General features: G+C 37.6%; 7 protein-coding genes across 14 annotated transcripts; 2 read left to right on the forward strand and 5 right to left on the reverse strand.

Annotated features, from left to right (window-relative positions):
- The first annotated feature begins 1808 nt into the window (after window positions 1-1808).
- LOC126632499 (calcium-transporting ATPase 2, plasma membrane-type-like) lies at window positions 1809-17281 on the forward strand. Of its 8 annotated transcripts, none has more exons than XM_050302925.1 (8): window positions 1810-2310; window positions 3157-3211; window positions 3333-5294; window positions 14939-15012; window positions 15372-15530; window positions 16047-16218; window positions 16327-16625; window positions 16766-17281. In XM_050302925.1, the coding sequence occupies exons 1-8, from the start codon at window positions 2137-2139 to the stop codon at window positions 17003-17005; spliced, it is 3135 nt and encodes a 1044-aa protein (XP_050158882.1). In that variant the 5' UTR covers window positions 1810-2136; the 3' UTR covers window positions 17006-17281. The 8 variants fall into 8 exon arrangements, with proteins under 8 accessions (XP_050158876.1, XP_050158882.1, XP_050158881.1 ...); XM_050302921.1 differs by lacking the exons at window positions 14939-15012; window positions 15372-15530; window positions 16047-16218; window positions 16327-16625 and adding exons at window positions 5922-6080; window positions 6597-6768; window positions 6877-7175; window positions 7316-7588 and having other exon boundaries at window positions 1811-2310; window positions 3333-5368; window positions 17039-17281; XM_050302919.1 differs by lacking the exons at window positions 3157-3211; window positions 3333-5294 and adding an exon at window positions 12804-12855 and having other exon boundaries at window positions 1809-2310; window positions 12968-15012.
- LOC126631295 (cyclin-D5-1-like) lies at window positions 7957-19210 on the reverse strand. The gene is made up of 7 exons (XM_050301471.1): window positions 19031-19210; window positions 18839-18925; window positions 18450-18747; window positions 18011-18144; window positions 17761-17916; window positions 17629-17711; window positions 7957-7977 (listed from the first exon to the last, which is right to left on the reverse strand). Exons 1-5 carry the CDS (start codon window positions 19208-19210, stop codon window positions 17788-17790), a joined length of 828 nt encoding a protein of 275 aa, XP_050157428.1. The 3' UTR covers window positions 7957-7977; window positions 17629-17711; window positions 17761-17787.
- LOC126631826 (cyclin-D5-1-like) lies at window positions 8141-9632 on the reverse strand. The gene is made up of 6 exons (XM_050301984.1): window positions 9549-9632; window positions 9181-9438; window positions 8979-9069; window positions 8634-8927; window positions 8365-8498; window positions 8141-8269 (listed from the first exon to the last, which is right to left on the reverse strand). Exons 1-6 carry the CDS (start codon window positions 9630-9632, stop codon window positions 8141-8143), a joined length of 990 nt encoding a protein of 329 aa, XP_050157941.1.
- A 1147-nt stretch (window positions 19211-20357) lies between the features above and the next one.
- On the reverse strand, window positions 20358-22302 carry LOC126632502 (cyclin-D5-1-like). The gene is made up of 6 exons (XM_050302930.1): window positions 22226-22302; window positions 21917-22183; window positions 21717-21803; window positions 21309-21591; window positions 21093-21226; window positions 20358-21011 (listed from the first exon to the last, which is right to left on the reverse strand). The coding sequence occupies exons 2-6, from the start codon at window positions 22055-22057 to the stop codon at window positions 20928-20930; spliced, it is 729 nt and encodes a 242-aa protein (XP_050158887.1). The 5' UTR covers window positions 22058-22183; window positions 22226-22302; the 3' UTR covers window positions 20358-20927.
- Window positions 22303-25717: 3415 nt separating this feature from the next.
- LOC126632501 (uncharacterized) lies at window positions 25718-29232 on the forward strand. The gene is made up of 13 exons (XM_050302929.1): window positions 25718-26081; window positions 26400-26571; window positions 26697-26777; window positions 26891-26973; window positions 27063-27178; window positions 27294-27404; window positions 27504-27613; window positions 27789-28098; window positions 28175-28252; window positions 28349-28399; window positions 28531-28620; window positions 28743-28820; window positions 28924-29232. The coding sequence occupies exons 1-13, from the start codon at window positions 26072-26074 to the stop codon at window positions 28969-28971; spliced, it is 1338 nt and encodes a 445-aa protein (XP_050158886.1). The 5' UTR covers window positions 25718-26071; the 3' UTR covers window positions 28972-29232.
- Window positions 29233-29881: 649 nt separating this feature from the next.
- Window positions 29882-42147, reverse strand: LOC126631296 (uncharacterized). Its single transcript, XM_050301472.1, has 17 exons — window positions 41683-42147; window positions 40524-41263; window positions 39578-39845; window positions 38311-39465; window positions 37550-38207; window positions 37366-37447; window positions 37222-37269; window positions 36565-36766; window positions 34197-34688; window positions 33915-34074; window positions 33759-33820; window positions 33216-33310; window positions 33009-33122; window positions 32657-32722; window positions 32149-32246; window positions 31491-31909; window positions 29882-31374 (listed from the first exon to the last, which is right to left on the reverse strand). Exons 1-17 carry the CDS (start codon window positions 41981-41983, stop codon window positions 30053-30055), a joined length of 6282 nt encoding a protein of 2093 aa, XP_050157429.1. The 5' UTR covers window positions 41984-42147; the 3' UTR covers window positions 29882-30052.
- Window positions 42148-53524: 11377 nt separating this feature from the next.
- LOC126633161 (transcription factor RSL2-like) lies at window positions 53525-55485 on the reverse strand. Its single transcript, XM_050303714.1, has 4 exons — window positions 54766-55485; window positions 54422-54670; window positions 54192-54323; window positions 53525-53900 (listed from the first exon to the last, which is right to left on the reverse strand). The coding sequence occupies exons 1-4, from the start codon at window positions 55369-55371 to the stop codon at window positions 53805-53807; spliced, it is 1083 nt and encodes a 360-aa protein (XP_050159671.1). The 5' UTR covers window positions 55372-55485; the 3' UTR covers window positions 53525-53804.
- Between the last annotated feature and the right edge of the window lie 13859 nt (window positions 55486-69344).

Raw genomic sequence — 69344 nt, forward strand, 5'->3', positions numbered from 1 at the left:
TCTCTTTGCAAGGCTTATAGATGAATGTTGGAAGATAGTGGGAGGGGGAATTGTCAAACAAATGACGGTGTTTGGACTCGTGTGTCCAAAAAATACTTAGAGTTCTATGAAGGCACCACTCTAGTAAATATTCGAAACCACGAGAGTTGTTCTTCAAGATGGAAGAAACATCTTCAGCCAAGTTTGAACAAATGGCATCAAGTATTGTTAGCAGCCGCCCGCAAGTAGACATGAAAGCGGCGCTGATTACTACGATGAAGTAAGTGCTTTCACAATTTATTTTAAATATTTAATTATATTACATTTAATTTCATAAATTAATTTCCTTTAATTTTTTTCTCGGTACGCCAAACGAAGGAATTATATATGGAGAGTAGCTTGAAACCCTTCCAAATTCACAGTTGTTGGGAAATTTGTAAAGGGTGGGTGTTATTTGAAGATCCACCACATAGAGCTTCTACGCCGATGTTTGGAATAGCATCCTTAGCTGCATATATGGATCAAGATGGATCTCCAACCATTCAACAAACAAAGGTAGAAAATCCGTCTTTGGATGAAGGTTACATACCTAGGGCTATGGGACGAAACAAGGCGCGAAGGTTGAAGGAAAAGGGCAAGGCAAATGATGATTATGCCGCTCAACAAGAAGTGGCGGCCTCATTGCGATTAATGGCAGAGCAAAATGCCCTTGAGGCGGAAGAAAGGAAAAGTAGGCATGAAGAACCGGGTCAAACAAGTACAAGAAGAGATAAATGATAAGAATATGGAAAGGAACACTTCGAATTACACTTCAATGAGTAAGGCCTATTTTGATAGGAAAAAAAATGAAATTATGACCCGGCGGCAGTTGTTTACCTCTGACTATACTCCTACAATGGCGGATGATGAAGGTGATGTTGATTATGGATATTAAATTTACGTTGTTGTAGTTTTAAATTCAGGTTAATGTTGTTTTTAAATTTAATTTGTAGTTTTTAAATTTAATTCGTCGTTTTTAAATTTAAGTTGTAGTTTTTAAATATAAGTTGTAGTTTTTAAATTTAAGTTGTTGGATTTGAATTTAAGTTGTTGTAGTTTTTAAATTTAAATAATAAATTATGTTTGGCCCTTTGGCCCTTGGTTGGAAACGGAGGCAAATATGGTCTTGTATTGTTCATTAAAATATTAATATCTTGGAGGCCAGATGGTTAAAACGAGCCATCTAGCCAGCCCTCGGTTGGAGATGGCCTAAGGCAAGTTAAGTATCTTTGGAAATAGCAAAAACCTCATTTGACATGGCGTCAATTTTGACATCTTCTTGTTCATGTTAGTTTAGTATTCTTTTTCATATCAGCTTTGACATTTCGATTTTGAAGATGGTCCAATGATATAAAAATTAAATAATCTACTAAAGATATCAATTTGATGATTATTTAATTTACACAATAAAAATATGGAGTTTTAACGAAAAGCCCGCAATACTGTTCATTTTAACGGAAAAACCACATTTTTACACTAAATAGTCAAACCTGGTACTATTTACTTTACCCTTTATTTTGTCGTTATAGTTAAAACTCAAAATTTTCAAGTACTTTTCATTAATTTTCCTATAAAAATATGTTATATATTAAATTTTTGGAATTTCCGAATTTGACCGCTCTCTCTATTTCCTAAACGCGGCAACTCTGACACCAAGCGGCAAAGACATTTTAATTTAATATTTTTACCTACTGTTAGGAGTAATGAAGGTTCACAATCTTATCAAAGGTGTAAAGCACCAGATTAGTACCTCCTTAGTCTAGATGTTAGTTAAGAAAGTGTCGAGTCACAGTATCTCAGCTCATGAAAATGCAGTTACGCAAATCTCTCTCTACGTTTTCCTCTCTCTCTCTCTCTAAAACTCTAATTCCTTACTCACAAAGATTCTACTTTCTACATGGGATCATCGCCGGAGTCCACTGACGTTGATCTCCCGCTTCTGCGTTCTTGATTTTCTTGCACTTTCTCTCTTGCCAAACAGGTCTTGTCCTACTTTTCTCTTCAATTCTCTGTGAGATTCCGCTATGGCTGCAGCGAGAACTTTTATGTGAAGGCGAAGAACTCGTCTCTGTGTATAAGGCTAGGGTTTCTGGTTTGCTGTGAAGCTGAGAAGCTGAGATGGAGAGCTATTTGAACGAGAACTTTTATGTGAAGGCGAAGAACTCGTCGGAGGAGGCGTTTCAGATATGGAGGAAGCCGTGTGGACTTGTCAAGAATCGGAAACGGAGGTTCAGATTCACTGCTAACCTCCCCAAGCGTTTTGAAGCTGAGGCCATTCGACGAACCAATCAGGTATAAATCGGTTACTCTTTTGGTTTCTCTCTCTTTTTTTGTTCTGTTTGGCTCCTGAGAAAATTTTTGGAATTATTTAGTTCTTTTTGTTGATAAGTTGAGTGTGACCCCAATGCTACAATTAATCTGGATTTCTAATTGATTAATGTTCGTTTTCTGCTTGCTTATAGATTTACATTTCAGCTGGATTTCTAATTGATTAGTGTTCGTTAATCTGGATTTCTAATTTATTAGTGTTCGTTTTCTAACAAAATCAAAGCGTTGTATATAGAAAGTTGGGAAGATCATCTCTCAATTGAAATTCGATGATGGGCTAGCTAAGAAGGGAAAAAGTAGACTCGCTGTTGTTCGTAATTTGGGGTTGTGTGTTTCTGGTGCATCCTGAATTATCAGTGCTGTTCCCAGATCCATATCAGCTTGAAATAGCCATTTTGTTCTGTCTCATCTTGCTGAATGTCAAAACGAAAACCTTGACCAAGTACATATTGTACTAGATTTGGGGGATGCGCGTGAACGTAGGGACTCGTGAATGATTATCATTTCAGAACCATGCACCGTAAAAATTTTAAGCAAACTCATAGCTTTAAATGACCTTATGCTACATAAACGAGGATAAGTTCAATTCTGCAGCGAACCATAGTTGCTGTTTGATAGACTATGAAATTAAGGTATACCGTCTACCATAAAAAGAAATTGAGCAGGTATATTTATACTTAATAGGGGTAGTAACTCGTAAAAAATATATTCATGTGCATACTTCATGTAGAAAATATATCTTTTGCTGTCTTATAAAAGAAAACCTTATTTCTTAGTGTGTTGTCCTTCGTTCTTCGGTTGAAATAACAGGGTAAGTTTAGAGTTGCAGTTTTGGATTCACAAGCTGCGCTTCAGTTTATCCAAGGTTAGAATCTTAACCTACTCAGCTCTAAAGTTGTTTGTACAGACGATATTTATTATATTTTCAAACAATGGTTCTACTTGTTTTATCTGTTTATTTGGTTTTCAATCTTCAATGTGTGCAGGCTTAAGTTTGCCCAGTGATTATACCGTACCTGAGGAAGTCAAAGCTGCGGGCTTTCAAATTTGTGCTGATGAGGTGGGATCGATTGTTGATAGCTTTGATTTGAAAAAGCTGAAAAGTCACGGTGGTGTGGAGACTATCACAGACAAGCTTGGAACATCAAGTATCAATGGAATTTTTACTTCTGAGAAATTGCTTAATAAGAGAAAAGAAATATATGGGGTTAATAAATTTATTGAAAAACCGTCCCGTGGATTTCTTGTTTATGTGTGGGAAGCCCTTCAGGACACTACCCTCATGATACTTGCATTGTGTGCCTTTGTATCTCTGCTGGTTGGGATAATGACAGAAGGTTGGCCAAAGGGTGCCCACGATGGACTTGGAATTGTTGCTAGCATTTTGCTTGTTGTATTTGTCACTGCAACTAGTGATTATAAACAATCCCTGCAGTTCAAGGATTTGGAGAAGGAGAAGAAAAAAATTACAGTTAAGGTTACTAGAGATGGATTCAGACAGAAGTTGTCCATTTACAATCTACTTCCTGGCGACATTGTTCATCTTTCTATTGGAGATCTGGTCCCAGCTGATGGACTTTTTGTTTCGGGGTTTCCTGTGCTGATAAATGAATCCAGTTTAACAGGAGAGAGTGAACCAGTTAAGGTCAACTCTACAAATCCTTTTCTCCTCTGTGGAACTAAAGTTCAGGATGGATCATGCAAGATGCTTGTAACTACTGTTGGAATGAGAACCCAGTGGGGTAAACTGATGGCTACTCTTAGTGAAGGGGGAGATGATGAAACCCCCTTGCAGGTCAAACTAAATGGTGTGGCAACCATCATTGGGAAAATAGGCCTGTTTTTTGCTGTTGTGACATTTTCTGTATTGGTTCAAGGATTGTTCAGCCGCAAGCTTCAACAAGGATCCCACTTGATCTGGTCTGGAGATGAAGCATTGGAAATCTTGGAATATTTTGCTATAGCTGTTACAATTGTTGTTGTTGCTGTTCCAGAGGGTTTGCCTTTGGCTGTGACATTGAGTCTTGCTTTTGCCATGAAGAAGATGATGAACGATAAGGCACTAGTCAGGCATCTGGCTGCTTGTGAGACAATGGGATCAGCCACAACTATCTGCAGTGACAAGACTGGGACACTAACGACGAGCCACATGACTGTTGTGAAAGCTTGCATTTGTGGTAAAATCAGAGATGTGGGAACCTCCGAGGAAGCTACTAACTTTGCTTCTATAGTTCCTGAATCTGGTTGGAGGCTTACGCTGCAATCTTTTTTGAGCATCTTCTGTGGTAAAATCAGAGATGTGGGAACCTCCGAGGAATTTCCTGAATCTGGTTTGAGGCTTCTGCTGCAATCTATTTTTAACAACACTGGAGGAGAAGTTGTTAAAAACAAAGATGGCAAGACTGAGTTACTTGGAACACCCACTGAGACTGCTATTTTGGAATTTGGGATGTTGCTAGGCGGTGATTGCAAGGCAGAAAGGGAGGCAACAAAAGTTGTTAAAGTTGAGCCTTTCAATTCTCATGAAAAGCGAATGGGTGTTGTTGTAGAGCTTCCTAAAGGTGGCTTCCGGGTGCACACTAAAGGTGCTTCTGAGATAATATTAGCTGCATGCGACAAAATCATGTGTCCAGATGGCAAGGTTGTTCCCCTCGATAAAGCATCCATTAATTTTTTGAATGGCATCATTGAACGTTTTGCTAGTGAAGCCCTTAGAACTCTCTGCCTTGCATACATGGAGGTCGGCAAATTCTCAGCTGAAAGTCCTATTCCCACCTCAGGGTACACATTTATAGGCATTGTGGGTATCAAAGATCCAGTTCGTCCTGGTGTCAAGGAGTCTGTTGCAATTTGTAGGTCTGCTGGTATTACAGTCAGAATGATTACTGGAGACAACATAAACACTGCAAAAGCAATTGCAAGAGAGTGTGGAATTTTGACCGATGGAGGTTTGGCAATTGAGGGCCCAGTGTTTCGTGAGAAGAGTGAGGAGGAATTACAAAGAATTATTCCAAACCTTCAGGTACAGTTTCTTATTTTTCTGAAAAGACACTTGTCAGAAACATGTTATCAAAATTTCACAATCCCGCCAGTGAGCTGTCTCAGAAACATTTAATTAAATGTATTTTACTTAACAAATCCCTAGACTAGTAAACTGTTAAACCTATTGAAATTCCTTATTCCCCCTTTACCATTATTGCACAGCTAATTATGGTAGACATACTAACAGTGACAATAGCTCTAACCATATCAACGATAAATACATTATTTCTTCACTTACGGGTGACATGCACCTTTAACCATAAATAAAAAGGTCGTACCCAGTGCACAAGGCTCCCGCTTTACGCAGGGTCTGGGAGAGGTGAATGTCGGCTAGCCTTACCCCCATTTATGGAGAGGCTGCTCCCAAGTCTCGAACCCGAGACCTACCGCTCATGGGCGAAAGCACTTGCCATCGCACCAAGTGCGACCTCTACCTTTAACCATAAATAATAGAACAATTTTCTTGTCTAATTTTGCTGTTCCCTTCCACTTCAAGTGACTTTTCTAATGATGCAATTTGATGTTATGATCAGGTTATGGCTCGTTCTTCACCAATGGATAAGCATACCCTTGTAAGACACTTAAGGACCACTTTTCAAGAAGTTGTTGCTGTGACTGGTGATGGTACAAACGATGCTCCAGCACTTCATGAAGCTGATATAGGACTTGCAATGGGCACTGCTGGTACTGAGGTATTTACAAAGATGTTGCTTCTTTTTGTGTCTTAATAAAAGCCTCCTCTCGCTCTCTCAAATCGTAGAGTCGCACATGTCGACAGTTGATTTTCCTGTTTTATAAATATAATATGCTAAAAGAAGCAACGTTTTTACTTCTTAGGTAGTTGTTTCTAGAGAAAAGTTCAATCACCATTTTCTCTCTCATGTCATGCCTGTAAACCTATTTTGTTGCATTACAAACATTCAGTTCCGGTAGAATTTGATTGGAAACTACAGTTGTACAATTAGAGTTGCATGATCTTATTACTAAATTGAGATATCAGAAGAATGCACAAGGGTTGCAAAGTGGTGGTGGTAAGACTAAATTTTATGAGGTTACATATGGATAATACAAGAAATAAGTGAATGCTTTGCCCAAGGACGTCTCATTTACTCTCTTCTTCTTGTTCGTGAATCCCCTGATCCTTTATTTTTAGGTGAGCTTGATCGTTTTTGATATTAAGGTAATTAAGAATGTGCTAATTATATCAGGTGGCAAAGAAAAGTGCTGACGTGATAATTCTGGATGATAACTTTTCTACAATTGTGACTGTGGCCAAATGGGGACGTTCAGTGTACTTGAACATCCAGAAATTTGTTCAGTTCCAGTTAACGGTTAATGTGGTTGCGCTTATTGTCAGCTTCTCTTCCGCCTGTTTAACTGGTAAGCAGACTGCGATGCATTTTCTCTCTTGTTTAAGTTTCTTGTTTTTGTTTCTCATGAAAATATTTTATTGGCTAACTTTTTGTTTTGGGTTGATAACGCTCCTAGGAAATACTCCCCTTACTGCTGTTCAGCTTCTCTGGGTCAACATGATCATGGACACTCTAGGAGCCCTTGCATTCGCCACCGAGCCACCTAATGACGATTTAATGAAGAGAGCACCGGTTGGCAGGAAAGGAAACTTCATCACTAATGTGATGTGGAGAAATATCCTAGGGCAGTCTCTGTATCAGTTCGTGATAATATGGTTTCTACAGACCAGAGGAAAAGAAGCTTTTCAGCTCGTTGGCCCAGACTCGGATTTGATCTTGACCACCCTTATCTTCAACTCATTTGTGTTTTGTCAGGTAATTATGAATCATCGAGGGATGTGATTTAATCGTATTGCGTTTGTTAATGAATGGAGTATTGGAAAAAGTAAAATTCAAATTCAGGAAATGACAACTCATCCACATACATTCATTTGAATGCTACCGTCTTCTTTCAGGTTTTCAATGAGATCAGCTCGAGGGAAATGGAGAAGGTTAACGTCTTCAAAGGCATAATGCAGAACTACGTTTTCATGACTGTCCTCTCTGCCACTGTTATCTTTCAAATCATAATCATCGAGTTCTTGGGTACATTTGCGAGCACACATCCTCTAAGTTGGAAGCAATGGTTTGCCAGCGTTGCACTTGGGTTCCTTGGCATGCCGGTTTCAGCAGTTCTGAAATTCATCCCTGTGTAACAAGTAGACTGAAATCAACTGGAACTTGAACAGGTACATCTCTGCTTGCCTACCGATGGATGTTTTGTTATGGCATCATTTCCAAGATCATTCTTTTGATCCTTCTCTTGTAATTGCTCGTTTTATTGTCGATAATTAAACCACTGATTGATGCATGCTGCATAAGAGACTGCTTGTACTATAGTTGGCCATGGCAATTTCCAGGCATATACCGGAAATTTTGCCGTAAAATTTACCATGGCATGCTGACTTCATCTCTTTCGTCGAGAAAACAAACTACATGATATGCCATGCAATCTTCTCGTATCTTCGCTTTCACCCGAACATCAGTCAAAGTTATGAATGGAGATGTCACGTGATGAGGGAGATACTAACGTAAGAATTTACGTCAATTACACTCTTTAAGCCAATTTCAGTTTTACCTAATTTGGTCACATGTGATATTTACTATTACCGACCGAAGTAATTCCACTCCGCTATCGAAATTTCTTTAGCAGAACAGAATCACACTTCTCTGATGTAATGCAACTCAAAGAATTCTCTACAACATCCATCCACGGGGCTCGAATCAAACGGAATCAGCGATCAATTGGTTTTTACGGACTTCTCTGCAGGAACTGAAGAACTAACTGCAACATTTACCAGGATCGATCGGTCCTTCAAACTCTTTAGCTCCTTCTCCTGCATCCGATTGTAGCATAAAAACACAGCTTCCTGCAACACAAAGGCCAATGAGTCCAAGATTAATCAAAATCCAGTCTTTAATCTACTTGATTAATCAACTAATGAGATCAATTAAGAAAACTCACAATTTCCAGAAAATTCAAGCCAGGAACCGATTTTATCATGACTTCCACTGCCTCCTTTGTTAACTTCTGATCCGCTGCCATTAAGGTGGCGGCTGCTGCTACGGCGGACGGTCGATGATGCATTAAGTTAATCTCTGTAAAACATTAAGATTAGAGTTAATTAATAAATTATAATTAACCATCTAAATCAACCAACAACAAATAAAAAATAAATTAATTAAGTGATTGATCAAACATAAAACATTGTTCGTGAAAATTAACAGAAATACCTGTCATTCTAGAAAGGAGGTGTCCTTCAATCCGAGATTTCACATCTGATGCAGGTCCCTGGCATAACTTGGAGATCAAGTAACCGAGAAACGCAAAGGGTGTGATCAAACTCAGCCTCCAATCTAAGTGATCGAGAAACGCTAACTCCGTCGTCCTGACGAAATGACCTGGAAAGGAGTAATCTCCGGCGGCGTATTGTGACAGTGGTGGAAGTTTCACGTCCAACTCCTCCATCTTTGCCGCCAACGACAGGCACACCACCGAAAGCAACCTCTTTGCAGATTTTGGCTCTTCTTTCTGCAGAAAAGAAGAAGAAAAAACCATAAAAATATAATCTTTAAAACCTACAGGGTCGGAACTCAGCGAATAGAATCGATCGAAATATGTAATGGCCAGATATGCTGTCAAGGGCTGAAACCCAAGTTCTGCACTTCTCTGAATTTCAAGAACACCCGATTAAGTTCCCAATTGAAACTTCACAAATGTTGGTTCAAATGATCGAAATTTCGAAAACAAGAAATGGGGTTTTGGAGTTCGGAGACTGACCTTGAGAACCCAACGAGCTTCCAAAACCCAGCTGGGAATGATCACATTTTCATCTTTCTTGAAGTCGAATTTGATCTCTCTGTTGATTAAGTTCTTCAGTTGCTCTTGTTCCAGTGCACTATCGGAGCAGTAGTTCGTGCTGATCAATGCGTTTTCATCTGCCGTCTCTCCGTCCAAAAATGTCAGACTTTCGTGGCAAGAAACGTCGGGCGAGAAAGGATCGTAGTTATCACAACCGTCGACCTCCGTTGTTTCTTTCTTGGCAAGAAAGGTCCAGAAAATGTTGTAGAAAAAAGGAATCAAATAGTATGAACTCAGTGAGCCAACCTAGTACTGAAGCCAAAGATTTGAGAGAGAAAATGGTTGACCAGCAAAGACTGAATACGACTGTATATATTTATAGTGAAAGTGGATGCAGAGATGTGACACCGTTTTAACAGAATTTTCACCATTCCTACACCATTTCAATTCTCATATTTTCTTTCCTCTTTTAAAAATCTATTCTTCAATATTTTCAATAATTTTCAAATGGCCTTGTCTGCAATAAAAGGTAGGGCTTGGACCTGAAAAGAAGATGAAGCTCTTTGCAAGGCTTATAGATGAATGTTGGAAGATAGTGGGAGGGGGAATTGTCAAACAAATGACGGTGTTTGGACTCGTGTGTCCAAAAAATACTTAGAGTTCTATGAAGGCACCACTCCAGTAAATATTCGAAACCACGAGAGTTGTTCTTCAAGATGGAAGAAACATCTTCAGCCAAGTTTGAACAAATGGCATCAAGTATTGTTAGCAGCCGCCCGCAAGTAGACATGAAAGTGGCTCTGATTACTATGATGAAGTAAGTGTTTTCACAATTTATTTTAAAAATTTAATTATATTACATTTAATTTCATAAATTAATTTCCTTTAATTTTTTTCTCGGTACACCAAACGAAGGAATTATATATGGAGAGTAGCTCGAAACCCTTTCAAATTCACAGTTGTTGGGAAATTTGTAAAAGATGGGTGTTATTTGAAGATCCACCACATAGAGCTTCTACGCCGATGTTCGGAATAGCATCCTTAGCTGCATATATGGATCAAGATGGATCTCCAACCATTCAACAAACAAAGGTAGAAAATCCGTCTTTGGATGAAGGTTACATACCTAGGGCTATGGGATGAAACAAGGCGCGAAGGTTGAAGGAAAAGGGCAAGGCAAATGATGATTATGCCGCTCAACATGAAGTGGCGGCCTCATTGCGATTAATGGCAGAGCAAAATGCCCTTGAGGCGGAAGAAAGGAAAAGTAGGCATGAAGAACCGGGTCAAACAAGTACAAGAAGAGATAGATGATAAGAATATGGAAATAAACACTTCGAATTACACTCCAATGAGTAAGGCCTATTTTGATAGGAAAAAAAATGAAATTATGACCCGGTGGCAGTTGTTTACCTCTGACTATACTCATACAATGGCGGATGATGTTGATTATGGATATTAAATTTACGTTGTTGTAGTTTTAAATTCAAGTTAATGTTGTTTTTAAATTTAATTTGTAGTTTTTAAATTTAATTTGTAGTTTTTAAATTTAATTCGTCGTTTTTAAATTTAAGTTGTAGTTTTTAAATATAAGTTGTAGTTTTTAAATTTAAGTTGTTGGATTTGAATTTAAGTTGTTGTAGTTTTTAAATTTAAATAATAAATTATGTTTGGCCCTTGGTTGGAAACGGAAGCAAATATGGTCTTGTACTGTTCATTAAAATATTAATATCTTGGAGGGCCAGAGGGTTAAAACGAGTCATCTGGCCAGCCCTCGGTTGGAGATGGCCTAAGGCAAGTTAAGTATCTTTGGAAATAGCAAAAACCTCATTTGACATGGCGTCAATTTTGACATCATCTTGTTCATGTTAGTTTAGTATTCTTTTTCATATCAGCTTTGACATTTCGATTTTGAAGATGGTTTAATGATATAAAACTTAAATAATCTACTAACGGTATCAATTTGACGATTATTTAATTTACACAATAAAAATACGTTGTATATTAAATTTTTGGAATTTCCCAAATTGATCGCTCTCTCCGTTTCCTAAACGCGGTGACTCTGACACCACGCGGCAAAGACATTTTAATTTAATATTTTTACCCACTGTTAGGAGCAATGAAGGTTCACAATCTTATCAAAGATGTAAAGCACCAGATTAGTACCTCAGTCCAGACGTTAGTTAAGAAATTGTTGAGTCAGCATAATCAGTTAACTTCAGTTAAATACTCAATGCACACGGTATCTCAATGTACGAAAATATAATTACGCAATTCTCTCTCTACATTTTCCTCTCTCTCTCTCTCCAAAACTCTAATTCCTTACTCACAGAGATTCTACTTTCTACATGGGATCATCGCCGGAGTCCACTGACGCTGATCTCCCGCTTCTGCATTCTTGATTTTCTTGCACTTTCTCTCTTGCCAAGCAGGTCTTGTCCTACTTTTCTCTTCAATTCTCTGTGAGATTCCGCTATGGCTGCAGCGAGAACTTTTATGTGAAGGCGAAGAACTCGTCTCTGTGTATAAGGCTAGGGTTTCTGGTTTGCTGTGAAGCTGAGAAGCTGAGATGGAGAGCTATTTGAACGAGAACTTTTATGTGAAGGCGAAGAACTCGTCGGAGGAGGCGTTTCAGATATGGAGGAAGCCGTGTGGACTTGTCAAGAATCGGAAACGGAGGTTCAGATTCACTGCTAACCTCCCCAAGCGTTTTGAAGCTGAGGCCATTCGACGAACCAATCAGGTATAAATCGGTTACTCTTTTGGTTTCTCTCTCTTTTTTTGTTCTGTTTGGCTCCTGAGAAAATTTTTGGAATTATTTAGTTCTTTTTGTTGATAAGTTGAGTGTGACCCCAATGCTACAATTAATCTGGATTTCTAATTGATTAATGTTCTTTTTCTGCGTGCTGATAGATTTACATTTCAGTTGGATTTCTAATTGATTAGTGTTCGTTAATCTGGATTTCTAATTGATTAGTGTTCGTTAATCTGGATTTCTAATTTATTAGCGTTCGTTTTCTAACAAAATCAAAGATTTGTATATAGAAAGTTGGGAAGATCATCTCTCAATCGAAATTCGATGATAGCCTAGCTAAGAAGGGAAAAAGTAGACTCGCTGTTGTTCGTAATTTGGGGTTGTGTGTTTCTGTTGCATGCTGAATTATCAGTGCTGTTCCCAGATCCATTTCATCTTGCTGAATGTCAAAACGAAAACCTTGACCAAGTACATATTGTACTAGATTTGGTTGATGGTATATCAACTGTTATATTCTGATAATCTGTAAGAGGACTTAAAAATTGATGCATTGCACGGTAAAAATTTTAAGCAAACTCACAGCTTTAAATGACCTTATGCTACATAAATGAGGATAAGTTCAATTCTGCAGTGAACCATAGTTGCTGTTTGATAGACTATGAAATTAAGGTATACCGTCTACCATAAAAAGAAATTGAGCAGATATATTTATACTTAATAGGGGTAGTAACTGGTAAAAAATATATTCATGTGCATACTTCATGTAGAAAATATATCTTTTGCTGTCTTATAAAAGAAAACTTTATTTCTTAGTGTGTTGTCCTTTGTTCTTCGGTTGAAATAACAGGGTAAGTTTAGAGTTGCAGATTTGGTTTCACAAACGCTTCAGTTTATCCAAGGTTAGAATCTTAACCTACTCAGTTCCATGTTGTTTATACAGACGATATTTATTATATTTTACAAACAATGGTTCTATTTGTTTTATATGTTTATTTGGTTTTCAATCTTCAGCGTGTGCAGGCTTAAGTGTGCACAGTGATTATACAGTACCTGAGGAAGTCAAAGCTGCGGGTTTTCAAATTTGTGCTGATGAGGTGCAATGGATTGTTGAAGGCCGTGATGTGCAATACTTGAAAAGTCATGGTGGTGTGGAGACTATCATAGACAAGCTTGGAACATCCAGTATCAATGGAATTTCTACTTCTGAGAAATTGCTTAATAAGAGAAAAGAAATATATGGGGTTAATAAATTCATTGAAAAACCATGCAGTGGATTTCTTGTTTATGTGTGGGAAGCCCTTCAGGACACTACCCTCATGATACTTGCATTTTGTGCCTTTGTATCTCTGCTGGTTGGGATAATGACAGAAGGTTGGCCAAAGGGTGCCCATGATGGACTTGGAATTGTTGCTAGCATTTTGCTTGTTGTATTTGTCACTGCAACTAGTGATTATAAACAATCCCTGCAGTTCAAGGATTTGGAGAAGGAGAAGAAAAAAATTACAGTTCAGGTTACTAGAGATGGATTCAGACAGAAGTTGTCCATTTACGATCTACTTCCTGGTGACATTGTTCATCTTTCTATTGGAGATGTGGTCCCAGCTGATGGACTTTTTGTTTCGGAGTTTCCTGTGCTGATAAATGAATCCAGTTTAACAGGAGAGAGTGAACCAGTTAAGGTCAACTCTACGAATCCTTTTCTCCTCTGTGGAACTAAAGTTCAGGATGGATCATGCAAGATGCTTGTAACTACTGTTGGAATGAGAACCCAGTGGGGTAAACTGATGGTTACTCTTAGTGAAGGGGGAGATGATGAAACCCCCTTGCAGGTCAAACTAAATGGTGTGGCAACCATCATTGGGAAAATAGGCCTGTTTTTTGCTGTTGTGACATTTTCTGTATTGGTTCAAGGATTGTTCAGCCGCAATCTTCAACAAGGATCCCACTTGATCTGGTCTGGAGATGAAGCATTGGAAATCTTGGAATATTTTTCTATAGCTGTTACAATTGTTGTTGTTGCTGTTCCAGAGGGTTTGCCTTTGGCTGTGACATTGAGTCTTGCTTTTGCCATGAAGAAGATGATGAACGATAAGGCACTAGTCAGGCATCTGGCTGCTTGTGAGACAATGGGATCAGCCACAACTATCTGCAGTGACAAGACCGGGACACTAACGACGAGCCACATGACTGTTGTGAAAGCTTGCATTTATGGTAAAATCAGAGATGTGGGAACCTCCGAGGAAGCTACTAACTTTGCTTCTATAGTTCCTGAATCTGGTTGGAGGCTTGCGCTGCAATCTTTTTTGAGCATCTTTTGTGGTAAAATCAGAGATGTGGGAACCTCCGAGGAATTTCCTGAATCTGGTTTGAGGCTTATGCTGCAATCTATTTTTAACAACACTGGAGGAGAAGTTGTTAAAAACAAAGATGGCAAGACCGAGTTACTTGGAACACCCACTGAGACTGCTATTTTGGAATTTGGGATGTTGCTAGGCGGTGATTTCAAGGCAGAAAGGGAGGCAACAAAAGTTGTTAAAGTTGAGCCCTTCAATTCTCATGAAAAGCGAATGGGTGTTGTTGTAGAGCTTCCTAAAGGTGGCTTCCGGGTGCACACTAAAGGTGCTTCTGAGATAATATTAGCTGCATGTGACAAAATCATGTGTCCAGATGGCAAGGTTGTTCCCCTCGATAAAGCATCCATTAATTTTTTGAATGGCATCATTGAACGTTTTGCTAGTGAAGCCCTTAGAACTCTCTGCCTTGCATACATGGAGGTCGGCAAATTCTCAGCTGAAAGTCCTATTCCCACCTCAGGGTACACATTTATAGGCATTGTGGGTATCAAAGATCCAGTTCGTCCTGGTGTCAAGGAGTCTGTTGCAATTTGTAGGTCTGCTGGTATTACAGTCAGAATGATTACTGGAGACGACATAAACACTGCAAAAGCAATTGCAAGAGAATGTGGAATTTTGACCGATGGAGGTTTGGCAATTGAAGGCCCAGTGTTTCGTGAGAAGAGTGAGGAGGAATTACAAAAAATTATTCCAAACCTTCAGGTACAGTTTCTTATTTTTCTGAAAAGACACTAGTCAGAAACATGTTATCAAAATTTCACAATCCCGCCAGTGAGCTGTCTCAGAAACATTTAATTAAATGTATTTTACTTAACAAATCCCTAGACTAGTAGACTGTTAAACCTATTGAAATTCCTTATTCCCCCGTTACCATTATTGCACAGCTAATTATGGTAGACATACTAACAGTGACAATAGCTCTAACCATATCAACGATAAATAAATTATTTCTTCACTTACGGGTGACGTGCACCTTTAACCATAAATAATAGAACAATTTTCTTGTCTAATTTTGCTGTTCAAGTGACTTTTCTAATGATGCAATTTGATGTTATGATCAGGTTATGGCTCGTTCTTCACCAATGGATAAGCATACCCTTGTAAGACACTTAAGGATCACTTTTCAAGAAGTTGTTGCTGTGACTGGTGATGGTACAAACGATGCTCCAGCACTTCATGAAGCTGATATAGGACTTGCAATGGGCACTGCTGGTACTGAGGTATTTACAAAGATGTTGCTTCTTTTTGTGTCTTAATAAAAGCCTCCTCTCGCTCTCTCAAATCGTAGAGTCGCACATGTCGACAGTTGATTTTCCTGTTTTATAAATATAATATGCTAAAAGAAGCAACGTTTTTACTTCTTAGGTAGTTGTTTCTAGAGAAAAGTTCAATCACCATTTTCTCTCTCATGTCATGCCTGTAAACCTATTTTGTTGCATTACAAACATTCAGTTCCGGTAGAATTTGATTGGAAACTACAGTTGTACAATTAGAGTTGCATGATCTTATTACTAAATTGAGATATCAGAAGAATGCACAAGGGTTGCAAAGTGGTGGTGGTAAGACTAAATTTTATGAGGTTACATATGGATAATACAAGAAATAAGTGAATGCTTTGCCCAAGGACGTCTCATTTACTCTCTTCTTCTTGTTCGTGAATCCCCTGATCCTTTATTTTTAGGTGAGCTTGATCGTTTTTGATATTAAGGTAATTAAGAATGTGCTAATTATATCAGGTGGCAAAGAAAAGTGCTGACGTGATAATTCTGGATGATAACTTTTCTACAATTGTGACTGTGGCCAAATGGGGACGTTCAGTGTACTTGAACATCCAGAAATTTGTTCAGTTCCAGTTAACGGTTAATGTGGTTGCGCTTATTGTCAGCTTCTCTTCCGCCTGTTTAACTGGTAAGCAGACTGCGATGCATTTTCTCTCTTGTTTAAGTTTCTTGTTTTTGTTTCTCATGAAAATATTTTATTGGCTAACTTTTTGTTTTGGGTTGATAACGCTCCTAGGAAATACTCCCCTTACTGCTGTTCAGCTTCTCTGGGTCAACATGATCATGGACACTCTAGGAGCCCTTGCATTCGCCACCGAGCCACCTAATGACGATTTAATGAAGAGAGCACCGGTTGGCAGGAAAGGAAACTTCATCACTAATGTGATGTGGAGAAATATCCTAGGGCAGTCTCTGTATCAGTTCGTGATAATATGGTTTCTACAGACCAGAGGAAAAGAAGCTTTTCAGCTCGTTGGCCCAGACTCGGATTTGATCTTGACCACCCTTATCTTCAACTCATTTGTGTTTTGTCAGGTAATTATGAATCATCGAGGGATGTGATTTAATCGTATTGCGTTTGTTAATGAATGGAGTATTGGAAAAAGTAAAATTCAAATTCAGGAAATGACAACTCATCCACATACATTCATTTGAATGCTACCGTCTTCTTTCAGGTTTTCAATGAGATCAGCTCGAGGGAAATGGAGAAGGTTAACGTCTTCAAAGGCATAATGCAGAACTACGTTTTCATGACTGTCCTCTCTGCCACTGTTATCTTTCAAATCATAATCATCGAGTTCTTGGGTACATTTGCGAGCACACATCCTCTAAGTTGGAAGCAATGGTTTGCCAGCGTTGCACTTGGGTTCCTTGGCATGCCGGTTTCAGTAGTTCTGAAATTCATCCCTGTGTAACAAGTAGACTGAAATCAACCGGAACTTGAACAGGTACTTCTCCACTTGCCTACCGATGGATGTTTTGTTATGGCATCATTTCAAAGATCATTCTTTTGACTCCGTAGACTCTGAAAAGCTCACAAATTCAAGGCTAAATGATAAACTCTCCCGCTTACAAAATGATAGTTTTTGTAAACATGAATGCGTAGGACGTATTCTACCTGTTCGAACGTCTAACCAGTTGTACTTTTACAAGGATTTAGTTTATGCTAACAGGTTGAATGTTTTTCTTAATCGTGCTGTTCATTCCTTAATGCTCATCCTTCTCTTGTAATTGCTCGTGTTATTGTCGATAATTAAACCACCGATTGATGCATGCTGCATAAGAGACTGCTTGTACTATAGTTGGCCATGGCAATTTCCGTGCATATACCGGAAATTTTGCCGTAAAATTTATCATGGCATGCGACTCCCATCTCTTTCGTCGAGAAAACAAATTAAATGATATGCCATGCAATCTTCTCGTATCTTCGCTTTCACCCAAACATCAGTCAAGGTTATGAATGGAGGTGTCACGTGATAAGAGAGATATTAACCTAAGAATTTACTCCAATTACTCTTTAAGCCAATTACAGTTTGACCTAATTTGGTCACATGTGATATTTACTATTACCGAAGTAATTCCACTCTGCTATCGAAATTTCTTTAGCAGAACAGAATCACACTTCTCTGATGTAATGCAACTCAAAGAATTCTCTACAACATCCATCCACGGGGCTCGAATCAAACGGAATCAGCGATCAATCGGTTTTTACAGACTTCTCTGCTGGAACTGAAGAACTAACTGCAACATTTATTGGGATCGATCGGTCCTTCAGACTCTTTAGCTCCTTCTCCTGCATCCGATTGTAACATAAAAACACAGCTTCCTGCACAGAAAGGCCAATGAGTCCAAGATTAATCAAAATCCAGTTTTTAATCTAATTGATTAATCAACAAATGAGATCAATTAAGAAAACTCACAATTTCCAGAAAATTCAAGTCAGGAACCGATTTTATCATGACTTCCACTGCTTCCCTTGTTAACTTCTGATCCGCTGCCATTAAGGTGGCGGCTGCTGCTACGGCGGACGGTCGATGATGCATTAAGTTAATCTCTGTAAAACATTAAGATTAGAGTTAATTATTAAATTATAATTAACCATCTAAATCAACCAACAAAAAGGTCGTACCCAGTGCACAAGGCTCCCGCTTTACGCAGGGTCTGGGAGAGGTGAATGTCGGCTAGCCTTACCCCCATTTATGGAGAGGCTGCTCCCAAGTCTCGAACCCGAGACCTACCGCTCATGGGCGAAGGCACTTGCCATCGCACCAAGTGCGACCTCTTAAAACAAATGAAAAATATATTAATTAAGTGATTGATCAAACATAAAACATTGTTCGTGAAAATTAACAGAAATACCTGTCATTCCAGAAAGGAGGTGTCCTTCAATCCGAGATTTCACATCTGATGCAGGTCCCTGGCATAACTTGGAGATCAAGTAACCGAGAAACGCAAAGGGTGTGATCAAACTCAGCCTCCAATCTAAGTGATCGAGAAACGCTAACTCCGTCGTCCTGACGAAATGACCTGGAAAGGAGTAATCTCCGGCGGCGTATTGTGACAGTGGTGGAAGTTTCACGTCCAACTCCTCCATCTTTGCCGCCAACGACAGGCACACCACCGAAAGCAACCTCTTTGCAGATTTTGGCTCTTCTTTCTGCAGAAAAAGAAGAAGAAAAAACCATAAAAATATAATCTTTAATGCCAGAACTGTTAATCAAATCAAAGTGTAAGGAACAAAATCCTACAGGGTCGGAACTCAGCGAATAGAATCGATCGAAATATGTAATGGCCAGATATGCTGTCAAGGGCTGAAACCCAAGTTCTGCACTTCTCTGAATTTCAAGAACACCCGATTAAATTTGAAACTTCACAAATGTTGGTTCAAATGATCGAAATTTCGAAAACAAGAAATGGGGTTTTGGAGTTCGGGGACTAACCTTGAGAACCCATGTGATGGATTCAGATCGAGCTTCCAAAAGCCAGCTGGGAATGATCACACTTTCATCTTTCTTGAAGCCGAATTCGATCTCTCTGTTGATTAAGTTCTTCAGTTGCTCTTGTTCCAGTGCACTATCGGAGCAGTAGTTCATGCTGATCAATGCGTTTTCATCAGCCATCTCTCCGTCCAAAAATGTCAGACGTTCGTGGCAACAAACGTCTGGCGAGAAAGGATCGTAGTTATCACCTCCGTTGTTTCTTTCTTGGCAAGAAAGGTGCAGAAAATGTAGTAGAAAAAAGGAATCAAATAGTATGAACTCAGTGAGCCAACCCAGTACTGAACCCAAAGATTTGGAGAGAGAAAATGGTTGACCAGCAAAGACTGAATACGACTGATTATATTTATAGTGAAAGTGGATGCAGAGATGTGACACAGTTTTGACGGTTGCAGGTTTAGCAGAGTAGTCTGTTCACTCATCTGTTCCTGCTTTGTGAGTACCACAAGCTTGAACGCTAGGTTGGGCATACGTTCGTGTGCGATTGATCCTAGCATCTGTCATACTTATATGCTGCATCGTTTTTCCGAGAGCATATTTTGCTTCTACATCTCAAATTAACCGTCAAATTCTCCGGCTTCAAGTTTTCAACATTCACTGAAAATGCCCATATAATAAGAGCAACTCCACTCGTTCTAGGAGAGCAAGGGCAAGGCAAGGTGATGGCAAGCCACTGAAATTGCTGTTATAATAGTAATTGGCTTGGTGCAGATACACCGGTTTGAGAAGAGAAAGGGCAAGAGGAAGGGCAATTACTATTCACAAATATTTCTTTTTAATGTTTTATGCCTTGTAAGTGTGTAACTAGCAACTTTGTTCTTAGAAAATAAAACTTCATATTTACCCCGATCATTTAATTTTAAATACAAAGCAAAACATAGTATTACAACAAGCATAATTAAAAATAAAAGGCAAATGAAGAAGATGGTTGAACTTTGTAAGGTTGTGGAGTGTTTTTAATTTTAAGTGTATTGTTAAAAAGCATTTGTGCTTTTTTAGAATTTTTTGGTGGTTTTTTAGCTCTTTTTATCTTCAAATTAATTCAGGCAGTTGATTTACTAAATTTTGTTTAAATCAGATGCACCAGATTGTGCCACGTTGGACAACCTTAATTTTTTATTTTTTTTTTAACGTTGGAAATCCAACAGTCTGCAAGGACAAGGCAACGATCTCCAAGGGACTAGATTTTGCATATGGGTGGGCCCACTACTGCAATGGCACAAGCCAAGGCAATTCTTGCAAGGGCAGCTGAAAGGGTATAAGCCCTTGGCCAATTGCCCTCCGTTTTTTGAACCGGTGGACAACTTTTTTTGGGGCTAAGGACAATTCAACCCAATTGCCCTATCCATTAGACCATGAGTGGAAATGCTCTAATGGTGTTTCCGAATTTTGGTCTACATGGCATTTACACAACTCTTTTTCTCTTTACAAACTTGAAATGTGTGTATTAATTTCTACTAGGTGTGTCTGAATTTCCCTTCAATGATGATTGCCTTGTACAAATACTCACAGACATTGCACAATATGAAACAAATAATATTCTGGTACAAATTCTAGGGCAAGAAGCTTTGGTTTATTTTTACTTTCTGTAAATTTTCTTCAGGAAGCTGTTTCTCATCACCTCCAAATCATGACATTGTGAACAAGTAAGAACTATGCACTCTCTTTAAACCAGTTACAATTTTACCTCAATTGGTCACATGTGGTATATTTACCAAAGTAATTCCACTGCGCTATCGAAATAGCAGAACAGGATCACTCTTCTCTGATGTAATCTAATCTAACTGAAAATTTCTCTACAACATCCATCCACTGGGCTCGAATCAAACAGCATCAGCGATCAATTGATTTTTACAGACACGGGTTCTTTAGGTTTCTCTGTCTTTAGCTCCTGCAGTATATTGTAGCATGAAAACACAGCTTCCTGTGACACAAAAGGCCAATAAGTCCAATATTTCATATGAAACAACAATTAAGTAATGAGAAAACAGCTAAATAAACTCACAATTTCCGAAAGTTTCAGTTCTGGTATGGAGTTTATCTTTAGTTCCAATGCTTCTTTTGTTAATTTCTGATCCAATGCCATCAAGGTGGCGGCGGCTGCTACAGCTGACGGTCGTTGATGCATCAAATTAATCTCTACATTAACATTAAAACATGATTAACTAACCATCTAAATCAACTCACAATTAATTAAGTGATCAAATAGGTACAGAAGTACCTGTGATCACAGAAAGGAGGAGGTCTTCAATCTTTAATTTTACATCAGATGGAGATTCTTGGCACAACTTGGAGATGAAGTAATCGACAAACGAGAAGGGTGTGATGATATTCATGTTCCATTCCAGTGCTCCCAACACCATAAGCTCCATTTTCTGAATCAGTTTTCCTTCGAAAAAGTGAGGATTTTCGACTTCATATTGCGACAGTGATGGAATGTTCTGCTCCTTCATCTTTGCAGCCAGAGATAGACACGCCACAGAAAGCAATCTAACCATAGCAACCTGCAAAAACATGAACTGATTCTCGTTACACAATCGCCATAAACACCGAATGGAATACAGTTTTACATTACACATTGGCATTATCGTTTAGACATAGCCCGAAAAGGCGAACAACAAAATCTTACAGGGATTTGTCTCAGGGAAATGAACCGATCAAAGTATGTCATGCACAAATATGCTGTTCTAGGATGAAATCCAAGACCCGTTCTTCTCTGAAATCCCAAGAAACACCAATAACAGAACACAATCAATTTCGATTCAAAACAACTTTTTGTTATCGAAACTTGGAAAACAAGAAACTGGGTTTTTGAGATTAGAGACTGACCTGGAGAACCCATGTGATGGATTCCAATCGAGCGTCCAAAACCCAGGTGGGAATCACCAAATCTTCGTCTTTCCCGAACCCAAATTCGATCTCTCTGTGGATTAAGTTCTGCAACTGCTGTTCTTCCAATGCAAACGCCATCGTAATAGTTGTTGAGTTTGAGGAATGCTTTGTCTTCTACAAAATCTCCGTTGAAGAGAAAGCTGTGGCTTTCTCGGCAAGAAAGGTCCGGCGATACAGGATCACTATTTTGGTTTCTTTTTCTTTCTATCTGTTTATTGCATTCCGCGCAGAAAATCTAGTAGGAACAGAGTCGGATAATACAATCCCAGGACTGAATAATCCGAGATTTGGAGAGAGAAAGAATGGTTGACCAGCAAGACTGATAAGGACCGGAGAGGTTGAAATGGAGACGAAATAGGGTTACAGTTTAGCAAGAATGTGACACCGGTTTAACGGTTACGGTTTCAACAGAATCGGGAAACGGGGTGTGTGAAACAGTTTAGCAAGTACCGGTTTAGGAAAGTAATTTTCACACACATTTTTTAGCCTCTTATACAGCCTATTTAGGGCTGGTTTAGTATTACTGTACTTTGAAAAAAAACTGTTCTGAGAATAAGCGGCTGTGCTGTGAAAATAAGCGGCTGTAAAATAAATCAGCAGAATGTTTGGTAAACTTTTTTGTAAAAGTGCTTTTGGAAAAAAAAAACAGTCTGATAGTGGGTCTTTTCATTAAAGGAGCATTGTAGCTCCGTGTGCTTTGAAAAAAAGCAAGTTTTCCAAAGCTGCAAATAGCAGCTTCAACTTTTTCCTTTGATTTCAGCTTATTCTCACAGCAGCTTCCAAAATAAACCCTTTTTTTTAAGCACCTCACTCCCAAACCACCCCTTAATCATGGCCATTGATTATGTTTTATTTATTTAATTTGATGGCCAAAAATAAAAAGGGGTGTGTGAGACGGATTTTTTCAAGTACCAGGTTGTCAAACGGTACTCCACATGTCATAATACAAGTGGAGGAAATAAATTTTTTTTTTTTGTGTGTCCCTCCACTTATTTTATGTCACGTGGAGTATCTGATTGAATACAGAACACTTGAAAAAAAATTATCATGTGAGGCTAAAAAGTAAAAAATGTGTGTGAGAATCACTTCCTTTAAAAATTGTATTTGCACTTTTATAGAATCAACAACCTGTCATTGCACATTTGAATGAACAGGTCATTGATTTTACAAGATGAACACGTCGTTCAAGTAGGTTTAAGAAAAATGAAAACTAACGTAAAGTCTTAAAAAAATTTAGTTTTAATGAAAAATAACAAATAAATATGTAATGAATAATACTAGAGAAAGGTAAAAATGTGGTTTTTCGTTAAAATTGAACAGTACCGGGAGTATTTCGTTAAAACTCCCTTAAGAAAACGCTTATGATCAAAAGCAATATCTATGTGACGGTATTTAAAATGAAAAATGACACATTTGAATGAACATATCGTTGATTTTACAAGATAAACTATAGCTACACTAAGAATGTTACTGTGATAGTATTTAAGTTATTAATTGCAAATTCTTATGCATTTGAATTTTTATAAATTGGAGTGAGTATTAATTTTTGATAAAATGTCATTCCCGTCACACCTTAGTGTCATATACCTATTTTGTAGAAGTCTTCGTATCTGACACTCATAATATTATAGTCATTATATTAGTCATTGAGGATCTTCTAATACGTTTTGAACTTTTGAGTTATCTTATATCTTAAAATTTAGCGATTATAAATTGCAGAATATGGAATTCTCCGGAGCACAACTTATTTTCGTAGTCAGGGAGGAGGGTACATGAATACGGGTTGTGTTTCCCTATGTTTTGACTGTCCCAGATCCCATTCCAATTCAAACTTGTCACTTCTGAAACAAAAACCCTGAAGCCACCGGGCAGTGTGCTCACATGGCCAGCCAACTTCAAGCTTCCCATATATTGTCCACCACCACTCCCATTTTTCTGCCAACACACCCTTGACTCTCAAAGGAGGAGGGCTAGGAAAAGGAATCCTCTCCGGATTTCTTTCTCCTAATTGAATTAGGGAATTCATACTGTTGAAATTTGATCCAACGGCTACAAACAGGGGTCCATTTTAAAAGTTATAATAACTTCAGTCGTTGGATCAAATTTCAACAAAACGAATCTCCTGATTTAATGGATTATAAGGAAAAGATCTGAAGAGGATCTCTTTCTGAAGGCTAGGGTACCCTTACAATTAAAGGTAAGCTGTTGGAAGGGTCTTGGACTTGTCATGATCAAGTCCCCTCTAACACATCTGGGCCTTTTAAGTTTATTGTTCAATGACCCTTCTCTTTCTTTTAAATGAACAATGATAAAAAAAACAAGTAGAATGTGACAAGAAAATGAACAATAATCCCTTTTAAGAAAGACGTCCACGCGGCAAGCAACTTGTACGGAAGCAGTGTGTTCATGAAAATGTGTGTGAGCGACAGGGAAGCTCAAATGTGACCCTTTGTAGCTCGTAATTGTTACATTTTATTGTGATGTAATCGTTTCATTGAATTTTTTTTTATTCTCATCTTTAAAAGACTTCGATTATTAATCGTGACTACGAAGCAAGCTTGGATTGAATCACATATCTAAAACGCACCCTGGTATTGTTAGAAGAACCATAAGAAATTAAAAAGGAATTGATTTTTATACTTTCATTTCTTCTTTATTTAAAGAGGACTCCATGCTCCGATTGTGGGATATTGCTGGTTGAGAAGAGGGGACCCCTTCAAGGTTGTTGACGGGCAAGTCCTCAGGACCCCTTCAAGGTTGTTGATAGGCAAGTCCTCAGGAGTTTTCGGTATTTCGAATAATTCCACCGAGACTAAGGGCTTTATATGTAATTGTCTTTTAATTTTGACAAGCCAAAGAGCTTAAAAATAAGAAAAGAGGAATAGTGCAGTGGAAAAAAAAAATCCAAAGTGCAAAGGCCCACTTGTTTTCTATTTTTGTTCTTCTCTTCTTTTTGTAAGATGCAATTTTTGTTCTCAATAGCATATTGATTTTGAATTATTATTTTTTAGTTGTCCCTTGTACTATCTTATGAGTTGCGATTGGTGAACTAAACAAGATTGAATATTGTATTTTGAAATAGTTAGGCTAGGAAGGGAAGTGATAGATTGAGATATTTTTTCCAATGTTTGGTGTACACAATGTCATTTTATGGTCGTCCATTGTAAGGATTGTCATTTTTTGTTTGTTCCTTGTACTATCTTATGGGTTACGTTTGGTGGGCAGGACAAGAATGAACATTATACTTCGGATTGGTTAGGTTAGAATGTAAAGAAATAGGTTGGAATGAAATTTGTAAAACCGTGTGTGAAATTAGTTGCATAACCCATTTTATTTCGGATTTATAGCCTATCCAGTCCAAATTTCATTTACACCATCAAACAAGACTTGAATGTATAGCTTAATTGGCTATTACCCATTCCATTCAGCACGCCAAGCAGACGTATAGCGTTTTTTATCTTCAATAAAGTATCTATTTTTCACAAAAAAAAAAAAAAACTAGAAACAAACACCAGTTTTCTTCAGTCACGTGTCTCACGTGCTGCACTTTTCTACCCGCCTCCTGGCTGTCTTCCACTCTCCGAAACTCGCGCGTCAGGCCGACATCGCCGACTCCGTACTACGTAATATTTTTCTGAGCAACTCCAGCCCCATACTCTCTTATCACAAAGCACACCAAACCCAACGGCTCACAGCCCGCCACGTCATAAACCATACGACTCCGCGCACCAGCGTGCCACATGTTGGCACCGAATATTCGATGCCACAAAATGTTCCAGATTTCAATTTCCCCCAAATTTTGATTTCTCAAAAGAAAGAGGAAGCCCCTTCTCGCATTTTTGCCCCAAATCAGGAAACCCTAATTCCATTAATGGCTGAATTGGTCTCTGGATTTTCTGAATCGCAGTTTTTTCTCGTCTCCGGCCAATTCGATTTCGTCGATCTCGTCAGATTTTCTTCTCTTTGGCAGCGCTCTCCTCCTCCACCTTCTTCTTCTCAGATTTTCAGTCGCCCTTGTAACTTGTTCTGACAGAGAAAGCGTGCTAGGGATTCAGAAAGTACAGTAGGGACCCCCCCATACGACTCACAGTTATGGGGAAACGTGAGCCTTTCATCCCTTTAGAGTTTTCAATTTGATAATTTTGTTCATTAGGGTTTTCTTAATTCTGCTAATTCTGATGTTTCAATTCGTTAGTTTTAATTGTAATTTGCTTGTTTTATTGCTTGAGATCCCAAATTTGCATGCAATTTATTACTTTTTTGTTGGTTTCAATTATTGCAACAAGTTTTGTTTTAGCTGATTTTAATGTTTGTTTGAGTTCATACTACATGTGGGTTTTTAATTGTCTCCTAAAAAAGGAGGATATAAGAATTATGGAATTTTCGGTGTTGAGGTTATTGTGGATTTTGGCATTTGCAGGTAGTTCTCAGCGTAAGAATGCTGCAATGATGGATAGTGATGATGATAATAGTAGCGTGAGTTCGACATCGACTATGCGCTCCGATCATATTTCGGTGTCTGTCAATGAAGATATGCAAGTGGATAAGGATAGTTTACTTGACCAAGCTGTAGATGCGTTGTATGAGAAGAGGTATACTCTCCTTTTGATAATCATATTGTGTAATGATAGTAATAATACTCAGAAAAAAGTGCAAAGAAGCTTGTTTTATTGTTGCCCATTTTGCTTACTAAATGTTATACTTTGTGTATGTGAAGGGGTTCCACAAGAGAAAAAGCTTTGTCAGCAATTATTGACGCATTTAATAGCAACATGCAACATCAGTTTGTGGAAAAGAAGTAAGCAACTGCATTTGATTATGTTCACTTATGCTCTTAGGACCCAGAATGCCTTAGTTCTTACCGTATTGTATTTTAGATTGATTCTCATAAACTTATTTGGTGTTCATCAGGTTTGCCACTTTATTGCATCAGTGTCTGAATTGCATTAAAAAGGGTTCGTCCAAAGAGATATGTTTGGCGTCTCATGTGATCGGTTAGGTCTTAACTCCTTTTTTGGCCCATTTGTTTACTTCTCCCCCAAGTATCAAAATCAGTTTTTAATCTTTTTGTGTGTGCTTGTAGGACTATTGGCTTTGACTGTTGGATGTGGAGACAATGCTCATGAAATACTGGAAGAATCACTACCTGTGATTTCACAGGCTTTCAAATCTGGATCTGAAGTCTCAAAAACATCAGCGGTAGCTATGATATCATACTTCTCTAGGCTTTAGCTTCATATGATTTCTGGTTGTTGGACATATCATAATATTGAACCTGTTTTCCTTTAACACAGAATTTGGTTTCTAATTGCAGTTACTGGAGTGTTTAGCTATTATCACTTTTGTTGGTGGTAGTGATCCAGATCAAACAGAAAAGTCAATGCAAATTATGTGGCAAGTAGTTCATCCAAAACAAAGTTCAAATGTAAGTAAGCGCATGCCGTATTTATCTATTTTTATTTTGTGTGCCAGCTGAAGGTTCTGTTTCACTATTTGTCTGTTGTCCATTCTATAACTTTTTCAGGTAATGGCAGTCAAACTCTCAGCTGCTGCAATAACCACCATGGTGTCTGCGTGGTCCTTTCTTTTGACAACTGTAGATGGTTGGAATCTTAATTTTAAAGATTGGCAAGAGTGAGTAAAATATTGATCACTGATGCATTTTATTGCTTTGCTTTTCTTTCATTTGATAAGGATTTGTCTACTTGGTAATGTGTGATTCAAACCACATTAAGACATTGGCTGTGATCAATTTGATGCAACAACCTTGTGGAATAACTCCCCGATCATTTTCTGGCCAATAATGCAGGTCCATAACATACTTATCTAGCCTGCTAGATAAGGATGACCGGTCTATGCGTATAGCCGCTGGTGAAGCTTTGGCATTAATTTTTGAGATTGGAAGTTTAGAAAAGTTCTCTGCTGGTGCGAATACTTCAAGTAATGCCTCAACTGAAGAAGGAAATAAACCCCGGGAATATGTACATATACAAGGACTGAAATCAAAGATTATTAATCAAGCCAGAAACCTCTCAGCTGAGGCAGGTGGAAAAAGTTCTGCTAAAAAAGATCTTAGCAATCAGCGGAACACGTTCCGGGATATCTTGGATTATCTTGAGGTATATTACACCCTTGTGATTAAAATGGATACTTAATTATGTCGATCCTGTATACTGATCTTATTCATCAATGTAGGATGGTTATTCTCCTGAAATTTCAATAAAGATTGGTGGTGAATCATTACACACATCAACGTGGTCACAGATGATACAGGTCCTCTTATCCTCCTCCTCCTGTTTTCGTTTCAATTTTTTGTTTGGTTAGATAGTTTCAAGTCGTTAAACTGTTACTGTTTTGAAACCATCGCAGTTGAACTTTTTGAAGCGTTTTCTTGGAGGAGGTTTTATCAAGCACATGCAGGTTGCTTTCCTTACCCTGAAATATGATTTCTTCGTCATTTTATTGGATAAATTTGTATCTATTTTTAATCTTGGCACTATAATTCATCTTTAATTAGTACAAGGCTAAATTAATACAATTTTCTGAAACAGGAAAATGAACTCCTCCAGGATGTTCTTGGCTTCAATCCAAAGAAAAAGAATCCATCTGATTCCGAACATCGTCTATCTGGTGGTGAAAAGGTTTGTTCTTACAACTACTCCAATTTGTTTCATTAGTTTGATATTCCATAGGTCTGCAGCAGGTGTTCTTTTGTGGGTAGGTAATTCTCCAGTCATTCATTAATATTGTTTCTTCATTACAGAGGATGTTTAGGTCACCGAACTCAGTTCAAAGCAAAGCAAGGACCCAGCTGCTTAACAAGCAGCGAATGTTATCTGAGGTATGCTTGCGAACGCTTTTGCTTCAACGTGTTCAGGGTAAACATGCTGGCTCTTCAATTATACTTTGCTTCTTACCTTTTTACTCTCTTTGTGCGTTTGCAGGGTAAAAATATCGGCCGCTTTGCAGCGAACATGGGGGACGATGCGTAAACATCGATGCGCTCATCTTTTCGGCTTTGCACTACTTTTGGTCCCCAGCCTCCATTCTTTTATTTGCAACAAACAATCTTGTTTCATCTCTAGTCATGAAGTTGGTGGTGGGTTCAAACCAATAGTACAAATGGTTGGATAAGGCTATATCTGTCATTTGCTACTCTAGAAAATTTTAATGAAGAATTTTATCTTGTATATTGAATTTGCCACAAATAGATTATAATTTTGACCAATGCATATGCTAAAATCTTTTGAAAACTCATCAAGATTCTTATGTTTTTTTTTTTTGAACAAACGGTATTTACACTTGCAATAATATGGTTAACACGTCAAAAGATTTATTTTCGTGGAACTTTAGTAACATCTGACGACCTTAAAATACAAGTAGGTAAGTGTTTAACCTAACGTAACTTCGTTCTGACTAAGTTTTGCATCCCGCTAAATTTTTTATGAACATTTCTTGGGTCCGCAGCCTCCATGAAAACAATCTGTGAAAGCTCGACGCACTGTTTTAGATCAATTTATATTTTCCGTTTGAATTTTTTGACGCCAAGTACATCAAGTGTGTCGGCTAGAGTGGTGGCCCTTAAACACAAGGTCGAAGGTGGTTCGAACCCCTCCCCCCCCCCCCACCCCTTCTGGTGTCTTCCTGTTTCTTTTATTACATGTTAGGCCAATTATTTCCATCCAGCCCATTTTTTCTTCTTATTGAGTTTTTACCAAAGCCAGTTTGAACTATGGTGGATTCTTTTATCAGTTGAGTGGAACTTCATTTAGTACTACGGTTTATCTGCTTATTAAGTTCGATTCTAATGGATGACGAAGTTTGATACTAAATATTAAGTTTGACTCTAAAAAAATTTCATACTAATCACAAATCTAATCTAGTGTCGGTGTCTTCACTTGATTAATGCATATGAAACCATAGTGATTGATTGAGCGATGTAACTGTGGTTTAATCAAACGACAAGTTAGCAAGCAACAAAATTTACAGTGACCCAAAACTCTCGATAGATCTCACGCTTGAAACCGTTCCCTAAACAAAAAACGGGGGAGATGTCGGTGTTACTCTGTATATCTAGAAGCCACCTAAACCAGAAAAGTGCTTATTCATGGCCCGGTCCTTCCTGAAATTATTTCTCCCACCTCCTCCTCTGCCTCCTCTCCTTCCCCCCCTTCCCCTTTGATTTCCGGCATTCTCTCCGTCTTCACCTTCGGCATTATCGTTGTGTTTGTTATCTTGCTCCTCATTGGACTCCCTTTGTCTTCCTCCCCTCCGTCCTTTGCCCCTAGCATTCCCAACAGACTCACCTTCGGCATTATCGTTGTGTTTAGTTACTTGCTCCTCATTGGACTCCCTTTGTCTTCCTCCCCTCCGTCCTCTGCCCCTAGCATTCCCAACAAACCCTCTCCCTCTCCCATCCATCTGACCTCTCTCTTCGGCTTGAGAATTCTCAAATTGTTTGTCTTGCTCCTCCGAGTATTCTGTCAGCTTCTTAACCGCGCCTAGAGGAAGATTGCCACCACGGCCAAGGCCATGAATAACTTCTCGTTGTGCTTCAGTAATTAATGATGCTTCCCCAGCATTTGCAACTGCAACTGAACCTGCAACTTTGTAACTATAGTTCTTACCATCCTTGACATAATATTGGGGCTTCTTTCTGGAGCCCCATTTGGAACTAGCTGCATCCTGAGATGAACTTCCAGTTTGTGTTTCCCACGGCCTACCCGTATTTGAGCTGCTTTTTTCACTAAATATCTCACTTTCCCCCACTCCTGAATCCGCAACACTCAGACCCAGATCATCAAAAGAGTCATCATACTCATCGTCATACTCAAACTGTGAAATAAGAGCAGCAGTGTTTGCAATGTATTTCTCATTTCTGTCATCCAGGGTATCCGTATCAGGCACGTCTGCTTTAGACTTCCTAACAAACCTTCCTTGTGATGAGGAAGATGAAACCGAAGGGGCACCATTTTGTTTATCCCTCACAACTGCTGTACTAGTGGCGGGTGGTGCTGTAAGCTCACCTACTTTTCCTTTCCCTTTATCATTCCTACCAACAGTTGCAGTCTTGGGTGCTGGCATCGTCTCTAATGACATATCCAAGGACTGCAGATCTTCATGAAGAGTTCCCTCAAGAATCCTCTGAATAACCTCCTCAGGATTCTGGTTATAGGCTTCAAGACAAGCAGCTAAGAAACCTTTTCCATAATCAGGGAACAGGTCCTTTATTTGACTGATTCGCGACTCCACAATTGCAACATCTTCATCTATCTGCACCTTCTTGTTTGTCAAAGCAGCTTTCGTACTGGGCTGCTCCTTAACTATGAGTTTCTGAGTAGACATAAGTATTCCATATACATACCCCAGCTGCTCATCATCCATGATTATCCATCCTGCATGAACAAAGCCAACTAAGTATGAATTTGCGTCTTCAAGCATAATTATATTAAACAAGCCAATGCAAAACTTGTACAAGTACAATATACTGTAATAGCATGTAATAGCTCACCACTATTTTGTAAATTCTCCATTTTGCTCATAATGTTGAAGTTCTTTTCAATATTTTGAAGAAATGTTTGCCTATTCTGGTTCTCCTGAGCACATACGGAAATTCCATTAATCTCTCTTAAAGTTTGAACCAGTATATCTGATCTAATGAAAAGATCCTCCACTTTGGCTGGAAACATCTCTGCAGCAGCTGGAATGGGGAGGTTATCTTTGAAGGCCTCATCACTTAGATAGCACAAATCCAATAGTTTCCAACCGAATCTGACAATTCTCTTTGATAACATCTTCAAACTTAAAGCAATATTAGACACCATTTTATCTTCTCCATCTGCTGAAATTATTCGAAATCCACGCTGCAAAGATGGAAGTAATGAATCATGCAACCTTGCTAGAGTGCTTAGTAATGCCTCGTTCCCATGACTGCATAGAAAGAGAGAGCAAAGATATACTGTTTCATCATTATTGAAACTTTTGACAGCATTATTGCTAAAAAAACATGATTTACCAAACGAACAGGTTCCACTACAAAAACTCCTAGAAAACGACCAAAACATGCTGATGAAGTTTCCATCAGATACTCAGCTTAGAAGAGCCAAACTATATTCTAAGATAAACCTTCTGATTGTTGACTCAAACAGCCAAGCCCAAAGGAAAGATACCTGGTTTCAACAGGGCACAACAAGAAGACAGCAGATGGTTCATATGCAGTTAAGAAAGCATCCATGGATACAATTGCATCGTTGATGAAGTCCATAACCTACCAAGAAAGGAGAAAATTCTTAAATAGAGTATCATAAGCATGCCAACATCCTCATGTCTTGTAAAAGTTGAAGCAGAAAACAGCCATGGTCCACTTGAAACATCATAGATCCAACCCGTATAGAAAACGAAAGGGGTCACTTGAATTCCTTATGAAAAGAATTTCCTTAGCTGTATTTGTAGCAAAAAATTGGTTAATAAAACTTCCATATATAATATCCCCCATTGTTCTAAAAATTTAATTTAATTTTGTAAAGCATGTAGCAGAACAAATCCAAATTAAAACCCACTATTACTCTAAATCTCTTTAAGGAATTAATTCAAATTGCAGCTAAGTACTGAAAAGGAGTAGAGGAAGGCATCAGTTGTACTAATAAGTTCAGTCAATAAGAATAGAAAGCAACTCACTTCCAATAAATCAGCAAGAAGTCGGCTGGATCCATGTTCTCCAGTGTTTCCAGAGGAAAAAAGGGTCTGCACATGATAACAGGAGTGCTTATAAATCCTTCCAGTAAAAACTAATTAAAATAGCATTGAAGATACATAACTAGTAAAGACTTAACCATTATTCGTTAGGCAGAAAAGTTTGATCAACATTATTTATGCAACATATGAGTTTCACTGTTATTTTACTAAGCTTCCTCGAGTATTTATCAAGACTATGACTATAGAAACCCACTTTTGCATCCTTATTAAACAGGATGAACGGAATAAATGGTGGAATCAGTCACTTTTGATTTTAAAAGATTTGAGGGCATACCTCCAAGGCTGAGCTGCTACGTTGGTACATTGTTTGGACAATGCTAAGGAAATGTGATGCTACTGCAGTCAAATTGTCACGGATCCTAGTATGAGCTTTTACTGCATTGCCAACCTGAAAAACATAATAACAAAGAATGACTGAGTGAGTGAGTGACAGAGAGTGCAATTGGAGAGGGCACTAGGCCGCTATTTATGAAATTCCTACCAGCACTCTGGTCAAATCTTCATTTTCATGACCATATATAGCACATATATCTAACAACTTAGGCAAGTCAAGCAACTTCATCTCCTGCAAAAGAACTACATGTGGAATTAGTGAACAACTGTTATTTCGATACAATATTAAGCAAAAAAAAAAAGAATCCTAAATGTATTTTCTCCAAATAGATGTATTCAACTCGAATACAAATATAGGACATATATATAGACTTTCACGAGACCTAAAAGCACCTAGCAAACTCTAATATGGAAGCAAAAGCACCTAGCAAACTCTAATATGGAAGCAAAAGTCATCTCATCTATGGATATGGTATGGAATTTGTAATGAAACATCAGTTACCACACTGCACAAATTTTGGAGAAAAAGAAGAAAGCATATGATTTCTTGAAGGAAAATGACATAAAGTAATGCATAATAATATCCAAAATCTTTAAGGGTTACACTAATCATGTTCTAACAAAACAGATTATCTTGCCCACCAAACTTTATGAAAAACAATTACAGAGAAAACATATCTACGGAAAACACCTTCATGGTCTTGTGGACTGAGACTATCAGCAAGACGAGCGCCAGGATCCCTATTAGAAGATCTGCATTACGATGACAGAGAAAGTGAATACGAAAAGCGATAATAACAACGCAATAACAGAACATGATGCTATACAGCTGCAACCTCAGACTTACATTCGATATAATACCATGAACACACGGCGGCTCAATTCAAACTCCCCAACAATGACCCCCGCCACCAATTCCTTGGCGCCGCGATGAGGGAAATCATACCACCTACTCCTAAACTGTAGAAAGCTATCCAGAAATTCATGCAACGATGTATCACTAGCCACTGACAACAATGGGGCAGCATCAACACAAAAACAGTGAAAATATTAACAACAAATTGAATATTCAGTGTTAAGTTTCCGGCTTTTGCAGGTCAAGATGTAAATGTCACAGCAGTTATTTTACCTTGTCGCCAAAACTCCTTAGGGTTTAACTTCAACAGGCGAGAGAGCTCTCTGTTAAGAAGATCCACCACTCTCTGCGACTCCAGGGCGTCCAATCCGCCTTCGTCGGCGCCGAGCCCAGCCGCCACCGCCTCATCCTGGGGCAAGTAACTTACGAAATTGCCACCCTGAGCTCTGCTCGGCACCCACTCACCTTTGTCCCCCATCCGAACCCTGCTCCCCGACGGCGGCACCGAAGCAGCGGTGGAAGTTTCCGCATTGGATTGCTGCTTGGATAGCGATTGCCGGAGAGAGGTGGAGAGCGTGGGATTGGGATTAGGATTGAGATTGGGCTCTCGAGGGATTGGATTGTTATTGTCTGGATTCTTGGGGACGAAGACCTTTTGGGGTTTTGGGACACCCTTGCTTCCGGCGGTTCGGGGGTGAGAGTTTCTGTTCGACATGTTCTCCCTCGCACTCAGTCCGATCGGATTTCGATTGAGGGCAAGTGAGACTCAGAGGGAGAAGAAAAGACGGTGCGTCGAATGGAAACCAAAGAACTGGGAGGTCGGTGGCGCTTAGTTGCGCCAAATCCTGGTATTTGTAGGCCGGGCGCGGCGGCTTTTCTTTTATTTCTTGGCCAACACTCACAAGTCACTAGGCATTGGCAACCAAGCCTCTATTGACTATCGACTCTTGACATTTTTTTTTATTTTTTTTTCTAATTTCATATATCATTCAATCCTACGAGTATTTTTACAACTATTTAAGGGTTCATTCGGAAATGTTTTTGAAATGATTGAAAGTGCTTTTAGCGAAAATATTTTTGGGTTATAAAAGCATTGAAAGTGTTTCTTATAATAAGCATCAGTTATGTGTTTCTTGCATGAAGCACTTTAAATGTTTTTTGAGAATTCACTTGCATTTTTACTAAAAATTGGTTTTAAAAACATTTTTAGAACACTTCTAACAGAGGGACACATAGTCAATTACATCAAGTAAGATTAAGGGTTGATCAACTAAGTATTCAACTTTCTTAGAGTCGTGCATAGGGAAGGAACTGATTTTAGATTATACATAGGGAAAGCCATGTGCAATGGGTGTCTATCGGTGGAGAGAGATAGAAGAATGGCAGAGAGCGCCAATTGGTTGAAGGTTATGTTCATTTGCCCTGAGCAAACTGCCGGTGATAAGCCGGAGGAAGGTGAGGATGACGTCAAGTCATCATGCCCCTTATGCCCTGGGCGACACACATAAATCTATTTTCTTCCCTATGAGTTCTAGTCTCAATAAGAATGCTAGTTCTTACTGTTCATATGTTATGATATGAATATACCACATAAATTCATTATGTGTTTCTTGCATGTAATACTTTAAGTGTTTTTAAATGATTCACTTGCATTTTTACTAAAGGTTGAGTCTAAAAACATTTTCACCAACAAGCGCTTTCAATCAATTTAAAAGCACTTCAAAACGAGTTCTAAATCTTATAATTTTAATTTCAATCATTCATAAGAAACGTTTTCACTACCATTGGCTAAAAAAAAAAAAAGAAGTGTATCGTGGTTATACATTTCTAAGTTCTTTTTTTTCAAGAAGTTTCCGTTAAGAATTTTAATGAGCTTATAATAACAGAGGTGATTTTCGCACCCCTTCTGAAAAAGCAGAAATAAAGAGTAAGCAGTGGGAAAAGGAAGGTGATAAAAATTATTTTCCGAGAGTAAAAATATTTTCAGCCAAAAAGGAAACAAGCCGGGCACATTGTGTCGAGGTTTATGTAATTTTGAGACTTTCAGAGGGGTGAGTCTTTAATAGTTGGGATTATTAGTAATCGGACTTTATATCTATTAGATTGGCAAGCAAACAAAAATAGTACTTTCTCAATGCCATCATGACTGTTCATTTCCGTACCAAAAAGTAGTCCGGACTATTAAAGAAAAATTACTTTCCGAGATTAAAAAACAATGGCAGCATAGCTTCAGAGAAATAATATTTACACAGCGGTCAGTGATATCTATAATTTTTAGCACCAACATTAGAGAAAAGGTTAACATCTTCAGGGAACTAAATTCCACAGAAGCTCCACATGCCAGGGCATTTCTATTCTACAAGAGAGAAAATTCTGTCGATCGGCCTCTGCTAAGCCGAAACAACCCTTATACTATAAAGTTTGCTGCGATATGTACCATGTACAAGAAGATAAAAAGAAATATGTCACCGACGATAATAACATTCAAAACTTTCATCATTGCCTTCGTAGAAGAGAAGCAGGAAAGCAAAAACTCAGCTAGTTTAGAAAGCATAAAGCATAGTTTCTTCCAATAAGCTATATAGGGCATAAGAAGCACATGTATGCAGAGACTTCCACCCATATCATAAATTAGAAGATCATACCCACTCGAAGTTTGTTTCTTTAGGTAATATTAGAGCAATGAGACAATCAGGAGGACTCGGTGCAATAGAGAGCATAGCACAAATGTCATCAGAGTGTGGAAGTATGAACAGAAGCCTCGCCCATAAGGATTTCACAGCCGGGATCTTGATCACTCCTGAGCAATCCCTCTGCTTCAAGTATGAAACGAAATCCTGAAACTGGAGAACAGAAATGAAAGACTTAATATATGCGGGAATTCATTGGCAGTTGAAACAGGATAGCGAATCTTGGCTACGCTTATGTGTTGGGGGTAGATAAACATGTACAAATATGAATCTCAAAGATCTTCATTTACAAATCTTGGAATTGCATGAATCTCAGTTAGATTGTACTTTGGGATGTTTACGAACTTTGGTTTAGAGTAGACTGGTCTAAACACCTTCAACTTTTCCTTCTGTGTCTACAAATCTTAGAATATTTACGTGTAAGACGTTTACAAGACATAACTAATGTCATCTCTAACAAACATGTTCTGGAAGTGTTTTCATGGTTAACAGTTCATCTTTTTCCTAGTCCAGATAAACAATACTATCACTTTATCAAGGGATAGCATAGCTGCCATCCCAAGAGAGGCTACAGAACTACAGGACCAATGCAAAAGAGGATAACTTACGCCTTTGTGGTCGCCTGCAGAAGCTGGGATCAATCTGCATACCTCCCTCTGCATCAAAAGTAAAAGAAAAGACAATAAATATAAATAAATTTTGGAAATGAATGACAGATATTGAGTTCAGGATAGTAATATTAATGGACTTACTTTATGTGGTGGGGTGCTAGTAAATGTTGACTTCACATGCCGAAAATCTGTACGCTTGGTCATGTCTAACTTAGCAGGCCATCTGAACCAATTAGCCATAAATTATGAATAGATATTTAGTTTATACTCAAAAAAACCTTAATGAGATTTCAGAAAGGAAACTGGGGAAAAGAAAAGAACTGACTCTATAGGTTCAGAAATGGCATTCAAATATTTGCATATATCTGAATCCACCCTATGCGCATAAACAGTACAGTAATGAACACCACTTTTGCATAACATTCCCTGCCACTGATACTGAGAGCGTTGTCCAGAACTTTCCACACCAGATGATTCTGGAACAGGTGGAGGAGGTGAATGGGGAGGAGGAGGAACAAAAGGCGGCTGTGACTGAGGCAGAGGTGGTGGAGATGGGGGCACTGGAGGTGGCATTTCAGGCAGAGGAGGTGGTTGAGATGATAATGGTGGTGGAACTATTGGTACTGAAAACATTTGGTCAAATTGCTGTGCTGGAGTTCCCTGTATCTGTGCAAGTGGAGTCACAGAAGCAGGAATGAAGGGAGCTACAATAGCATTCCCATGAAAATTGTTGGGCATTACACCTGGTGAGATTGGGTTCAAAGGAGGATTATGATTTACACCCCGTGGATCCCAAGAACAGCTTGGAGGGGGGTAAACAGGCCGTATAAATGGAGATGAGTGAATTTGGAGTGGAGGTGGGACACAGGGTCCCTGTGTTGGCACAGGAACACAAGGAATGCTCCCTGGTGCGGAATGCAGCTCCATTCCAGGTTTTGCATACATCCACTTTTGTTCAGCAGCACGAGAAACGGCATGACTACCTATAGTAAAACCATTCAATATACAATTCATTTAGTATCAAAGGACAGAAAAGGAATGAGAAGGAGGCTAGTTTCAAATAAATTTCTACCAAAAGTATTTCACCTTGAGAAGGATCCACAGGTGAGTTATTGTCATAACCATCAAGCTTTGGGGTGCCAGATTCAAGCATCTCCGTAGAGCCAGTAGCTCTCTTTGACTGAAATAAATATCCACTCTGTACAGTATTCCCCTGATTCTCAGACGTTACTCTAGGGGATGCAAGCTCCATGGGGTGGCTCTCATGATTTACTGAAAATGGTGCAGCAACATAACTACTGGACATGTTTCCAGGGGTGCTGCTTCTTATGTCAATATGAGTAGGGGTAGGTGCAGATCTTGCACCATCAGTTTGGGATATTACGACATTAGCTGGCCCTGCACCATATGGTGGCCTGTGGTTACTCCTTTCCTTGCGATGTTGTCTGAGATGTGCCATTACCGCAGCAGCTTCTTCAGGAGTATCAAATTCCATCAGTAACGCACCTTCATTGCTAAGATCAGTGACCATGTAAGGACCCTTGTAAATCACTTTTCTTGATTCATGCAGAGTCTCATCCTTGGCCCATTGACTTAATACATTTCCAACATATACATGGCAACTAGAACCAACTGCAATGCCATTCATGGTACCTCTAGTTCCCAGTCCTATATCCATAAACTTCACGTGCCAAGGAAAATGTCCACGAATATATTCCCGAGCCTTTATGGCATCCACAATGTTTCTGTACTCTACCAAGGCAAACCCCTTGAGGGGGAAGAAAATAAATTGTTCTACTGCACCAAACCTCTCTAACTGAAACCTTACATGAGCTTCAGACGCATCAGATCCTGAAAAGCCCAGCCAGAGCTGCTTAGAGGCGGAGAAAATATCCATGGCTCCAATATCCCCATCCGAATACCAAACAATTTGAGTTGTTGTGGAAGTATATGGTGACACCAAATGAGGTCTAGGAGATTCAAAAGAACTATTTACACCACCACTTGAAGATCTCATGAGAGGTGAGCCAAAATCCATTGCATCTTGATTCTTGTCAAGATGACCATGTTTTCTCCCATCAAATGAATTACTCCTGAAATTTAGTGGAGATCTTGTGACAGGTGAAAGAACCTGGTGGTTCATTAGGTCCCTTGGCACAGAAGACCTGCCATGTGACATATCTCCATGCTCCCTAATCTCAGAGTTTGTGGACCTTGTTCCCCAACTCTCCTGATTGGAACCTGCAAGAGTAGTTTCATGAGGGATTATAGAGCTGTACGGTTTCAGATGTTGACCTGAAACTCTGTCAGAATAAAAATACATGATAGGATCCATTATTAGTTCTTAACTTACTATCTTTTCCATACAGTTCACTACAGGCCTCATGTTGGTTAGAGAACCTAGGAACCAGATATGCTCGTTCAATAAATCTGGATGGATCAGAATCATCCTCATCGCTATCCACTTGATCATCTCCCACATCCATTCGCCCTAAAAATGAATTAAATACATCTTCCAAAGAAGATTTAATATCATTAAAAACTTTGGAAGACGACGATTTACATAACTTTTTATACTTTGAGAACATCCAACTTTGCAATGACGGATCTTTGCTAAGAACCTGCATACGTAAAAAGAAAAAGAAAATAAAACCAAAAAAGGCCCCAGGGCAAGAGACAGTCAGCAATATCAGAAAAGGAATAACTATAATTAAACAAATCACTACACAAAAGGAAAACACAAATTTTCATCTTCAAACCAAATACTTGAGAAAATTCAACTTATTTCTACCTATCAGTCAGAAGTACAAGGATAACCATTTTAGGAATGTAAAAGATCCTCATTTAGTAGTGTCTGCCCCAAATTACTGCATCTCCTCTACATATGTGTTGGTTTAACATTTCATTGGCAATAGTACCTAAATTTCTAGAACTTAGTCAACCCAACAATCATTTTCCTAAAGAAATTTGTTGCATTCAACTGAAGCTGAGTTGCAATTCCAAAACAGATGGTACAGAAGGATGCATGTGATGCATCATGCATATCAATACGCTTACTATCATACCCTACTATTACATATTATCTGTTTTTGTTATACAAACAATATATGGCATAAATTTTTTCCAAATTCTGTTAAAAAAACAATGGTCAGCAACTGATATTTTCTCCACTATCTTGAAATATTAGGATTTGCAAGTACACTATCAGAAATCAATAGCTTATACAGCCAAAAATTGGTACAACAATCAGAATTGACTATGACATAACATATAAAGCATGGGAAGCTCAAAAGAATTACCAGTCCTAACAAGCAGCTCTCTAAAACTGTTGATGCATCCCCACAGACATGATTGCCATCTGATGCTACCTGCTCAGAGCTAACCTCGCAGCCTCTGGAGCTAGATTCAGTATAACCTGTACTTGATTTAGATTCATCACCAGTCTTAGCGAAAGGATATCCACCATAATTATCAAGCCTGCTTGTCATTTGCCTTAGAAAATACTGCCCTTTCAGAACTCCATCCGATGCACTGGATTTAATGAGTTCAAACCAGGCTGCGAGTAATTTTTGTGGATAACTAAAGAGAATCCATATTAAACTGAGAGCACATAACTTGGATAATTTAATAGGTGAAGATTCATTTTCATCTAAAACCTTTTGCTTTAGCTCAGAAAATTTTTGAGAGGAATCTTGTATTCTCACAGTTTCTTTCCCAACAATAAGAAAGACATCCTTTCCCTCACAGGAGGATATGAAGAAGGTGAGCACATTCTGGAAAACTGCAGAGCAAATCCCCCGAATGACGGATGATGTTGGCGCCACTGAAGATGCAGTGCAGCAAATATCAGCTAGACCAAGAACACAGGATTTAGCAGTCTGAAATGCAACACCATCAGCATCCTCTCCTCTCTTTATTACTGCCATGCTCCAGTTATACATATTTATAACAACTTTCCCTGCAGCTTCAAGGGCAGTTGGACATTTTGAAGCATACCGAGGAATGAGATCAGCAACAATGCGTTGTACACTCGTACAACCTGTGAAGTTTATACTGAGGATTACTACATTGAAGAGAAAAAATTATAATCTACACCCTAAAGTATGAATGTTACTAATGAGGGTCCGAACGAACAACCTCGTTCATTGCAAAGCATTCTCTTTTCCATTCACTAATTCAATTTTACGGGCAAACTACAATTCAACTAGCAGCATAAAGTTGTTGAACACATAATCAGCACCTACTTCATCTGCGCAACATTCCGATGCTACCTACTCGATCTCATGTAATGCAAATTTACATACAACCCGAAAACGAAACCCTAATCATGAATTTTTCTTTGATTCTTCACTTAAATTTACACAATGCCAACAATCATCACACGCTACTTGATCTTCACATGAGAAAAAATAAATAAATCGAAACCAACACGGGCAAAAGAGTAAAAGCAACACGAACCTCTGGATGCAGTGATGAGAGAGAGATAAGCTTGCTCGAGCTCCGGCGTGAGAGCAGAGTCATTCTTCGAAAGGCAAAACTTGATCCGCTTGTAGCAATCGTATACACTTCGAATCTCGTCTCTGTATCTCCGTTTCTTCATAATCTCCTCCTGAGACAGAGATTGCGGAGCGCCCACGCTCCGCGGCGGGGCTAGGGTTTGCAGTGGTGGCGGTGGTTGTAATAATGGCGGCGATGGAGGCAGTTCTGGTTGGGATTCGTGCAGCTTCCGCTTCTTCGGAGGTTGCTCTCCCGAGTCCATGGCCGGAGAGAGAGAGAGGGAGGACGGTGGCTTGCTGAGATTCTGGTGAAAAAGCGATGGTGGCCGGCGGTCGACTGCAGGAGTCGATGTGGGCGCAAGATTAGGAACTAGTTCTAATCAGCGGGAAGGGTCCCACCATTTGTGAAACCGTTGGGATGTACGCGCGGAGGATTTGTGGGTCGCACGATAACTATTACCGTTTATTTGTACGAGGAGGTCCTTTAATTTAGAGTTATTTGTGGATTTTCTCCGAATTGTAAGTAGATGTCAAGTTTTTCTGACTTCTAATTAAAAATTCTAAATAATTAAGGCTAAAAAATTCAATTTAAATTCATTTTATATATCTTAATTACCTCTCTCAAAAGAAAAGAAATAAAAACCGGTATCTCAGAAACATAATTAAGATAAATTTAATTATTTATTTTTTCTATTGTGGTTATAATTATAGGGAAACAAAAAGTAATGAGCGTTTGTTTTTTATTTTGAATGATTAACTAATCTAATTAGACGTTAAGAATATATCATTGTTTAACATGGGAAAAACTTTTTCCCATGAGTGGATTATAAATTTCTTATGAGTGCTAATTGCCAATTTTCCTCCTTAACTTTAATTTTAGTCTATTATCCTCTTGAATTTTTTATAATTGGCCAATTTTTCCAGAACTTTTATATTTGGGCAATTTTCTTCCTGAACTTTTATTTTAGCTGATTACCCTCTTAAAATCTTATAATTGGCAATTTAGATTTTGAAAATTTTCATCCATCTTGGTCACGTGCACGGCACATGACAATAGCTTGAGGACATACGCAAAGGTAATTTTATTCCTTAATGTGACAACATATTGTTTTTTTTTTCCTTCTTCTCTTCCGCTAGTTCACTCGATACACTTTTTGTTTGAATTTTATCTCTATAAATACTTCCTTATAATCTTGTTTTTCAACAACATGTTGGGGTTGTGATGTCATGTCATTAATTAGCCATCATTGTGACTTTATTCACATGATGTCTTGGTTCACCTATTTCAATTCAAAACTCAAATTCACATAAGAAATTAATTACTTATCTCCATAAATTCATTACTAGAAACTGGCTAATTATAAACGTTTAGGGGTAATAAGATAAAATCAAAGTTCAAGAGGAAAATTGGTCAATTATAAACCTTATTATGATTTGATTCAATCCGATTACTAAATTTTAACGAAAATTGAAAATATTGTTTCTGATCCGATCCTTTCGTAAAACACTCTTAAATGAGAGAGAGGAAGATGTCAAAAGAAAGATTGTAAAGGGGGTAGTCTAAGGAAAATTAAATCATGTGTTGGAACCAAATTTGCGCACCACCGTGAAGATAGGAGATGCCCAAACTCGGCTACCTGTGAAACAATAAACAAACCATAAAGTAACCTTCTCATCGTTGGGGTGCTGGTCTTCGACTGTCAAGTTAGTAAGCAATAATCGCATCTAGGGAGGGGACTCAAGCAGTGGCTAGATAATAAGGTATGCGATAATTGTGTTACCCATGATGAACCTTAGAAGGGTACTAGTCGAGAGAGAGTCATTTTAGGATATAGAATTCGTATTAAATCGAGAGAATCCCATATGATTTATAGAATTAGATATTAGAGTGTGGTTACTTGCAGCATACGCCAAATCCCTAGATTGTAGGAATCTCTAAGAATATAGGAAACCTGACTAACTCCATATGATTAGTTTATGTATCTTGCGGAGCAATAATGGTCAATCTCAACGAAGTTGACGGACTTCACCCACTTATTCGGAACAAAGTGACGGTGGTATCGTTCATTCGTCTAGTAGCTCTACGATAAAGGCTATAGAGTCCCTGACCAGCCTTAGGAGATACTTCTATTTCCATCCATTTTACTGTGGCCCTGAAAAATTGTGGTCCTAGAATATGCACAACCATGTGAATTATTCGGCCAAACACACAATTTCTAAGCCATTATATTGGGAGAATGACATAAATAGAAGGTGTTCATTGTCACAGTCACGTTTTGAGTCAATAATACGTTATTTATAAATTTTTCTCCACATAATGTCATAGTATTACACCAAAATACTACATAGTGATGAACTTGGTTCAATAATACAACGTAATTTACAGGCTTGTGTCCTCGTGCAGTCACTAAGAATTAAAATGGATGATTGGCTATATGTAAGAATCATCCTAGTTGCACTACTTCACGAGTGTAGTTGGTGTGGGAGTCCATTTTTATTCCGAAGCTTTTCGGACGAGTTTGAGTGGATTATTTTTGGAAAATTTTATTTGAACCCATATAACTTTTTTTTTACATCTAACTTAAACTTTAAATGTTAATTGACTTTTTTACCTTAGTGCATAATTACCATAAAGTACAAGATGAATTTAACAATACAACTAAAAGTTATCAATAAACCCAAATAAACAAGCACAAACAAATCAACAAGGGAGATGCCGTAGTGCTGAGATCGTCTTGGAGAGATGCCATAGTGCTGAGGTCAAACAAATCAAATGACATGCAGAAGATGATTTTGTGGCTCGTTCCTTTGTCTCCTCATGGACTTGTACTAGTATATTTCCTATGACATATTGGGCAAAACAACCATGAATCGTTTAAGTTGAAATTGCCGAGGGCTTGGAAATCTTGGAGCACTTAGAGCTTTGAAGAGAATAATTATCTCTTTGATCCAACTGACCATCACAAACATATATCCTCCTACCTTTATTTTCATCCATGCATGCATGTGGTAAATCAAACTCAAAGATATGAAATTTCATCCAACAAAATTCATCCTAAAGATAAAAATCCATCCCTAAAAATAGTCGGTTAAATCTTGTACTTAATTGATAGATAGTCACAACCAGAGAGATGATTTCATCTTAAACCAAAGTGGGAAGAAAAATAATAATAAAGAGACAATAGCATTTAGAATTCAAATTCAAACCATTTGAAACAAACAAAAAAACCCCTAAACTAGTGGGACAAGCTCTTTTGCAATATGATTGCAAGCACGATCATATTGTTTAGATTAAGAAGTGGTCCACTTTTTCGTAGTCCTAACTTGAAATGGACTTCTTTTTACAAATTTTGAGTTTTTATTTCTAAATGAGTGTACGGATAAATCTACAAATTGAATTGGATTTGTGAGGATAGTTGAGGTAGTAAATATGGATTTAAAGAGATATTGATAGTTTAATTAAAGTTAATATGGGTGAAAATAGTAGTAAATATGGGTAGTATAAATAGCTGCGCATCTTATCAGTTCCTTTTATGGTTTATCTCTCTATCCTAGAAATCTTCTTGTCTGTTCATTGCTTGATTCTATAGAATATATGAGATTATGTTTTGGATGAATTCGAATATGGCGTCGTTGGCTAATATATGAAGTCAAATGGCTTAGCCGTACTCTACGTCATTTAATTGTGTTTTTCACATATTTTGTTTAAAAATTCTTCCACATGTAAGGCGAGTAAAATGTGAAATATATCTTACATCGAAGTTTACTCAACTTGACACGAACTAATTATAAAAGATTAAATACTTTCATATCCTAGTGGCTGAGTCATAATTTTCAAATAATGGTGCCATGATTTCGGACAAAAAAATTCATTGGACCATTTCGTTGAGCATCAAGGAGGAACATGTCTATTCTTGCCAACATCTACTAAAGGCGTATGTCAACAATTACTATGATATGTAGAGGCTTGTCAAGAGTGGCTACGTACAAGAAACTATAAAGTAATGTTAAAGATTGCCAAGACTTGTCAACTAAGGCAATTAATCGAGCGTTTGATGTGCTCGCACACAAGATGAGAGAAGTAAGACAGGGATGATAAAAAAATTAGAAGTAGAAGGTGGAGGTTGTAATTTAATTTGCCCTAACTATTTATAGGATCACAATATACGTACAAATGTACATAGGGTTTTGAAGTTGTTGAGGTCATGCACAACCAATGACCCCATGCGACTCCACCACTGTCATATACTACTAATCGATTAATGTACAGTGAAATCTCAACTTTCTATAAAATTATATATTCGAATATCAACATTCTGTTGTCCAGAGCAAACAAATTTCCATGGCCTTTAGCTCATATGGAATAAAACAAAACGACAACTTCTTTCCATGTTGCCAGGGCCAAGAGCAGACAAATTTTCCATTGCCAATATTTATCAAGGTACGTAATTAAATACAAGATGCAGCAATCGACCAAACGTGGTTTATTCTCCTTTTATATGTATTAATCATTAATTAATATTGATTGGAAATGGTAAACAATGGCGCACGTACGAGGGCTAGCAAGAAAGCCTGGTGGCAGCTCAGCTGCTACCATCCGATGAACGTGTTCAACATATATATGTTTCTCTAGATCTTTTTCAGAATCTGAGAGAGTCAGACCAAAGATTATGCTAATTTTAGATGCTTAAATATTCAGATTAAAGATACAAATGTTTATTTTATATGCACATTATAGTTCATGTGATTAATTTCTAATTTTGGCCCGCGTATTTATAAGGTAACCACCACAACCTGTTTATGTGTAATGATCTATACATCTGCTGAGGAATATTGAGAAGGGTTATATAAAACCATGTTGTGTTTAATTAAGAACTAGAAAGGGGTCACTTTGTCGAATACCCCTTTTCTAGTTTCTATTTGTGTTAATGCGGAAGGTTTTTTGGCTCTTTTCAATGCTTGGGAGAAGCATGGATGGATTAGAGGGGTCAAAGTGTGTAAGGGCTCTCCGACCGTAAATCATGTATTATTTGCTGATGATAGTTTCATTTTCCCCAGGGCACGATTTAGGAATGGCAACAAGTGAAACATTTGTTGAAAACATATGAAGATGTATCAGGACAAGCTATTAATTATGCGAAGAGTTGTGTAGCTTTCAGTGGAAACTTGACTAAGTATGATGGACAGTTGTTGGCGGATTGCTTGGGTATGTCGCGGGTAATATTCTATGATCGCTATCTTGGTCCACCGGTTCTTGTGGGAAAATTGAAGAAGGATACGTTCGCATAGGTTAAAGATCGATTGTGGAAAAAATTGAATGGTTGGAAAGGAAGCCTTCTAAGTAGTGCTGGGAAAGAGATATTGATAAAAATCATAGCCCAAGTTGTACCCCTATACACCATGCAAACCTTCTTGCTACCAAAAACGTTTTGCTACCAAAAACGTTTTGCTACCAAAAACTTTTTCCGATGAGTTGAATCAAATGGTAGCACAATTTTGGTGGGGAAAGGAACAAGGGAAGCGACGAATACATTGGATTCGGTGGAAACATTTATGTAAACCAAAGGGAGAGGGTGGTCTTGGCTTTAAGGATATATATGCCTTTAATCTAGCTTTGTTGGCGAAGCAAAGGTGGCGGTTGATACATGAACAATCCTCTCTGGCATCCCAAATTTTTAAAGCCAAGTATTATCCACAAACTGATTTTCTTTCGGCACCGGTGAAGACAAATTCATCTAATGGTTGAAGAAGTATAGTGGAAGCCCTCAAAGTAATTAGGGCTGGAGCTCGGTGGAGAGTGGGGGATGGAGCATCTATTAAAATATGAGGAGATAGTTGGCTACCGAGGAAAAGTTTCTTCAAAGTGCTCAATCCTATACCGGTGGGGATGGATCGGTCAGACACGATGTGTAAGTTGATCTCACAAGAGGAAGGCATTAGTTGGAATCTGGACATTATAAATGAGTTATTTTGGGAAGATGAAGCTCTCTTGATTCAAAGTATTCCCCTTAGTACACGGAAACCACAGGACCGGTTGATTTGGAATGCGAAACCGAATGGGAAATTTACAATGAATAGTGCCTATTATCTTTCAAGATTCATGGGTGAGGTGCATGGTCAAGTAAGTAACGGATCCTCAATTACTGTAGAAATTAATTTTCTATGAAAGGCCTTGTGGAGGGCTCGACTACCTGAGAAAGTGAAGATTTGCGTTTAGAGGATTTGTTGGAATGCTTTACCAACCCACGATAACCTGAGAAAAAAAAAATCACCATGGACGATGTGTGCATGTTTTGTAATGGAGAAAATGAAACTTTAGTGCATTTGATGCGAAATTGTCCAAGAGCAGCGTCAGTGTGGTTGTCTTGTTCGTTGGGGCTATGGAGCCAGACGAACACAACAGAGAATATGATGGATTGGATAGCTAAACTTGCAAGTGAGTTGTCAAGAGATAGTTCTGATTTATTCTTTATTCTTCTTTGGAGTATGTGGAAAGAAAAGAACTCCTTTTTGTGGCAAGAAAAGGCACTCGAACCGATGTAACTAATTTGTCGGGCAATTAGTTGGATGAAAGAATTCCAACACTAGCATGGAAAAAATGAATAACGCAGTTGTAAAGTTTCTCAAAAATGGATGAAGCCGAGAGAAGGATGGTACAAGTGTAACTTTGATGTGGCTTGGGATGAAAATAGAAGTATTGGTGGCGTTGTGGTGGTGATTCGGAACGATAGGGGTGATTTTGTGGCGGCCTTGGCAAAGAGGCATGATGATATTCTTTCCCCTATGCTAGTCAGGACTAAGGGTGGAAAAAATTCCCAAAAATCCTGAACCGAACCAAAAAAAAATCCCGATCCCAAACCGAAATTCCAGAAATTTTCGGGATGCTATCCCGAACCGATCTTGAAATTTCGGTATGGGATTCAGGTTTGGCTTCTCGATATTTCGGGAATCCCATACTGAACCGAAAATATATAATACTAATTATTTTATATATATATATATATATTTGTACATATATATTATATATATGATTCTTTTATAATTGATGCTAGTAGTTTCTAATTCATGCTCCGCAACTTGGAATGCCCTACACCTTGCATATTTTTTATGTTCTGTTTGATATTCATTTGGTTTTTATTATTGCTGCTACAGTGGCTGATGATTTCATAAAGCTTGATTTTTTTGTCTCTCAACAAATTGCAAAAAGGGTTTAATTAATTTGAATTTTGACTCTGATAAAAACAGTCAGGCATGCCAGTTTTAGATTAAATGATAGTGTGAATGAAATGACATTCCTAGTTCATGAATGTGTTCTTGAATTATATATTTGAACAACAATTCATAATTTCATACTTCAATTTGGGATTCCCGATTTGTCCCGAAATCCCGAAAATATTTCGGGATTCCTGAAAATTTGGTTTGGGATTGGTCTTCAAATTCCTGTCCCGAAAAATTTTGGTTTGGGATTTGGGATACTAGTTTCGGTATGGTATCCCATACCAAACCACCGATAGTCAGGATTATAGCAGCTAAGGATGTCGCTTGGTTGGTCAAGGAGAAGCAATTACAAGCTTTGGTTTTTGAAAGGGATTCGTTACTTGTGATGGTAGCTCTTCAACAAGATGGTCAATAGGATCACTCGCCGTTCAGAAATATTCTAAATGATACTCGCTCGATGATTCAGGCATTGCCCCAATGGAAAGTTGGTTTTAGCTGTACGGAGACGAATAAAGCGACGCATAGATTAACATGAATGGGTCTAAGTTGTGATAATTGACATGCCCAACCCTAATATTCTCCAAACATCAGGGTAGGCACGTGCTGGCCGACACCCGAAGGTGACGAATCCATATTAGGATGCATGAGAACTAGAAAGAAATAACTAACATAAATAAAGCTTGTAAATTTAATTATAATGAAATTGCAATTATGGAACATGTTCAGAGTATACAACTAATCCGAGACACTAAAAAGGAATAATATAAAATTGAATGAACAAAAGGATGGGTCTTACATCGAGAGGACCCGAAGATGCCGATGCGGGAGTGCCTTGACGTCGGGATTGTACGCCTCGATTCTAAGTCCTGAGGGGGCGCAAAACATTACATGAGTAGACCAAGTTTATATATAAGTAGTACTAAAACAGTTAATACATACTAACCCCCAAGGTTTATGAAAACTCATATAGCATAATAAGTAATAGGTTTTCCGAAAACTCTAGCATGCCATAAAACTTCATAAAACATATATCATATATAGTGTGATTAGTAGCATCATAAAGGCATATATATTTACATATATAACTTCATTCACCCGAAGGCTCTTCATCTTCCACCCGTAGGCATATATAAATATCTTCCGCCTATAGGCACTACATCTCCTGGCCGAAGTCATATATAAAAGTATCATTCGCCTATAGACAACATCATTCGCCCATAAACAGTATCATTTGCCCATAGGCAGGACCATTCGCCTGTAGGCATGAAGATTTGCCTGTAGGCAGGACCGTATGAATAACCACTAAATAAGCACCTAAAACATGAACATAATATTTCTAATATTTATATCTATCTCAAATAGAGCTCAGTATCTTAAACGTCCTATCTTAAAACCATGTTCATGAGTATGTATATAATCATTAATCATATATACAACAAAGAACGTAAAGTCGATAAAGCATGATAATTCAAAAGCATGAAACCAATTTACTTATAAACGTTTCATAAAACGTAGCCATTAAATCATACTTTTCATGTATGCATCTCTAATAGTAAAATCATGCATTTTGGAAATGGTCCACTCACCTTACATTATTGGGGAAGAGCCGTGCAAACAAGGGTGGACGGGAACGCCACTAACAAACGCACCTAAGCACATAAAGTGTTCAATTAATAAAACTCTATCATAACGATTGAATCTCGGGAAACAGATGTTATAAACGGATTTAGGACGTCGAAAAATATAAAATAGGACATCGGGTACCTCCACACGCCTCCACGGGGCGACGGCCAGGACGGCCATGAGCCGCCGCACGAGCCACCACGTGCTGATTTGGGTCGTCAGAAAGTTGGTCGGAAAAGTTACCTGCATAGTACCTCCGGTAGAGGTATGTATGCTCCACACGCCCACGGGCCAACTTGGTTCTAGGTCAGGCCGGTTCAGTTAGATTAGGCCGAGGGTTTTAGGTCGCAAGGTTGGGCCTGGGCAACTGGGTTTAGGCCGGGTTCTCAATTGGGCTTTGGGCTTGGGTTGTTTCTAGGTTGGGCTAGACAGTTGGGCTTGGTTGCATAGCCCAAGGTTTGGATCCAGTTACACATGTAGGTTTGGGCCAATATATTTGGTCGAGTTCCATAACCCAACGAATTAGGCCTGTCTAGGATGGTGGATCGGGTTTAACCCGTTTTCAGGCCGGGTTGGCAGATTTTGATGGAGAAGAAAGCCGAAGCTTCCCAAGCTCTGGTCAACCTCGATTCTCAACCATAACCTACAATCTACGTACCAAAATGAAGACAAACAAGTGTAGATTAGGATGGTACCTTTGGTTTCCTCAATTGTGGCCCGAAGTGGCCTGAAAATAGCTCGAAAGTCATCGGACTCACCAAAAAACTGGAAAGGAAAAGAACACGTATTAATAGGGTTAAAACCTTCGGTTTTTTTTTTCTTCAGCTCAAGAACAACCTGGGTTCTTAGAAACTCTCACTAGAGACGAAGATACAACCTAAACTCAAAGAACTCACCTCGATTCGTCGGGTTCTGAGTTAAGTCGTCGGAGCAAATGGTGGTTCCGTCGTATATGCCCAATTCTAGAGCTGACAAAGGCGAGAGGGGGAAATGAAGTGATGATATTGCTGTGATGGTGGTGACTGTCTATGTGTGTGTGTGTGTGTTGGTTCTCGGAGATAAAGGTAGAGAGATGAGTTTCACGGAGAGAGAGAGAGAGAGAGAGAAAGAAATAAAGTTGTGAGGGAAGAGGGATATAAAGGATTTGGGCCGGGGGACCAAGGTGTAAAGGTGGGCCCCACATGGCACACCATTTAAGACCTAAAAAGCAACGAATTCAAAATATCTAGCCCAACAAGGGGAAATTACCAAAATGCCCTTTCGTTCCAAAATCTGGAAAATTATTCGGGACGGGTTGTTACAATAATCCTATTCTTTGGTTTGAAGAACCTCCTGATGTAATTGTGGATCTTCTCTTTGAGGATAGTAATTCCTAATTTGTTTGGTACTGGACACTCTTTTTCCTTTCGACCGGGTTAAAATTCCTGGCAAGATTTTATCGAGGCCCACTGTATGCACCTTATCCTCATTGATTGTATGTATTTCTATCGCTAATTAATATCATACATTTTCTATAAAAAAAAATTAAGAACTAGGAATCAGAGGCAAAAAGTATTATTATTCAAATTTAAGAAAAAAGAAAAAAAAAACTGATCTAGGGTTCTCCTTGCGGTTGAATATGTACAATATTAACAACCCATATTACAAGTTGTTATTAACAACCTATATATTATAAATTAATTATAATTAGGGAATGAATGATTTTGCATTCATTCTTTTTTGGGAACTTTCACGAAAAGCACCCGGTACTGTTCACTTTAACGAAAAACCACATTTTTACACTAAAAAGTCAATCATGGTACTATTCACTTTACCCTTTATTTTGTCCTTATCATTAAAACTCAAAGTTTTCAAGCCCTTTTCATTAGTTTTCCTTTCTTTTTTCTCTCTCTTCTTGGAGATAAGTCTGTCAAACTGTATTTTTGTATAGAAAGCCTCCAAATCCAACAAAAAAAGGTTTAAAATAAAATACCATTTCGTATAGAAAGCCTCCAAATCCAACAGTTGTTAGATGAGGGTTATTTTTGTCTGTAACTTGGTACTGAAATGGTTAAGTGCTTAAAAGGAACAGATTTCGGCTGTGCTGTAGAACTAGAGAATTATGTTGAGATCATTTGATCATTCATACGTTGTATCATAAGGATCAATCGTCCATTTGTTATATGCATGTGGATGAGTAAATTAACGATTTTTAAATTAAATGATTTTAAGATGGTGATAAAGAGAATAAATAGTTCTAATTATAATTTTCAGACAGTGACAATTTATTAATCGTAAAGGGGGACAAATAAGTTCTCCTATAGAGGACACAAACATTATCTTTTTAGAAATATTGTCACAGATCTAGCTACTTTTTTCATGTAGCTAAAGCTGAGGGAAGACAAACGTCGCTTGGCATTGATCCACATATATATACATACTTACATGCAAGATCAGAAATATATACCAAGTTTAAATTCCCCTCTCATACATATAGTGGAAGAGAAAAGACACAAATGCCTTGCTCTTTTCATCTTCTCACAGCAAATGATAACCCTAGATTTATTATTTTTTGTAATTGATAACCCTAGATTGATTCTATTTTGAATTAATTAATTACATTATTTTCTTTATTAACCATTATCGTTGACCGTCAATACTAAACAATGTCGCACGAAGCTCAGAAATCCATCTGCCAACTTCCAATGAACTGTACTTTCACATACGTTTTGGATCTTCATCATCAGAATCTGACATCAAAGATTCTATTCTCAAAATTTATGCAAATTAGAACCATTAACGTGAAGATAGTTATTAAATATAATTTTATTGTGTATCCAAGGGGTCGCATGTCCAAACGTTCAGTACATCCGAAATTTTTCATTGTGCCACAAACATGGTTCAGTACACCAATTGTAATAATATAATAGGTTGAAAATTTGATTAAATAACCAACTATATTATAATACTTAGTGTATCGGCTGTATTCTCGGCACATTGAACAATTTTTCCGCCCTATAATGCTGAGGATCAACTGAGTCCATACATGTTCATAAAAATCTGATCAGAGGATTTTCCTCATGATCGAAACTGGAATTTATTTAACTTAAAAACCCCCATTACAAAGTTAGGGAATTAAATTAATTAGTATACATTCATTATGTTCATATATATATATATATATATGTCGATAATAATTAACAACTAGAAACAAATGAAAAGGGTAAAAAAGAGGTAGAACAGCTTCCTGCTGCTGCTGTTGTGTCATAAAAGTGGAGAGAGCTTCTGCAGGTCGAGAGCAATATCCATTCCATTATAAGCAATGGGAGCATACATCCACATATCATCTGAGCTTAAAAGCTGCAATATACAACAACACAATTAATTAATAATCAAAGCCATATGACGAAGAAATTTTACAATTTAGTAAAAGAGTAACGTTCAAAAATAAAATCGGTTACAAAACTTTTAGTAAGAACTATAACCTAAGCAGATCATAAACTGCATGCAAACCATGAATTAGTAGTGTTTTATTGCCTGTTTAGTATCCTCATCTAGTTCTATTTTTAATTAACAGCTCGTCACTTGCTCTGTTTGTGCATGCTTTCGTAGTTAAAACTTAAAAGTGTAACAATATTTGTTAATTATTACCTTGATTTGGAGCTGCAAAAACTTGACATAGTGAACTGCCTCTTCAAGCATTGTGCTAATGTCAACCTTTGTTCCATTAGGGACAAGATGCTGTAGGGTTCTTAGTCTCTCATTGATTCTCTCTCTTCTTTTCTGCAAGATCCAATCAAAACTTGACTCGTTAGAACTTGTATAGGCATGTTTGGTAAACATTTCGTTTTTAACTTTTGAAGATATTGCGTATTACTTACCCTAGCATAGAGGCTCTGGGGATCAGTTGCAGACCCTCTATTGGCTCTGGTCTTCCCATTCAAGTTAAGGGTAGATGAAGCTTTGGGGTCTGAAGTTTCTCCTCCATTGATCTCCAGAGAACCATTATCACCCTCAGAGGTGCAAGAACTTGTGCTCTGCAGCCTCTCTTCTTCATCTTTGAATTTCACATCTGAATTACCCTTTTGCCCCTTCTTTGACCTTACATTATTTTTCTTACTTTTTTCTACCTGCAATGTGTGGAATTCACAGTTAGAAAACTGCTTCACAAATACTAGCCAAGAAACAAGGTTTTCAAAAGTTTGAATTTTTAAATGATGCTTACATCTTTCGATAGACGAGGCTTCTTCTTCGGATTGTTGTCGGATGTGTCATTGCTGGATTTTTCCGGCGCATCATGCACGCTTTTGAGCTGCAATTCCTTTTCAGGAACCGGAACAATAGCCGGCTGGCTATCACTGCCGGAATCCTCTTTGTTGCACTCACTTCCATGCATCACAATGTCAGAAAAAGCCGGGACGAAGGAGGCGAAACTCTTCCCATCACGATTCATATAAACATCCATGGATTCAGAGACATCAATATTACTCACTGGGAAATTGCAAGAATTACTAAAGTAGCAATTTTCCTGGTTCAAAATGGTAGTAAAAATGCCATGATTATGGTCACCATAGTTACAACTTTCTTGAGAAGAAAGATAGTCCACATTAGAATTGGGACTATCTGAAATAGGATGGTGAAAAAAGGTTTCAGCTCCAGGAATATTGGGGTAAAAAGATTCTCGGGTTTCAAATCCCATTCCCTCATTGTGCTGGAAAGGGAATGAATTTCCCTGGGAAAGAAAATGCGGTGCGAACTCAACCTCTTCGGAAGTAAACAACCTGTTCAAAGATTCCCATTCCCCATCAGCAAAAACACCAACAGATTCCATTTCTTTTCGAAGTAGAAAGATCCTTTTCGATCCTTTTTTTTTGGAGAAAAGGAGGATCCCTACAAAATCGATGAAACGAAAGAAGAAAGAAAGAGTACTGGACTTCTGTATATTTGTTTAGCTCAAATGTTTGCACTGAGGACAAGCAAAGGAGTGGAAACACTTATATACTCAACGCAGAGGGGGCCGTCGCAAGAGAATTTGACTTGCAATTGTAAACTGCAATTCTTAATTCCCAATGATTGTTGTTGGGATGGGGGGTTGGTTAGTTCTCTGTAACTGATCGTATCAGGAGTTCACTGTGGGCCCACAACCAGGCAAAGTACAGCTCATGAGAATGCCAAGTTCATGCAATGATGTGATTAAAATAAGAAGATGGTTCAATGGGATTAAACCACATAAGACCATGAGAAAAACTCAAAACTAGCGTCATTAGGAACAAAAAACCAATCCAAAGCGATGATTGAAAGGTCAGTTAGTTAGTGATTTGTTTAATTATTAGGTTAAGGGTTCTCTAAACTAATAATACAAATCATAAAAATTAGGTTTAGGGTTCTTTAGAGAGCAAAAACCCAATATAACCAATTCTTATAACATATTTACAACTTACGCCACAAAACCCTAATTATGTTAATAAATATTATTACTCACCCTAATTATGATTAGCAATTAACCCCATATGGAAATTTTACCTTTTTTGTATCATAAATATTATTAACATAATATATATATATATATATATTAATTTACCTATATTCATAAACAATTATAGGCACATTTTTCGTATGAAAAAAAAAAGAATCCTTTGTACGATCAATTATTTTGCATCAAATAATATTCTTTGATAAAAAAAAGAATCAATTAATATTCTTTTATTTTGTACGTAAATTCTTTTACACAAATTATTACGTACATTAGCCATTTTTTATTTTTTATTATATATGCGTGTTAAAAATAATTTATATATTTATATGTAAAATATAAGTAAATTATTTTTTATAAGAATTAAACAATAGGTAAATTATAAGTACATTATTTATTTATAAGAATTAAACAATATTGTAGGAATATTATGTTTCTAAAAAAAAAGGAAAATTGAAATTCATAAACAAAAAGTAGTAGATATATTATTTTTTCAATCAAATTACATTCCTTTATTTTGTACGTGATTTTTTTAATGCAGTATTACATTCCTTTATTTAGTAGGAATTATATATTGTAGGTACATTATGTTTGTACAAAAGAAAAACAATAGGTAAATTAAAATTCACAAACAAAAAGTAGTAGATATATTATTTTTTAATCAACTTACATTCCTTTATTTTGTAAGTAAATTATTTGATATGCATTATTACATATAAAATGTAGATAAATTAATTTTCAATCAGATAAAATTCTTTATTTTGTAGTTAAATTATTTTGCATGTATTATTACATATACTGAGATTATTTTATTACTAACATATAAGTCCAAATAATTTACCTATATTTTTATGTAAATTACTCCATAGTTCCCTTTCAGTTTCCATTTGGTAAGAAAATGACAAGATTAAATTAAAATTGTCTAATTAAAATGGAAAACAATTACGAAATATTAAGGAAAGTATAACGTTAATGTTTTTTTTTTTTGGTAGAAGTATTAACATACAATTTGTTATGCTATATTAATATGCAATGAATTTAAAAATTAATGCATTTTTTCATTAATCCTTCCCTTCAAATCTGCATGAATTAAATGCATACATTAAAATTGTAATTAGGGGTATTTAGGCATCTAAAAAAATGCAAAATGTGTAAGGTCAAACAAAATTAATGAATTTGCTAATCTGGTGCCTAGTCATTGGGATTTATTCAAGTAAAAATACTATATCGGGTTTTATATGAAGAAACTTGAGTTTAAAGGGCTAAAGTCATATTTTCAGTATAAATTATACATGTACACTAAGGGGTGAGGGATTTGGATTAAGCTACATAATGAGTCAATCACAATAATTTGGTTTTGAACTCATCATCTGCCGGAATTTAACTTAAGACTTCTCACTTATAAATAAAGATTAATATCGTTAGATTGTAATACGAAGTGACCACATCAAACAATTAGGCTATCCAGTTTAGAGTTCTCTAAACTAAATTAAGTTGTGAGAATGCTTAAGACTGAATTGAGAAAGTAGTTAAGAAGAGCATGCGTAAAATAATTAAATAATCAGAACGTGGATGGTGTCTTGCTGAACATTATAATACAATAGAAACCATTGGATTGGCGGAATAAAGTAAGAAAAATATGGAGGCAGAGGACGGCCGATTTTGGAGAAGGACATCGTGGGAGCTGAGTCGGACATTCTCTAAAGCATTCAAAATCCCGACAAGGGAACCGCAGAACTCGTTCTTTGTCTTCACCTCGTAAACCCTAAAAAACTCACAGTACTGTATGTATATATCTAATCTACCGCGTCAAGTTAGCATTATACAATTAATCTGTAAAGTTAAAAATCTGGTTACAACTCATCATCATCTCTTCCATATCTCTCAGTACTTCAAAAGTCAGCATGTGTTTTTGGCCTGCCATTTTATCTACTGCTTTATATTAGCTATGTCTTATCATTGTTCAAAACTAGTGGCGGATTCATAAATTTTTCTTTACGAGAAAAGATGTAAAACCCTAGGAATGAGTGCCAAGGATCGTAGGACCATATATGAGGGTTATTAGCCACACTGCCTCCAATGTGGATTTTCCAATGATCACAACCTTCAAGATTTTGAACTTGGTAGCATTGTTTAAGAGCTTAATCAACCCTTCTTAATGTTGATAGAAATTGGAAACATAATGATCTATAATGGAAGTAGTCTTTTACTAGACTGTCTGACACATAAAAATGCTCTCTTCTCACAATCACAGCTTTTGTTTCCTTAATAGAATGTATGGCAACATAAGCATTTTATGTTAGGAAACTCTATATGAATCAAAATTATCGATGAAGTTAAGTCTTATCTGAATGTGTATTACAACTTCAATAGGGCAACATATAAATTTGACAAAAACACAGTACACATGATCAAGTTTGCTACATAAACAAAGGATACGATAAAATTAGCATGACGTCGATTGGGAAATTATCAGAGAGGTAGCCGACAACATATATAATCCAGTATAACTCGATCTATAGACGCATGGTTCTTTTGTATGTCGACGGAGAGTTTTACTTTCAAGATTCGATTAAGCAGTCAAATGCAAAGCCTCTAAGGTTTGGGGTATGAACAGAGAGCACGTACCCAACTGTCCCTCAGTTAAACTTTTGTCCAGCTGCGAGTCTTGCGCTCGAGTTCTCAAGTCTCACGCGTCAGAAAGAGACCATTTTTCTGCATATATTATTTGAAACTACATATCTGTTGTTGGAACGAAAGTTCGATAAGGTCTTCGTTATTCTTTGGAAATTTGGCACCGGCCATTGCACGACCTTTGAAGAAACAAAAATAAAAACGTTATACCCTAACACATAAGCAAAGCAATTGTTTTGGGGAATAAAATCTACACACCCATATTTTGAAAACACCCCAAAAATCTGATTTTATTCCTTACTCAGAGATCAATAAAACTCTGTCTGGCCAATGCATTCTCCTCCCACGATTTCAAGGGTTGGAAGTAATTACCTTCTCTGTCGCATTAACAAATCCAAAAAATGACAACTATATTATCTTGTTTATGTTTCATCAACTACCAAACTAAACCTAATTCATTCATGGTTTTTGTCCTAAGCTCAAGCCACGTGACCCTTGCATGCCAATGATTTCATTTATTTGGGAGTGCATTTTAGCTCACCCTCTTAAGTGGTGGTAATGGTCATTGTTTGATAAGTTTAAATTTTGAGAGTTGTATTGATCTACTGCACAAATCTCGAAATTCATACTCATCTAATAATCATAAATAGGGTGGGTAAGCAAAAAATATTTCCCTTTTTTGGTTTTTTCTCTTTTCATTTTATCAGAGAGGATAATAAAATTGTAAACTTGCATTAGGGTTTACCTAAAAAACTTGCATAGCCATTAAGCATCTTGGCTTGATCATATACTTCTATCAACATATGTTTTTAGAACGGAATAGTGATTTCTACACACCCTTATTTTCTCCCTACACACCTATATCGATTTCTCATAGTTGGATTGAATAAATAAAAGAATGTATTGAAGAATAAATATGACGTTTCCTTTTGGAAAATATATAGTAGGACTTCAGTTAAATGAGAGGAAATTGTCATCTATCTTCAATTAAACACATATATAGGGACTTAAAAAAATATCTGTAGTGAGTAAGATATTTCTTGTAGTGGCTACAAAATGGTTTCACTATAATATTTATTCTGTATATTATATATACACACATGATGTTCGTGATGAATATATTTGTGTTCATGATTGATACCATTTTAATGCCAATATGGGAACACCACGTTGCTGTTTGTGAGGAATTTGTGTTCATTATTTGACACCATTTTAATGGTACTTATTCACTTATTATAATTTGAGAGAACTATCGTATCGCATCATGCTATTACTTAATATTTATCATATTTAATGTTACTTATTCACCTTTTATAATTTGAAAGAACAATCGTATCGCATCACTTAATGATATTATACTATTACTTAATATTTATCATATTTAATGTTACTTATTCACCTATTATAATGTGAGAGAACGATCGTATCGTATCACTAATATTAATGACACTTAATATTCATCATTGTTTACAACAAATTGCAATTTGATTCATTGATTCAATATCATGAACTGTCATTTGATGGTTTCTGGTTTAATTAGGTCATTATTTGCATGCATAATCCTTCAGTCGGTAATTGAAACTAGATTAGTCAAATTATTAAATTACAAAGAAAAAGGATTCTATGTCTCATATTTTAGTTACCACTTAAATGTATCACTTATAAGTGTGCCAAATTTTGAAATAAGTAGATATGGTAGTCAAAAAGAAAAAGTTTACTCGGATCAAAAGACAACAAAGTGTCCCAAACAAGGAGCATCTAGTATCTACACACACCAAATCGACTTCATGAAAACATGTATGATATAACCAATTTTCTTCCAAGGTACATACCACTAAGTGACATAGAAAATCAATGATTAGATTTTTGCATAAAAGGATCTAATTGATCTTTACAAACAGTTAAATCTTGCATAAATTAAACTCGTACTATCGAAATCTAATTAATCTTTATAACAGTTAGATCTTGTATAAATTAAACTCGTACAATCGAATAATATACATCATTGTAACCAAACCCTAATATTACATGACTTTGGGCATCAAATTTCATTAACTCTTGGTTGGAGAAAATTTAAAGCTTATAGACGTATAATGTTTAAGTAGCTTGTATTTTTAATTCATCTAACCAGTTAATTAAGAACCACACGTCCATTGCACTTTTAGATTGATAGAGAGTTAGAGACCTAAAACAAATGGAGACTTAAATTAGGAATCAAGATGCACTAATCCTTCCAAACTAATCACAAGGATAAACTTTTTTCTTAAGGAAATAAAAAGATGCATTAAAGCTGCACTAATCTTTTGCTTTTTGTTGCTTCACCTTCGTATAGAGCACATCAATTAAGTATCAAAGTTAACAGTTGGTTTGACAAAATACAGAGTCACGGAGATTCTGGAAATGTGAAATGTCAAACTAGCTTAGTCATCAGTAAAATGATAATACTTAAATATTGACTAGCCGGTAATCATTATAATATAGAACCTTTCAAGTAGGAATGTAGTGGGGCCCATACCACGTAGGGGTGGATTTAGTTCGGTTTTTTACCGAAACCGAAAATCAAATCAAAATTACTGTTCAGTTTGGTTTTTCTTCGGTTTTTTTTTTTGTTCAATTTTTTTCTGTTTTAATTTTTTTCGGTTTCGGCCTGGTTCGGTTTTATCCATGATTTTTTTTTTCCTGGAGCTTGAAGCACATGCTTCCATGCCTTAAGCATTCTCAGTGAAAAATAAACCTGCAACATGGAATATAAATTTGCATCAACGGTATTCTGAGATCGACAATGAACTATGCATTTTAACAGAATCCAAAAGGTAGCAAAGCAAAGCTTTACACACAAAAAAACAGAAACAAAAGTTAAGTAGTAGTCAGTGGTAAATGAAAAAGGCATCATACTTAAACAATTGAAGCGATGGGTGCTTAGCAATACGAACAAAACTTGAGCTTTTAGTTTCTATCTATAAACATGGTTTTTGTTATTGAATTATTTGCACTGAGAGAAACACAATACTGCGATTTTACAATGAGTACCACAACACATTTTATTCTTTTTTCCAATTCACCCAAAAAACCAAGAATTAAACCTTTACCTCCATCTTGCAGATCGAACAAAACTCGTTTCGTCAAATCCAATGAACTTGCAAAGGAGAACAAAACAAAATGTTGAACTGTTGAAGGGAGGTGGGAATTGGAGGTTGGGGAAGTGGGTGAGCTTGATCTGAGGTAGGATTTTTGGGTTTTGGTTGTGTTTGGTTGGAAAGAGAGAGAGACAGAGAGAGAGAGAGAGAGATGGGAATTGGGAAAGATGACTTTTTTCAGCTAGGATAAAGAGAAGTTGGGATTGGATGAAAGAGGAGAATTGATAACCTATTATGATCCCGTTTTATAAATATGCCACTCATAAGGTATTAACAAGAAAAAACTTGCTGTCAAAGTGGTTTAAGGGGAAGATACTCAATACTCAATTAAGTGGGAATGGGTTCAAACCCCCTTGGGTATATATATATATATATATATATATTAATTAGAATATATTTCGGTTCGGTTTTTTTCGGCCTTAATCCTGTTTTCAGTCCGATTTTTTACCCCTAATACCACGATCCAAACTGTCTATTTTTCAAGTTGAACTTCATAGACAACTAATCCTTTTTTTTTTTTTGAAAAAAAAATAATAAGAATCCTTTTCCTTAGGTCTCTGCATTATATTATATTCACTTTGTGATGTGGCCACATTCACCTTTTTGCATAATAAGAATGTTGATTAAGAAACCGATTAAGAAACCTGAGACCTCAACAGCAATTAATGGAGACTAAAACCCACCACCTAACTTAATACATATATAATTAAGTTTACAAATACTACAACACTTCGAAGTCAAAGACTCTATTCACGTTCTTGTTTTTTTTTTGTTTTTTTTTCTGGAACTTTCTCGTCGTATTTTATTTGTAGAATTGTGAGTTATGATAATAATCAACTCTTAATTAGTCATCAACCATAACCTACGCCTAATCGGATAAATGGTCCTTGTGGTGACAAAGTAATCGGAAGATAGCCCTCGTGATAAAAGAAAAAAAAATTAGAATTTAAACCCTCGTGATGATAGTCCGTTAACAAATTTAGTCCAAAAGTAAGTTTTTCGTTAAATATCTATTAATTAAAGGGTAAACATGTACTTGTGCACCTTCTTCTTCCTTGCCTCTCTTGTCACTCTGTTACATACACTCTGCAGGATCAAACATACAGCGTCTGAAACATTGCTGCTCTCTCTGCTACAATTCCTAGTTGCATTAATTGAATGTATTTTCTTTCTTATTTTTGTCCTTGTAGATTCAAGAACCCAGAAGAAACAAAACAATAAAAAAATAAATTGACACATAGTTTCTCAGCACCGAAACAGTAGAAATGAAATCAAATCACAAAACAAAAAAACAAAAAAACATTTGCGGGTTTGGAGCTCTTCTCTTGTAGGATTGGCAGCGTTGGTGCTACGTCTTTTCCCAAGTGTCCAATTCGTGACTAAATTATGTTCATCATTTGATTCATAAATATATGGAGCCAATATACAACCTAGCCATTATTATTGTAAGGCAAGCCTCTCTGTCTTTGTGTTGGCGAGGAATACAAGTTTAGTTTTACTGCGTAAAACAAAAACAAAGAGTTTGAAGTGTCGTTTCCGTGGTTAACAAGCGGAGGTGGGGCAGCTGGTTTGGGTGAAGAAGAAGAAGGAGATGAGGGTTTGAAGAAGGCATTGATCTTTGATTGCATTGCATGAATGCATCGAATTTGAATTGAATTGGATCTGATTTTACTAAGCTTCCATCATTTGATTTCAATGTACATTTTTATCCCTGAATTTAATAGACATTTAACAGAACAATTACTTTTGGACTAGCACCACGAGGGTTTAAATCCTAATTTTTTTTACCACAAAGACTATATTCCAATTACTTTATAACCACATAGACCATTTATCCGATTAGGCCTTGTTGATGCACAAAATCAGTGAGGACTTTGGTACAACAGAAAGTGTTAAGTTTATGACCTTCGCTAGATTGCTCCGGTCACTAGTGTGGAAAAGGATGTAAATGGATAGAGACAAGGAAGCAAATACAAGATGTACGTGGTTCACCTATATTGGCTACGTCCACGGAGTAGAAGAGTTCTCATTAATTGTGAAAGGTTTACAATAGTACATAGGTTCAAGCTCTCCTTTTGTGAGTACTAGTGAATGATTTAGTACAAATAACATTAGGAAATATTGTGAGAAAATGATCTCTATTTATAGAAGAGAGTTTCTAGTTTCATTCTGACATTGACATATGTCGTGTTGTGATTGGCTTCTGATGTTGACATGTGTCGCGCTATGATTGGCTTCTGATGTCGACACGTGTCACACTGTGATTGGCCTCCTAGTTGTAGGGAAACTCTTCTGGGTCTTTGACGGTATAACGTTGATCGGTGCTCAGTAGTTTTGGGATTGGTCAAGTATGGTACTTTGTAGCAAGTGTCGAGGCACATTGTAGCAAGTGTCGAAGACACAAAATATGTTGAACCCTTTCGAAGCACGGTTGGCTTATGTATGGATGTGTTGGAATGTATGATGTTTATGTATGAATGTGTTGGAATGTATGATGTTTATGTTGATTGATATGGGTGATGCTTATGAATGTTTTGTTATGCATGAAGGGATCCATGCTTTTGATATGTGAACCATGTTGGTTATAACACTTAGTATCACATATTTTGTGTCAAAGTACGCATGTTGAAGCTCTGAGTTGAAGTATAAGGGTAGGTCAGCGTAGAGGAAGTGTTCCAGTGCTAGGAACGCAAAAGACTTAGAAGAAGTTGTCTAAATTCCCTCTTCTTTAAATATTTGCCGAATGGCTTGTGTGACAAAAGATCTCAAGCGGTTGAGAGTCAAAATATTTGTAATGTGTATGCCTTCTTATAATAGCATTTCCTTTAGTACTTAGTCATCCACTTTGAAAGAGTGAGGCTTGGCCTCATAGTCATAATAATCGACAGTACGTTCACCCATGGTTGTCTTGATACGAAACTTTTATCCCTATTGTTGTAATAGGCTTACTGAGAGTAAAAATCTTTCCTCTTACCAAGAGACAGATACGTTTGGTGACTTAGCGAGTAGCTAAATGAGGCAAGAGATGATGCAATAGGTGTCTGAATGGCCAAGATCTCCTCACTTGGTAGAACTTGACTTCCATTTCCCACTTGTTGATAGGGGTTAACCATATGGGGGTTCCCGTGGTATGTCCTTGCTTCGACGGATGCGTGGTTGTAAGCATGTGTCATCACCTCAGAGTAAGTTTTCCAAGTGTTGGCATTGATCATGTGCTTGAAGAAACAATCATGTAGGCCTGCTGTGAATGCCTTGAGGGCGGTCTTGTCATCTGCCTCAGCGCAGCGAGAATACTCATGGCTGAAGTGACTGGCATACTCTCGTAATGACTCGTCCAGCTTCTGGCGAATAGTGTACAAGTCATCTATAGAATGCAAGCAATCGGTCTGGAAGATGTGTTGAGAGACAAACATTTTCCTCAGTTCCTCAAATGAGTCTACTGTCTCGGGTGGAAGATGGCAATACCAGTTTAAAGCTCTGCCATAGAGAGTGGAGGGGAAGAGAAGACATCGCTCTTCGTCGGTATTCATCCGATATGCCATGGTGGACTCAAAGAGGTTAAGGTGTTCAATTGGGTCCTCCCTTTCAGTATAGAGTTGTAAACCAAGCTTTTGTTTTGTCTTCGCTTAAAGATGGTGTCGATGATCCTTCTCATGAGAGGGCCAGGCCTGGGTTGGTTCTAGTCAGGTATCTCGGTCTGACGTTTGGCCTTCAACTTGTTTACTTCTTCAAGGAGCTGTAGGACAAGGGGGTCCTGAGTGGAGTCATGTACCACTGGAATTTTCTTTCGTAAGTCTCCATTGCCTCTTAGAAGTAAGAAAGTTTGAGCAAGGGCGTGTGGTTTTTTCTTGGACTCGCCGTACTGACTTCTAGGGCGAGTCTGTCGAACTACCTCAGAGTCCCTTGAACCTTCATGTTCCTCTGGGACCGGTTGTTCTTTCCCTAGATTGGCAACTAGCCTGGGTCGTGGGAGGGGACCGAGTCTTTCAGAAACCCTTAGGTCATTGATCTTCGAGCATATGTGGAGGGGATTCTCTCAACGTTGCTTTAGAAAGTCTCGGCAGTCAGGATAAACGGCTTTCGATCCTTCCAACCCTTATTCAATGAGGTGTCTTCCTCCATTTCTCCTGTTTCGGGTCGAAGCATCTGGGTTGAGAGAAGTCTCATGTTGAGCAATGTTTTGATGATTAGCTCGCTCCTCATCAGGGATACCCAAGTCGAAGGAAGGTGACCCTCCGTGTTGGGGGGTACCCAGATGATGGTTGATGTCCACAAGGGCAACGAGCTCGCGTGTTTGAGTATGCCTAGTTTCGTGGAGCGTCTCAAAGAGCTTCTCATACTACTCCTAGATGACCTCATTCTTCATTGCTATCTTGTTGTTCTAAGTTTCTAGCTCATCGACTTTAGCTTGAAGAGGGGTGTCATTCTGTGTGTTGTGGCTTCCTTCGCTCCCCATGTTGGAGAGGGATGCCTGCTCAAAAGAAAGTGTACAAATGGTGGAAACTAGTTTGGCAAAGCTGAAGAGAATGGGAATAAGTGTCGTTCCCACAGACGGCGCCAAATGTTGATGCACAAAATTAGTGAGGACTTTGGTACAACAGAAAGTGTTAAGTTTGTGACCTTTGCTAGATTGCTCCGTTCACTAGTGTGGATAAGTATGTAAATGGATAGAGACAGGGAAGCAAACACAAGATGTACGTGGTTCACCCAGATTGGCTACGTCCACAGAGTAGAAGAGTTTTCATTAATTGTGAAAGGTTTACATAAGTACATAGGTTCAAGCTCTCCTTTTGTGAGTACTAGTGAATGATTTAGTACAAATAACATTAGGAAATATTGTGAAAGAATGATCTCTATTTATAGAAAAGAGTTTCTAGTTTCATTCTGACATTGACACGTGTCGTGTTGTGATTGGCTTCTGATGTTGACACGTGTCGTGCTATGATTGGCTTCTGATGTCGACACGTGTCGCGCTGTGATTGGCCTCCTGGTTGTAGGGAAACTCTTCTGGGTCCTTGACGGTATAACGTTGACCAGTGTTCAGTAGTTTCGGGATTGGTCAAGTATGGTACAAACAGGCCTTAACTTTATACCAAAGTTGTCGTGCGTTTAAAAGAAAACAAGAAAATAAAATTCAAGGTATTTTGTTTTCTTTCTAAAAATGCAATTTGGCTGCTAAATGCTTTGATTGGTTTGAGGATCCCCTAATATTAATCAAAATGTCTCTTAGATCGATGGTAATTGTAATAGTTGAGGCGTGTGTGGTATTCTTTTTCTTTCATCAAACTTTTTTTGCTATTATTAACTCAGGTAAAGTTTTAATGAGGCCGATCTTTTTCTTTCATCGAACATTTTTTTGTCTAGGATAAGGTTTAATGTCGTCACTCTTCTGCATGTGTGAGGTTGTTGTTGTTTATATTAGTGACATTTTTAAGTTGGGCTAACAATACTCTCAAACCTTTGAATATTTTTTTTTCTTTTCTTTGGGAAGTGTCAAGCATTTTCTTTTGTTTCATGGAAAGCAAAAAATAATTTAATTTGGTTTCTGTAATTAAAATTTAGGGTAAAAGACTGTTTACTACCCTCATGTTTTGTGATTTTCAACATTTAGTACATCAAGTTTTTTCGTCTCAGATTCATACCTAAAGTGTAAATTTTGGGACAGTCTCATACATCCGTTAATCAAACTGTTAAGTTTTCCGTTAACTGTGACGTGATGCACTGACTGGGCGCCACGTGTCATCCACGTTTTTTTTTTTTTTTTGCTTTCTTTTCTTTTCTTCTTCCTTCTTCTTCTTCTTCTTCTTCCTCCGACTGCAACTTTTTTTTTTCTTTCTTCTTCTTCCTCCTTTCTCATTCTTCCTTCCCCTTCTTCTTTCTTCTTTCTTCTCCTTCTTCTTCTTCTTCCTCCGAAATCTGGGGAAGTTTTTTTTTTTTTTTTTTTTCTTTCTTCTTCTTCCTCCTTCTTCTTCTTCTTCTTCCTCAAAAAAAAAAAAAAAAACAAAAATCATCTTCCCTCAGATTCGGAGGAAGAAGAAGAGGAACGAAGAAGGGGAAGGAAGAAGGAGAAGAAGGAGAAGAAGGAGAAGGAAAAAGGAGGAAGGAAGAGGAGAAGAAGGAGGAAGGAAAAAAAAACTGAATCTGGGCAGATTCGGAGGAAGAAGAAGAAGAAGAAGAAGGAAGAAGAAGAAGAAAGAAGAAAAAAAAAAGAAAAAGAAAAAAAAAAACTGAATCTGAGTAGATTCGGAGGAAGAAGAAGAAGAAAAAAAAAAAGCTTCCCTAGATTCGGAGGAAGAAGAAGGAGAATGAGAAGGAAGAAGAAGGAAGAAGGGGAAGAAATGGAAGGAATGAGGAAGGAAGGAAGAAGGAGAAGGAGGAAGAAAAAAAAAAGTTGCAGTTGGAGGAAGAAGAAGAAGAAGAAGAAGGAAGAAGAAAAAAAAAGAAAAAAAAAGAAAAAAAAAACTTGGATGACACGTGGCGTTCAGTCAGTGCGCCACGTCACAGTTAACGGAAAACTTAACAATTTGACTAACGGATGTATGAGACTGTCCCAAAATTTACACTTTAGGTATGAATCTGAGACGAAAAAAACTTGATGTACTAAATGTTGAAAACCACGAAACATGAGGGTAGTAAACAATCTTTTACCCTAAAATTTAAGAGAACAATGAAAGACCAGTTCCAACTTCTAGATGAGTAGCAAAAAGACAAAAATAAACTTCTAGGTCGGACATAATGTACGAAAACAATATTATTTTTTTATAGTTATAGATAGGCACAAGAGAGAGAATCTTTGCTAAAGAATGAAGTGGAACAGAATCAATTTATATTAGCTGTTTTTTTTTCTTTTTTTCCTTTGATATTTTGGTGTGTGTACAATGATACAAACTCACCACGTAGTTGTAAACACCATGATTCCTACCCTTTTCATTTCATCGGTCTCACTTGTGATCACAACGGTGTTTATAATGATTGTCATGAGAGGAGGTGGTGTTTACTTCAAGGAAAGCAGCATTCACGGGCACCAATCCAGTTGGTAGGGACTGATGATTTTTCATCAAGAGTTCATTGTTGTGCTCACCCACAAGGAGTACTAAGATCAATTGATTGTTGCATGAGCACATTAAAGGCATAAAAATATTGAATGTCTTTCCAGCATGTATGTTTCAGTAACATTCTCCCCACAAAGATTCATTTGGGAGTTGATCCTAAACATTGCAGAATTATATTGAGCAGCTAACTTAAAATCCTAGATTCATAGGTATGTCCAGTCATAACAAGCTCTTGGGAGAATCACCACCTTCTAGTGATTATATCTATTTGTCAAGGCATTCTAGAGAGCCAGTGGGTCCTCAACCGTTAGGAATTTTCAGTCCTTCCTGGATGTGGTGACGAATGATCATGGTTTTCACCCGATCTTGGGAGGATGTAGTGCTTCCTTCCTTAATGGTTTCCCAAGACTGTATGCCTCAAGACGATCTAGGCATCTACAATCCAGGTAAGGTAGTTCTTTTCAATGATGTCAAGGGTGAAAAAAATCAAACTTTGCAAGTTCGCCAT

The sequence above is a fragment of the Malus sylvestris genome, chromosome 8 (genome assembly GCF_916048215.2).
Source record: "Malus sylvestris chromosome 8, drMalSylv7.2, whole genome shotgun sequence".
NCBI classification, from domain to species: Eukaryota; Viridiplantae; Streptophyta; class Magnoliopsida; order Rosales; family Rosaceae; genus Malus; species Malus sylvestris.

Coding starts and splice junctions, on each gene's coding strand:
- LOC126631295 (XM_050301471.1), bottom strand. CDS start 19,210: ATGGCTGATGAAAACGCATTGATCAGCATGAACTACTGCTCCGATAGT. Junction 18,748..18,838: donor ATTCGCTGAGTTCCGACCCT/GTAGGATTTTGT, acceptor CTTTTTCTGCAG/AAAGAAGAGCCAAAATCTGC. Junction 18,145..18,449: donor CCTCCTTTCTGGAATGACAG/GTATTTCTGTTA, acceptor AATGTTTTACAG/AGATTAACTTAATGCATCAT.
- LOC126632499 (XM_050302919.1), top strand. CDS start 2,137: ATGGAGAGCTATTTGAACGAGAACTTTTATGTGAAGGCGAAGAACTCG. Junction 15,531..16,046: donor TGGGCACTGCTGGTACTGAG/GTATTTACAAAG, acceptor TAATTATATCAG/GTGGCAAAGAAAAGTGCTGA. Junction 16,626..16,765: donor ACTCATTTGTGTTTTGTCAG/GTAATTATGAAT, acceptor GTCTTCTTTCAG/GTTTTCAATGAGATCAGCTC.
- LOC126632502 (XM_050302930.1), bottom strand. CDS start 22,057: ATGGCGTTTGCATTGGAAGAACAGCAGTTGCAGAACTTAATCCACAGA. Junction 21,804..21,916: donor CCATCACATGGGTTCTCCAG/GTCAGTCTCTAA, acceptor TTGGGATTTCAG/AGAAGAACGGGTCTTGGATT. Junction 21,012..21,092: donor AACTGAAACTTTCGGAAATT/GTGAGTTTATTT, acceptor TTTGTGTCACAG/GAAGCTGTGTTTTCATGCTA.
- LOC126631826 (XM_050301984.1), bottom strand. CDS start 9,632: ATGGTGAAAATTCTGTTAAAACGGTGTCACATCTCTGCATCCACTTTC. Junction 9,070..9,180: donor AAGCTCGTTGGGTTCTCAAG/GTCAGTCTCCGA, acceptor CTTGAAATTCAG/AGAAGTGCAGAACTTGGGTT. Junction 8,270..8,364: donor GCTTGAATTTTCTGGAAATT/GTGAGTTTTCTT, acceptor TTTGTGTTGCAG/GAAGCTGTGTTTTTATGCTA.
- LOC126631296 (XM_050301472.1), bottom strand. CDS start 41,983: ATGGACTCGGGAGAGCAACCTCCGAAGAAGCGGAAGCTGCACGAATCC. Junction 33,821..33,914: donor TTCATGGTATTATATCGAAT/GTAAGTCTGAGG, acceptor ATCGTAATGCAG/ATCTTCTAATAGGGATCCTG. Junction 31,910..32,148: donor TTGTGCCCTGTTGAAACCAG/GTATCTTTCCTT, acceptor CTTTCTATGCAG/TCATGGGAACGAGGCATTAC.
- LOC126632501 (XM_050302929.1), top strand. Junction 27,614..27,788: donor AATTTTAAAGATTGGCAAGA/GTGAGTAAAATA, acceptor CCAATAATGCAG/GTCCATAACATACTTATCTA. Junction 28,400..28,530: donor GTTTTATCAAGCACATGCAG/GTTGCTTTCCTT, acceptor TTTCTGAAACAG/GAAAATGAACTCCTCCAGGA.
- LOC126633161 (XM_050303714.1), bottom strand. CDS start 55,371: ATGGAATCTGTTGGTGTTTTTGCTGATGGGGAATGGGAATCTTTGAAC. Junction 54,671..54,765: donor AGCCTCGTCTATCGAAAGAT/GTAAGCATCATT, acceptor CACACATTGCAG/GTAGAAAAAAGTAAGAAAAA. Junction 53,901..54,191: donor TTTTGCAGCTCCAAATCAAG/GTAATAATTAAC, acceptor TGTATATTGCAG/CTTTTAAGCTCAGATGATAT.